The 72,089-nt window shown below is 34.7% G+C and overlaps 2 protein-coding genes and 2 non-coding genes across 4 annotated transcripts; 3 read left to right on the forward strand and 1 right to left on the reverse strand.

The window, feature by feature from the left end:
- The first annotated feature begins 2,894 nt into the window (after positions 1-2,894).
- On the forward strand, positions 2,895-8,607 carry LOC18011803 (protein RRP6-like 2). The gene is made up of 14 exons (XM_006395865.2): positions 2,895-3,581; positions 3,909-4,058; positions 4,372-4,530; positions 4,613-4,696; positions 5,217-5,296; positions 5,382-5,432; positions 5,518-5,626; positions 6,198-6,280; positions 6,478-6,523; positions 6,610-6,697; positions 6,778-6,947; positions 7,248-7,436; positions 7,557-7,655; positions 7,726-8,607. Exons 1-14 carry the CDS (start codon positions 2,895-2,897, stop codon positions 8,344-8,346), a joined length of 2,616 nt encoding a protein of 871 aa, XP_006395927.1. The 3' UTR covers positions 8,347-8,607.
- Positions 8,608-37,398: 28,791 nt separating this feature from the next.
- Positions 37,399-37,504, forward strand: LOC112083688. Its single transcript, XR_002897824.1, has one exon. It is a non-coding gene; the product is annotated as a small nucleolar RNA R71 (small nucleolar RNA).
- A 15,343-nt stretch (positions 37,505-52,847) lies between these two features.
- On the reverse strand, positions 52,848-53,420 carry LOC18012067. The gene has a single exon (XM_006395866.1). The coding sequence runs from the start codon at positions 53,418-53,420 to the stop codon at positions 52,848-52,850; it is 573 nt and encodes a 190-aa protein (XP_006395928.1).
- Positions 53,421-63,185: 9,765 nt separating this feature from the next.
- On the forward strand, positions 63,186-63,296 carry LOC112083717. The gene has a single exon (XR_002897853.1). It is a non-coding gene; the product is annotated as a small nucleolar RNA R71 (small nucleolar RNA).
- Positions 63,297-72,089: the final 8,793 nt, after the last annotated feature.

Raw genomic sequence — 72,089 nt, forward strand, 5'->3', positions numbered from 1 at the left:
TCAGCTAATTTTTACCTTTGTGGTTAATGTTAGGTTGTTAAAACCGTATCAGATGCCATGTTATTTCAAAATTCTTCCTCAAATACCTCAATCTCTTTCCTCTTAAAGACGGAACATCTTTCTCTATTTTCAGTGTTGTTTTTTAAAAGTGTCGAGTATCAATTACTTGACATGTTTTTCGGATTGCTTGAAATTTATCATTCTTCTCAAATTCGGTGGCCAAGCTTTGGAGATTTTTTGGTTTCTTTTTCGATATTAAAGCGGCTTGTAATAGCTTTGTTTATATCTCGTTTCATTATATTCTTTGTAATTTAGCAAATAGTTAAACTTATATTTTTGCCAAGTTGGTTCTTTTACGTTGTAATGACTATTTTTGTGAAACCTAACTCTATTTTTTTTTTGAAATGGTTTCACACACAGAAAAGAAAAACTTAAAAATTATTATAGTTATGTGACAAAATTTTGGATACTAATGTAAGAGTCTCTAAATATGTGTGTGTACATCTAATTTAAATTTAAAATTTTCTATTTTAATATTATTTATTTTAGTTTTTATTATTAACAAAAAAATTTATATAATTTCTTTATCTTTAATAATTTTTTAAAATAATAATGGAATTTGAAAAAAAAATTTTAATTTTCAATGTTGAGGTGGACCAATACAAAATTTATATAGAATATTTTTATTCAGAAATAATTACAATTTGTAAATTTTCTTAATTTCCTTATTCAGCAATAATATTAGAATTTGTAAAGTTTTTTGATTTTGAATATTGATGTGGACCAATAAAATTACTTTTTAAAATCCTATGTGGACACCATCTAAAGAATCTCTTTCTCTATTTTGAGTGCTTTGTTTTTCAAAAGTATCATGATATTAGTCTCTCCTCCTTGTTTTGAGGTTTACCGAATGTATTCAGATGCTGTTTGGTCAGCTAATTGTTACCTTTGTGGTTAAAGTTATGTGGTTAAAACCCCATCAAATGTCATGTTATTTCAAAAATCTTTCTTGGATATCTGAGTCTCCTTCGTCTTAATGACATAACCTCTTTCTCTATTTTCAATGCTTCGTTTTTCAAAAGTGTCGAGTATCAATCACTTGACATGTTTCTCGGATTGTTTAAAATTTATCATTTTTCTTAAATTTGGTGGTCAAGCTTTGGAGATTTTATGGTCTCCTATTTTAATATTATTTATTTTAGATTTTTTATTATTAATAGAAATTTTATGTATAATTTCTTTATCTTTAATAATTTTTAAAAACAATAATAGAATTTGGAAACTTTTTAATTTTCAATGTCGAGGTGGACCAATAAAAAATTTATATAGAATTTCTTTATTCAGCAATAAAATTAGAATTTGTAAACTTTCTAAATTTTCTTTTTTCAGCAATAATATTAAAAATTTGTAATTTTTTCTTATTTTTAAATGTTGATGTGGACCAATTAAATTACTCTTTTAAATCCTATGTGAATGTCCTTAGAAGCATTTAGCTTCAACTTTTATTAGTACTAGGAAAGAACCCGCGCATATGCGCGGATCTTGTTTTAATTTTTATTTTAAATATTATATTTTTAAAATTTGTATTGAATTTTATGTTTAATATCAATATTTTTGCATTTAAAATAATTATATTTTATTCGATTTCTTTTTAATGATACATTATTTATAATCTCTTCTACATCAGTTGTGCCATTAGTCTAATTTTTCTCCATCAGTTCTTTATATTATTGGGAGAAAAATTAGACTAAAAATCCACTATTTTAATTTTTATATGAAAACGTAATAGTTCACTTGAAATATACGTTAAATATTAGAGAGGGATATATTTTTTTTAGATCTTTATATTATTTTTATTCTTGTAAATCTTACTAATATAATATTTGTTAACTTTCTCAATTTACTATTTTGAATTTTGTTGGTTATATATATATATATATATATATTGATTCCATTTTTTTTATTAAAAAAAACATGTATGACATTTTTATGTGGACATCATTCTTTTTACTATTATTTTTTTAATAATTTTTACCTCTTTAATGATTTATTAAATATTATTTGTGTTTTATAATTTTATTAGTTGGAGTTTTATATAAAATTATTTAAAACTTTTTACCGAATTCAATCTAATCTAACATAACTAAATATTAATATATACATATATTAGAATTGTGCATTTAAAAAGTTTTGTATTATATAATATTTATAAATTTTTATAGATTTAAATTTAATTTTAATTTCATTCTAATATATATATATATTATTTACTTATATTCTTTAATGTGTTCATTTACTTATAATCTTTAATGTATTTGCTTTAAATTTGATTAATTAATACTTTTATTAATATTTTTAATGGATATGTGTCATTCTTTCCATTGCTAATGTGTCAAAGATGATTGTGCAAATATAGAAAAAAGAAATAACTTTATACATGATGAAAAAATCTAATTTTCTAGAAAATTTATAATTATTGCTGGAATCTTTATATGTTTTTTTATGCATTTTTATTATAAAAATCGGTTAAAAAGACACGTGAATGTAAAGTTGTCTTTTAGATTCTAAATAAGAGACGTATTTTTAGATAAGTATCTCATCTGATTAATTTATGAATAAATAATCAGAAGAACTCAGCTAAGATACGGCATTAATCATAGTCTAATTAGTTTAGAAAGTGTATCCGTATCTCGGTCAATGTTTATTACCTCTTTATCAAAATTTAGTTTTTGACCAAACAATGGAAGTTACGTTCTTGCCCCTTAATATACTAAAATAGCTCCACGGTACTCTCTCATTCAATGGAGTTCCTAAAACCCTAGCCAAGCCAAGAAGTACCCTAAACACACACACCTGCAAAATTGATCTCTTTTTCTCCTTCTCCAGCCGAGAGAATGAGCGATGGTAACATGGACGTCGACGAATCACAGGTTTCTTGCAAAGCAAAGTCCCTAGAGTCATTAGCCGACGGTTCTTTCTCCAAGACTCTCTCGAAACTCTCATCGTCTTCTCGTGTGATTCCTACGAGTAAAGATTTTCACTTTTACTACAACTTCGAAGAATTCAAACGACCCATCGACGAGATAGCTAAAACCTCTAAGCCCATCCTCGACACGATCGGCGATTCAGAGCAGGTCTGGGGAAAACCGATGAGGTTTCCCGGCGATATCGAAGAAGACGAAGCCGATGATTGGCTTTGCAACGTGAACGATGAGTTTCTCGAGAGATTCGATGTTTCGGTTGATGAGTTTAAGAGGATTCGAAAGAAAGAGGAGGAAATCGGTCGGACATTGGCGTCTGATTGTGATGAGAATGGGTTTCAGATGGTTTATGGGAAGAAGAAGAAACCGGTGAGTAGTTTAGTTTCTGGCTCTGTTAGAAACGGTGGCTCCATGATTGATGTTAAGGTCGCTGAGAGGGATAATAAGAACTTATCTGGTAAGGCCAAAGTTCCTTTCCATATACCGACCATAAAGAAACCTCAAGAGGAGTTTAACATATTGGTGAACAACGCGAATCAGCCGTTTGAGCATGTTTGGTTAGAGAGGAGCGAGGACGGTCAGAGATTTATGCATCCACTGGTTAGTCTTTTTGCATTTCCGAATTGTGATTTGGTTATTAAGTTTTTAGAAAGATTTAGGCTTTATGTGATGGCAACACCGAAATAGTATAGTATTTTGAGTGTAGTCCTAAAAATCCTGACCTTTGCTGCCCAAAGTGTGGTATTTTGGTTAGCATTGTATGTGTTCTTAAGTGAAGACTATAGATTCTGTAAGCTTTACGGTATTTGTATTGATGAAATAATTGGCTTGTGAATAGATATGCTTTTGTATATTTTAGGGGGCTTCTTATGGCTGTCTGGATTTGGCATTTTTTTGTAATATATATGTTTATTATATACTATGCAGGAGAAACTTTCTGTGATTGACTTCATTGACGAAAACGATACTGAACCTGTTATACCCCTCCCATTGGAAGAGACTCCATTCAAGCTTGTTCAAGAAGTGAAAGATCTGAAAGACGTAGTCGCTAAATTGCGTACTGTTGAAGAGTTTGCGGTAAATTTATTTTCTGATTGTTTAGTAGTCCATTGTGCAGTGCATTCTTTGATCATAATGTCTTTTGGTAGAAGTAGTAAGAGCTTTGATAATTCTTTCATAATTACGTTAAGGCTTGTTATTTGGTCATTCAGTTTTACGGAGTCTCTTGTAAATAATATTGAACAATCAATGTGATAGCTTAAAGAATCTGAAGTTTCGTCATCTAAAATTCGCTCTTTTATTAGATAGGCCCAAAACAACTCAACTTATGAATTTCCAAGGCTGATGCCTCTACCTTTCTTCTAAAATTGTTGTGTTTTGCTCTGTTTAGGTTGATCTGGAGCATAATCAGTATCGATCTTTTCTAGGATTGACATGCTTAATGCAAATTTCCACCAGAACTGAGGATTATATCGTTGATACATTCAAGCTTCGTGTTCACATTGGTCCTTACTTAAGGGAGATTTTCAAAGACCCTAAAAAGCGAAAGGTTTTTCCTGGGATACATTAATTTCCTTTATAAAACGTCTCACTATTTGTTCTGCACTCTGAAATCTAATGAATATAATTAGGTAATGCATGGAGCAGATCGAGATATTGTTTGGCTTCAACGGGACTTCGGCATATATGTCTGCAATCTCTTTGACACAGGACAGGTTTGAGATTGGTTCACTAATGGCTTCTTACTTTTTCTGTGATATTTTTTTATCACACTAAAATGTTGGAGATCCAGTTTCCATAGTGTACACCTTTTGCTATATTGAAGACGAATGATGGCAACTTATTTGCATTTGAATTGACTATACCGCTTTATTACTTTCTCTTTCTCTAGGCCCGGAAATGGAAAACTAGAGCTTTTCTCCCTTACAAAGTACACTGAACTAAGTTATTTGGAGTATATGTGTTGTTCGTTCATTAAATTATCAAGATAACTAGCAACAAATTGCACATCGCTTATATCTTATTGCCCTTTTAGATGATCCTTTTATCACCCTCTTGACTGTTACTAACCTATGGTATGTGGTTTTTAAGAGAGAAGTCAATAGGTATAGTTACAAAGCTTTGGATCTCATATTGTGGCCACTAAGAAGCAAATCCCTGAAATAATTTTTAATATGTAGCGTTTCTGTTTCCCTAAAAGTAGGAAGGTTTTTGTATTACATTTCCTTATTTCAGGCTTCAAAGGTGCTAAAGTTGGAGAGAAATAGCCTAGAGTTTCTTTTGCAGCAGTTTTGTGGAGTTACTGCGAATAAAGAGTGCGTACTAGTCCAATCTGTATTTTTTTTTTCGCTCTCAGTCTTCTCACTTGTCTATCAACTTATGTTGTGTTCATTGCTGCAGATACCAAAATGCGGACTGGAGAATACGACCCCTTCCAGAGGAAATGACAAGGTCAATTCTTCTCTGTCCTGTATCTTTTTTCACTACTATTCTGACCTCAGTTGGTTTGAGCTCACCTTTTTGGATTTCCTTGCAGATATGCAAGAGAAGATACCCACTATCTTTTGTACATATATGATGTAATGAAAATAGAACTGCAAGAAATGGCAAAGGGCGACCAGAATACTGACTCTCCTCTGCTTGAGGTAGTCGTCAGTAAACTATGCTGGCAAGTCTAATATTATTCTGCATGTTGGTATTTGCATGATAGATATACAGTTGTGTTTGGTCTGACTATCTTTCTGTTAGATTCCCTTACTAGAAAAGTAGGCGTGGCGCTTAAAAATCTTGACGGCATAGCATTATTTGTGGAAAATGATATGTGGCCAAATGTGTAGGGTTAGTATGCGTGGGTTATGTCATGTTGTACGTTAGTTAGATTTCCAGTGTTCTTAATGTATATTAGCTGCCTCTACTAGGTGATTTTCTATGGTAGCTTCTCTAAGAATAATTTTGAGAGCATTCGTAATTCATTAAAATTTTCTCTGGCTGAATTGTATTTACTATTCACAGAAAAAAAACTCCCTTTCACATGTTTTGGGGATTCATCTAGGTTATTGGCATTCACATTTCTGTGTCACTGGTGATTTAGCACCATTGACTCGTAAACATCTTTGCTTGTCTATATTTTGTTTCATCAACTGGATGTACAGCCCAGGAAGAATATGTTCTTTCTTATTAATATTTTTGACCATTTTCACTTACTGTTTCTTACAGGTTTACAAGCGCAGTTACGATGTGTGCACACAACTATATGAGAAAGAGCTCTTGACCGAGAATTCATACCTTCACGTATATGGGTTTGTTGTTTTTCCTTGAAAGAATCAATCTACTTCAGTTTTGTTGTTTCAGCAGACAAGGTGTATGTGTTTGCTGATAATACCTGTTAATCCTTTTTTTATTTATTTCATTGGCTAAGATTAATTCACGAATACACTTTTCTTAAGCTAAGTTACATAAACACTGATATTATTTTATCATCCTGGTATTCTGTTAGGCTTCAAGCAGCGGGCTTCAATGCAGCTCAACTTGCCATTGTTGCTGTACGATGTTCTTGTCTGATGTAGTACATGATGAATTTTTACATTGCTTTTTCTTATACTATATGGTAAATTTTCTGTCTTTTTAGGGACTTTGTGAATGGCGGGATTACGTTGCACGTGCGGAGGACGAGAGCACTGGTTATGTATTGCCAAACAAAGTTCTTCTTGAAATAGGTATATAGCTGAGAGTTCAATTTTACCATCGGAGTGTTCGGACAACTCCTAACTTGGTCTAATGTTTGCTATCATAATAGCCAAGGAGATGCCTGTTAGCGTTGGAAAATTGCGTCGGATGTTGAATTCGAAGCATCCTTATATCGAGCGAAATGTTGATTCGGTGGTCAGTGTCATCAGGCAATCAATGCATAATTGTGCAGCATTTGAGTCTGCTGCTCTTTCTTTAAAAGATGTGTCTCCTGGAATTGTAAGATACCTCTATTGATCTAGTTTCTGTTTATGTAATTATAACTGTATGCTTTTAGTTGAGGTGTATAAGCTAATTGAAAGCCGATTAGGGTAATAGAGTCTTCTGACTCAACCTGCAAAGAAAACCAGAGACTAGAGTTGGAAGAATTCAATTTCAGTGGCTAATTGTGAACCCAAATTTATAGTTCTGAAACCTCACGTAATAGCTTGAACTCAGAACGCATGTCTTGCATATTAGTCTCTATTGCTTTGCTATATGCTTCATGTCTGTTTTAATTATGGACTTCTCTTATTGTAGGTAATGGATAAGAATACTGAACCTATTATTGAGAGGAAAGACATAAATCTTCACATAGAAGACGTAGCGTCTCCGAGTTTAAAGGAAAATTCTTTGCATGTTGAGAACAATATCATGGGCCGTACCACTGTTGCAGCTGATACTAATGAAGGGAGAGGTTTAGGCACAGGCTTGTTTGGTTCAACTAAGGTGACACCTAGTTATTTCTTTTGGTCGATGCTCCTTTATAATGAAGGGAGTGGTTTAGGCTCAGGCTTGTTTGTTGCTCTTTTATAAGGGACTCACAAAGGTCTGTCTGTCATTTATTAGGCTACTGCGGCTGTTCTGATCTCTAAGAAACCAAGCAGTGGTTTAGGAGCATTACTGGGAAATGCAGCATCGAAAAAGAAATTTAGAACTGATAAGAATGTGAGTTTTTCTTAACTGAGAACACTAGAGTTGGTTTTGGTTGCAGTATGATTAATAAGATTGTTTTCAGGTAAATGAAGAGGTGAAGCTCGAACAGATAAGATCATCTGTAAACCTGCCATTCCGTTCTTTTACCGACAAAGTTTCTTACTCAAATTCAGCTACTCGACCATCTCAGAATGTTTATGCGAATCCCATAGAGGTGTCCACTACTATGCCAACCTCTGTTTCCAAGCAAGATGGTGTGACAGAGTTGAAAGATGATTCAGAAGAAGCCTCAGAAACCGTTGGTACCTCTGGTAGAGTTTCAGAGTCGGTAGTATCTGGTTTTGAGACAGACGATGTTATATTGTTAGACAATAGTTATGAGAAGGAAGCTGATGGGGAGGATGAACCAATGTCTCTCTCGGAATTGTCCACAAACTTTCAGAAGTGCTTTAACTCCATGAATAAGAGCAAAAACAAGGCCCAAAAGCCTGAGTTTTTCAACGTAGAGCCCTTTGATTATGAGGCTGCAAGGAAAGAGGTGAAATTTGGGGAAGAACAAAAGGGAAGACAAGGAGGAAAGAAAGAAGCTGGGTCAGGTAAGAAGAAGGGGTCAGGTGCACCAGAGGAGTCAGAGTTTGGGCAAGGAAAACGGCGTCAAGCCTTCCCGGCATCCGGGAACCGAAGTGCAACTTTCAAGAGTTAGGTTGCGAAATTTTCACTCACAACTGAATGGAATCAAGGCAAATCTGATCCAGGCAGTCGATATTGTTGTTTTATTTAAATTATCATTCTTTTTTTTTTCTGTGGTCAATGGTGATTTTTGGTTTGATCATTTTCACTGTCTACTAAATATTTCCCACTTTGATGGGACTTAGGGATATAAAACTCGTTGGTTCGAAACATCAAATCTGATTCGTAGTTTGAATTATTACGTGCATTCGAGAGCACCTCGTCTTTGATGGGTATCATGTCATAGTTCATTTCCTATTCGTACCTCTCAATGCCGAACAATTCCATAACTTCATTTACCACATTCACTTCACCACTATCATCACACCATTGTAACTAGTAAGACTTAGGAATGCTGGTTGTGTTGGTTGATGAACCCAATGTTGTCAATAACTTCTCTTTTATATAATATTTTATATAATAGAAATCTTGCAATAGTAACTTCTCTTTTATATATAATATTTTATGTCAACATGATGATTTCCATTTTTGAAAATAATCTTCCACACTTGGTAACTTTTGGGTTATATTAGCCTGAGAAAAAGTTGAGTTGCGGCAGTTGCCAATGGCCATTTTTTGTTATTGTTGTCACCAACTATAATTGTATAATAATCATAAACTCCAGGTTCTGTGACATCTCAAGAATAAGATTTTGACCTAATTTTTTTTTTTTTTTAGCCCGATTATTCAATACCCATCAGGAAAACGCTAAGTCCAACTTCCAAATTTACCTCTCTAAAACTCTAAATTTAGAAGTCTCTCATCTCTACTCTATAATAGAGGAGAGGAGCCATGCCTTATAAGAGATCAGATAGCTATCTTGTGGCAAAACACTTTAAAAGAGAAGCCACTGTAGCCATCTAGGAGGCAGATCTGGCCTATGAGAAAGATCCAACCTGTTCTGGCATAAAAGAAAAACGGACAGGAAAATCAAATCGATTCGGCTTGAAAATTGTTGAGCATATTCGCGACTCTCAGATCTAGCTATAGCCGCTTGCAGATCTTCATTTGGAGTTGTCGTTTTTCCAAAGCAGATCCGTACAGATCAGATTCGCGAGAAGCCAACTTCAGAAGTATTTTGCCGGCAATCCGAGAACCTCCAGAAGGTGATATACATACCGATAAGAAGCTTTTGAATCCATATTTTTCAGACCTACCTTCCAATCTCCTTTTTGAAGTCTAATCAGAGAGTTGTGTCTGTTTATTCCCGGCAAAGTTTCTGCCCATTTCAAAACTCTAATTCTATTTTAGGAAAGTTTCCTTCCAAAAATTTTCATTTATAGAAAGTCAATCTATGGCAAATCTATTTATGAAAACTTTTTTTCCAATCACAGACATTGGAACGCCTATTTCAACCAGTTTTTCTGACTACAAGGCAAAGCTGAGGCGGAACTTGTGGATTTATAGGTTGTCTTAGACATACTTGTATATGTGTGTTCTGAACCTAAAATTAGAAATTGATTGGTAATTAAAACGAACATGAATGATTTTTTGAGAATTGTTGTATGTATTATTGATTGGTGTTAGTCTAGGCACGTTAGAACACATAATTGATCCCGGCCTATAGACAGATTGCTTGTTGGTCTTCACGAAAAACGTTTCGCAAAGTGAGACTATGGCTGGACCATTCACAGAGGAAGTGTTGCCAGTACAGGGGCTGACAGGGCTGTAAGATTTGTGGCTGACGAGTCACCAGATTTAAAGATATTTTCAGTCCGACGTTCTCGTGAGTATGAACTTGTGTGCTAGGTTTCTGTGTACTTGTGAAAGATTGATGATTGTTATTTGTCTAATCTTAGGTTAATTAGGTATTTATGTGGTTATGTTTAATTCTGCATATAGATCAAGTGGGCAGGTAGGATCGTTCTCAGTGAGTATCTCCAAAATGCTCACCCCTCTTTTCCCTTTCAGATGTCGTTTAAGAGATCATTTTGGCGTGGAGATCAAGTCAAGTTACCCAGTAGGGTTTCTCCGGTTTAGGGTGTCTCAGGTTCAACTTGTAGCTTCTCCACTTTTTTTGTTCTCGACTGAATCAACAATGTTTTCATTTTCTGCTAGAATTCAAAGGCAAGTAGTTTTGGTAACTGAAAACCAATTAAATCTTCTTCTTTTTTTCCCCACTCTAGATAGGAATGTGGATCATCTATGTTCTAGAAAATGTACAACGTATACTTCCAAAGTTTCATAGGGTAACAAGTAGAGTTGAAGTTCCTATTCAAACATTCCATCCAAGTATCTGCATCTAGGAGAACAGTGTTCCCTTGGAAGAATGGAGTGTTTAAGTATCCATATGACTTAGAGGCTCACAGATATTTTTGGGCTCTCTCATCCCTATAAGGACAAGGTTGAGGTGCAAGTTCGGCTTGTGTCTACTCTCTTAATTAGGCAAACATGGTGATAGAGTTCCCAATCAAAGCTTTGTAATAGAACACAAGAGAAACTTATTATTAATGATCGATGTCCCCCTCTTCTTGTGGGTTCTTCTTATTATATAGAAAATTTTAGAACCAATAGAACACAAGAGAAACTTATTATTAATGATCGATGTCCCCTTCTTCTTGTGAGTTCTTCTTATTATATAGAAAAGTTTAGAACCAATTGGTTCTTACAAAAAGGAAACAATAACTATAATGAAAAAAAACAACTAAAGAGAATCTTTTCTATTAGTATGATGTAAATAATAGAAATAGATAAAGAATAGAAATCGTGACAATGTCTTAGTCTTTTGACTTAGTCAATGTATCTTGAGTTGGGTTTCTTAACACGTTTAGGTCTTCCTCCCATGTCTGTTGGCTGTGTTATCTCATCACATGGCTTAGCCTGCTTCTAAAAGATTTTATGCATGACCAAGAGGAGGTAAATTGAAATGGTTGGTACTATTAGAACTCGAAGATCTCGCATGTTGATCTTCCATAAAGTTTCCCTCAAACTACTCTGATGGATTGGATTCATGGTACTAATGAATTACCTATGATCCTAGATAAATATTAATATCTATGTAGCTAAGTACCCAATCCAATAACAGAAATTAGAAGTCAGATGTCATACTTCAACCCACTATTAGTCCTAATTAAATCATAAGAAAAGCTAGTGTAAAGCAAGTGTCATTTAGTTTCTCTTACTCAGAAACGTTGAAATCATTTGAAAACTTGTTTTAGATGAGCATTTGATATAACTATGCTCTGACACAACCTTAACACAGTTGTAACATCCTAGTTTCTTGTAGTCCTAATCAAAATCTCTATACCATTGATAAGATATGTGAAAGACCCGACAGGCTACATGGACACTTACATTAGTGAGTCATGGATTTCATAACAAATGCCTACCCCAACGTATCACTCACAAGTTCACAACAAGACTCACAATTTCGAACCCAAGTTCTTTATTGTGAAACTCGACTAGTTCTTTTGAACTACGCTTATCGATTTAAAATGATCAACAAACAAATGGTTTATATATATATATATATTTTTTTTTGTCGCAATATATATATATATATATATATATATATTACCAAAATTTGAAAACACGAAGAGGTGCTGCATGAAAAAGCTTACATATATTTTTTTTTGAATTGAATGTAAAATTTATTCAATCTATAAAAAAAGACATTTTTACATCAAGTGTTGATGTAAAATTAAATGATGCTAAACAAATACTTGTAACAATTTTGCAAAAGATGGTAAACTACTATCAAGTAGCAAGCCAATGCTGGAGGCTGCCTTCTAACTTGGTGTCTCCCGAAGATCGAATTCTAGAAGTACGTACGGTTCCTGACTTGCTTGTCGATTGCCTGATTAGTTGAGCTGCAGATGTGGGAATTTCTCCATGCCGTCTCAAGTTCCTTTCCCTCCAGATAGTGTGAATTGCTCGTTGAAATTCATATCGGGTAAGGAATGCAGGTATTGTAGCCAACCTTGTGTCAGAGATGGTGAACATTGTGCTGTTCCAGTCCGTTGAGTAGTGAGTAGTGAGCAGTCTAGTGGTTAACCCTGCCACAGAGAATGGACAAGAGAAGAATAGGTGATTTCTTGTCTCAATTGGAGCAGAGCAGAAGATGCATCCAGAGCTGATACCCAGATTCCATACTATCATTCGGTTAGCCATTGATAGTTGATTCTGGATTGCCAGCCATGTACAAAAATCATACTTTGGAGTTGCAAATTTAAACCGTACACCTTTGTGCCATTCCACCGTAGCGTGAGTCTCACGGAGGAGGAGCCAGGTACTCCTAGAGCTGAAAGAAGGTTTGAAAATGTCGCTGGTACTACTCCATAAACTTACATCCTCTTCCTGAGGATTGATGAGAAAATAGAGCATCCTCAATCGCATTTAGATGTTCTGCTCGATATCTGCATCGTCGACCAGATGACCATACCTTCGCTACTGTTTTATTTAGAGTTATGCCCATATCAATAATGCCTCTATAGCCTGTAACGTCATATAGACAGCCAAATCCGACCAGATGTCGAACTAAACAGAAGTCAGTGTGCCATTGTTGGCATCTACTCTATGAAAGTCTCTAGCTTTATCTCTGCATTTCTATAGTTTTGTCCATAGCCATGACCCAAAGCTCTGTTTTTCCAATTGACCAAAACGATCTCTGCTTAAGCAAATTTTGTTGGATCCACGTTACTCATAAAGAGGGTTTTGCAGAAACGATAAATCAGATAATATTGTAGCAGCTGACATCATTTATAATTTTCTTTAGAGATCAGATTCCTAAACTACCCTCCTTCTTTGGATGACACACCTTTGTCCATGATACTTTTGCTTTTTTTCGAATTTAGTTCAGGACCAGACCAAAGAAATGCGGAGCACAATCTCTCAATCTCCCGTACACATTATCTTGGAAGCCTAAAAGCTGAGCACCAGAAATTTGAAACACTTATTAGCACTGAACTGATTAGCTGAAGTCTACCAGCCAATGATAAATAGAGAGCTGTCCATGATCCAATCCTCTTTCTGATTTTCTCAAGCAACGGATACTAATCATTTTTTGTCATGCACTTATTCGTCAAAGGCAGTCCAAGATATCTTACCGGCAACTGACCAATTTAAGATGGGAATCTGTTCAGCATGTCCTGTCTAATCGCATCTGAGACACCTACCAAAAAAAAGCGTTGATTCTGCATACTGATCTTCAGCCCAGAGAACTTGGCAAAGTCATCAAACACTCTACAATGCGTTCAGCCGACCTTGTTTTTCCATCAGACAAAGACCATTTTGTCATCCGCAAAACTCAAATGAGTAAGCCCTCTGTGTTTGCACTTCGGGTGGTATCCCACCTGTCTTGTAGAAGTCGCTTTGTCCAGAAGTTTAGACAGAACATCCATACTATGGAGATAAGGAACAGCCCTGACGCAGCCTTCTTGCACTCCTAAAGAAACCAGCTAGTTCTCCATTGACTTGCACCAAGAAAGAAGCAGTTGTGATACACAAAGATAACGAATGAAAACTTTGGGGAAGTTTAGCGCAGCAAGAGTATTCATCAAGAATGACCATTGCACAAAATCAAAGGCCTTCGATATGTCTATTTGGATAGCCCATCGAGCCGAGACTGATTCCTTGTGGTAATCTCTAACCAGTTCCGTAGCAAGTAAGACGTTTTCAATGAGCAATCTATCTTTCATAAAAGCCGATTGATTTGCTGCAATGAATTTGAGAGAATGGTTTTTTGACAATTTGCTATGATCTTCAAGATTACTTTGTAAATTACATTACAACATGAAATCGGGAGAGAATCCTTTATCTCCTTTGATTCTGTTTTCTTCGGTATTAAGGCCAAGATCATCGAGTTCATTCCTTTTGACAAGAAATCTTTTACAAAAAAAAACATTTGATGGCAATAAGGAAGCCTTTTCCTATAGTAGGCCTCGCTGCGATGTAGAACTCCAACGTATACCCGTCCGGGCCAGGAGATTTCTCATTAGGCATGAAAAAAACCACCCGAGTTATCTCCTCATCAGTAACTTCTCTAGTAAGTAATGCTCTATCCTCCTCCGAGCACCTGAAAGTCAATAAATCCTGGAGTCTGCCAGTAGTGATACCTTCATAATCATCTGGTTTGAGTTGTAAAAACTCTCGGAAGAAGCGCTCAGCCTTCAGCTTTTATGTCTTCCATCATCGTGGCCACACTTCCATTAGGACAAGTAATCTCTCGAATCGAGTTCCTACTCTCCCGAATGGTAGCTGCACGGTGAGACACCTTGTTGTTTCCATCGCCTATATCCAACCAGCGCAATTTGGATTTTTGTTTCACGAAACTCTCCTCCAGACCAGAAACAATATCCCAATGCTTAAAAGCTGCAATCTCCTCCTCCATCGCCTGTTGTGATAGATTAGAAGAATTTTCCTCCTGCTTTGAACATAACTCAGGATCTCTTATCCAAGCTTCCTTTAAGTTCCCGAAACACAAATGCATGTTTTATTAATCTGATACATTCATTTCATATCATGTCGATAGCTACAAACTACAATATCATAGACTACGATAATTTTAACATCGAATTTCTATAATAATTACTGTATTGGAACACAATAAAATTCATCATAGCATTACATATTCTTTCGTCCACCATATCCTTTCATGCTCACAATCGCGCTCAAACAACATAATGGCTCTGATTGGTAGCAATTACCGCTTGATTGGAATGAGCGGTTGGAGAAACGCTACCATTCAGTACGGGCGGTTGGATATAACATTTAAAACCATTGTTGTAATTAACAAACGTTTGAAACGGGTGGTTGGAGGATAATTCAGATGGTTGAAGATTGATTTTCGGGCGGTTATAACTGACAAAAAATGAGCGTTTGGAGCAAATGAGCGGTTGTAACCGGAGTTTTTTTTAAATAAAATTTATGGGTTTGTATTGTTGGCTTTTTAGGTTTTTAATCATACATATTAATTTTTTTTTCTTTTGTATGTGTATGTGTGTGTTGTTATTTTTTTGTTTGTAATTTCATCCAATTCATTTCACTTGAGACAAAAATAAAAAAAAATCAGAAAATAGTGTGCTTGTATATTAAGTGAGTCAACGAAAGAAGTAGAAATTAGTTGTGCATTTCAAAATTATTAAAACTTTATCATCACTGATTTAAAAAAATATAAAATAAAATAAAAGAATCTAAAATTTGTTAGGCTTCTTCTTCTAACAGAAATAGTTATGTATATATATTTATTTCTGTCGACAAAAGAATCAGAAATCAATTGTGTATTTTAAAGTTATCGAAAATATTATTTCAGAAAAAATAATTGTAATCTAGGTTCAGTGAAATTTTATATCATAAAATTAGTTATTGCATTATTTTATAAATAATTATCTAAATAGATTAATAATTTTATATATAATTATAATATTCAACCGTTATAATATTACCAATCAAGTTTGATATTGAATTATTTTTTGTTATTAAACCATCTTTTTCAACCACTATCTTTAATCACTTCTTTTTTAATGGTTTTTACTATAACCGCTCAAAATTCTCTATCTGCTTTTTTAAACATGATCACCAATCGGACCCAATGTAAGTCATTGGAGAATCAATCAATTTTCACTTTGGTATTCCTTGATAAGCATTTTACCAATCAAAATACTTGTATCATTTTATGAAAACAAAATTTTAATATTATACATTTTCACATGTAAACTCTTCTCGTGATTTTTTTTTGACTCTGCCTCTTTATAGGTATTATTAAATCACAAGACACGACATTTGGCTAATTTTAAAATGATCTAGTGATTTTTAATAGAATATGTTTTTCAAATTAAGTTTATACCCAGCGCTGATTGAAGTATTTATACTTATTTATAAAAACAATAATATTAATATAATATAAAAATTACTTATAAATAAATATAAATAATTTAAAAATCAAATTAGAAAAATAATCTTCTAAGCATTTTGTTTTGCAGCAAATCCATTAATTAACTTCAAATAGTTGAGTTTTTCCAAAAAATGTATCTCTCATTGCTTGAGGCCGTATATGAATAGAAATTTATCATTTTTTGGAGCTAGTTGATACAAATGAGAATCCAAAGTTTGTGAACGTCAATCTCATGTTCATCTAATTTGGATTCTATTCTATTTCGAAAAAGACTACTAGCAGCTTTGATTTATAGGTTTATTGATCAGGGTTTAATAGAAGCACTTTCTAAATTTTCAAATATAGAAGATATAGATCATGAAAATGAATTTCAATTACTCGCGGCCCGCACGGAAACAATGCTTTACAACCACGTCACTGGATCTACCCCGCCACGAAAAGTAAAAAATTCCGATTAAACAAAAATACTTGTATGCATAAAAAAAACCTATGATAATTCTTAAATTTCTAGGATTTTTTTTGATGTTATTTAATTTTTGTGTAAACTGAGATTATTGTTCCAAAACCAAATAAACTATGCATTTGTCGTCTTTGTACTCTCTTCTCACTCATTTCTCATGTGTTTCTATTTATATATGTTGATCAACTACCTGATCAGAAATCTTGCACTATCGTGCATGGCATGGAGGAAACAACCTCTCTAATAATGAGTGAATCTCATGTGTTCAACTGGAGGGGCTCTGTTGATCTTGATTTCATGTATTAGAAGCAAAATCCCACATGGCTCTTCATTCCAGAAGTAAGCTATACTCTATATATATGTACTTGTTGTATTGTAGATTCTTATTGCACTATATGTGTAACAATAATATTGGTTTTCTCCTATGTACATGGATACTTACTGCATCTTTTCCAATGATAATGCATGAACTTAATACTAATTACCTTATTAAGCATCCTAAGAAGAAACCTGACGAGGTTGGAACTTTTGTTGTATTTTCACTTTTCAAATTCGTTTCGGATGATTTTTTTGTTTCCAGCTGGAAGTCCATGATGAGCAGCTTGATCATTGGCTACTCACACTTATAATTCCACTACCTCAAACTCGGACACCTACTATCACATTTGGTGTCATTACCCTTTGGTATGCTTTCTATGCTCCCTCCGAGATCACACTGATATGAAATTTTGATTGATAATTTCATAGATATAATAAAATGGAAATGGAAGCTTTAATTTAGTGGTTATTAAATTAGAAAATAAAAATAATATTTTGATACCAGACGTTAACAGACATAAAAAGGCATGACTTTTTTGTAAATTGTATGCCTACTTTTTGAAACATTATTGGTTATATACATATAAAATAAATTACTACAGTAGAACCTCTATAAATTAATACTCGATAAATTTATAATCACTATAAATTAATAAATTTTGCTGGTCCCAACTCGGGCTAATGTAAAAATCCATCAAATTTGATAAGATAATAAGATAATAATTTTTTTTGACAAAACAAATAAGATAATAATTTTTTTAAAACTGTTATATAAATATATGGTTTCAACAAAAACATAAATTAATAATTATATAATTTATGTAAATATATGTAAATATAATATTTTAAAATATGACTAATGTGTTTGTTTTTACTTAAAGTTGAAATCTCATTAGTTCTGATCTCTCTATTTATTATATCAGTAGCTCTTATTGCTGTTTTACTATATACATTCAAAATTTATGATAATTTTTTATATGTAATAATTGATTTTTATATGTAAATGTTTTTAAATGTATTATAGTGTTATCTTCAATTTTATCATCACTAATACTGATAATAGCCATGATTTGTTTTTTTTATAAATTTTAAACTTATGAACATATATATTTTTACATGGACAATCCAATACAGTGTTCAAAAATTATTTTATTCGATAGTTATGATTGTTAATCATAACTAATATTTTGAGATTTGTTAAAATTTTAAAATATAACATTATTCTAATTTTTTTTAAAAAAAAATTATATGTGGAAAGCAAATTTTCTCTATAATTAATAATCATATATATTAAATGAGAATGTAGTTTAATGAAAAAAATCTGATTTGTTTTAATTTGATTGGCTTAGAAAAGCTCCCTTGCCAACGTCAATGATGACATTTATTCCACGTCAAATACGACATGGAAAAGACGTTAGCGCTGCGCAATTTCATTGGATGCTGATGCTGATTTGTAATTCCTGTCCAAATTTTTCTGATTTAAAAAAAAACAAAAAAGAGAAAATCATAAACGGATAAATACGCGGATCTTTATACCCGACCCGGCCCAATTATATGTATTTTAAAAACATCATTTGGCCCAATATTTCATACAAGCCCATTTTTAATTTTTTTGAAATTATGGTTTTAAAAAACTTTTCCGCGTAAGAAAATAGAAATTTTCTCCAAAATGAAAGATTACATTAACTATTAGCAAGATTAACCGGAGTTAATATAACAGAATATACAGAAATCTTAATATTCCAAAAAGAAACAAGAAATTATCTTACATTTTAATACTATAGGTCAATTTTGGCAATTAAATCAATTTGAATATATTGATTCTCAAATATTTCCGCAACAATACCTACTTCTATGCACATTCCGAATATCCATATTCTTCATTTCATTCTCTTTTTCAAAATAATTTCAATCCCGCCTAACATCAATTTTTAAAATGTTTTCATTGACTTCCTCTCCCTATATATACCACCTATCCTAAACCCTAAAACTCTACCATTTTTATTCACAAAAATGGCTTTAGTCCGCAGACGTTCGACTGCTATAGTTCCATTTGCCAAATTAGATCAATCAAGTGAAATTCAGAAAGTTAGAGCTACTATATTTTCACTTTGGAAAGTCAAGAACGGGCACTCTAGCTTTGTTATAGAAATGGTATTGGTTGACGAAGAGGTTTGTATGCGATCTTATGTATTTTGTTTATTGTTATTTTAATCAATCTATATATTATATAGTAATACTATTTATGTGTGATTCACATGGCACTAGGATTCACGCTACTGTTGATGAAGAATTGATCACAAAACATAAAGGCATCCTTATAGAAGGAAAATCACTTTCTATTAATTGCTTCATCATTAAAGAATACGATGGTGATTTTAGGACTACTCCATTACCCTACAAGATCGCTTTGTGCAGAACAAACCGTGCTAAGGAGATTAATGATTTTCCATCAGACTTGCCAGATAAATATTTGTCTGATTTCAAGTCAATCAAGGAAGACAAACTCGACAAAAACGTCCTCATCGGTATGTCATCATCACGATTTTGATAATTATATTCTAATGTACACATTTATCATTGTATACAAATATTTTGTTTTCAAGATGTCATTGGACAAATTGTCAACGTTGGGAGTATGGAAGTTATAAAAACTAAAGGAAAAAGTGGGATCAGCGAGAAATTGATGATAACACTCCGTGATACCAAGTAAGTAGTTATGATATCATACCAAAATAAACATATCAATATTTTAACAATGGAACGCTAATATGTTTATTGCTGAAGCGATGTCCAACTGAAATGTACACTATGGGGACAATATGGAAAAGCAACTGTTGAGTACACTGACAAACATATGTCTGCTATTGTTGTTTGTGTAATGCGATTTGTCTGTATAAAAGAGTACAAAGGTTAGATCACTATATCTCCTATTCATATATACACAGTTTGTAGAGATTGATATTGGATTAGTTTGTTAATTATTCTTATTTTATGTTTTTCGAGTATAGGTGACATTTTAATATCAAATGCTTTCAACTCCACCAAAATTTTGTTTGATCCTGACGTCAAGATCGTGAAAGACTTCAGAGAAAAGTATGTTATATGACAATTTTAATATCATTTTAACATTGTTTATGTATATAATTATTGTTTACAGTTTTGTAGGTTGACAAAAAATAATCAAATGATTGTGCATGCCGAACAAAGTTATTCGACTTCTTGGGATGGTGCTATTGACTACCGTGAAGAATTTTTAGGTGTAAAAAATAGGAGGCGGACGATAGCTGGAATTCGTGATACAAAAGTGGTATGAGCTATATTTTATTCATGGTACAAATATATTTACATGTCACTATATAAATATTAATGGTTTTGTTATAGTTTGGCAAGATTGTAACATGCATAACGGTCAAAGACGTTGACACTTCAAAGCTGTGGTATTATTGGGCATGCAAACCTTGCAACATCAAAGTTTTAGAGCATGGCTTTATGTCTGATGAAGATTACGATAAGAGGATTCCTCTTTTCAGTTGCAAAAATTGTGGAGATATTTATTCATATGATACCATCGTTGCAAGGTAATACAATGATTTGTCCCATAAAGTTAAGAAAACATTACTTATTTCATTAAGACTTTCTTTGGTAATATATAGCAGATATAGCAGAATTATTTCATGTAGACTTTCTCTGATTGACTGGCTAAATGTTCGCCTTATTTTATTACATTGATTCGTCCCATCATACATTTATTTCGACACTACATTACATGTTTATTCATGTAACGTTTAAATAACTCACTCTTCTGTTTCCTTTCAAACTATGTAGATACTATATTGTATTATTTGTAACTGATGATTCAGACGTCGATGTCCGCTTCTTGATGTTTGATGACACTGCTCAAAGATTGTTAGGTCATTCAGCTGAGTCTATAATGGAACAAAATGATGATGTTATTTGTTAAATAATTGTATACATTATGCACTATTTACATTTTCTGAAATAATATTAATCCATTATATATAATAATGCGCAGGATTTACCAAGAGGGCTCCCTGATGGCTTGACAAAGCTCCTAACCATGAGGATGCCTTTCAAAATAACAATTTCAGAAGAGCATACAAAAGGAAACCAGTCTCCGTATGTAGTAGAACTATGGTCTCAAGATGTCGACATTATGACTGAGTGGGATTCTCGATCAGAGGTAATATATATGATAAATTTTACAGATTTCTCAAGCTCGCTTATCTGATTGTTTAGTTAAATTAAGATGTCAACAATTTTTTATATTTTCAGCAACCGTTGATGCTTACGAGTTCGGGCGAACTTGAGAATTCATCGTCTGGATCTTCACTCACTCCTTCATCTAAGAAGCTAATTAAGAGTCCCGACTATTTTGATGAAGGTGAAAGATCTGTTAACAAAAAGCGACCTAAGCAAGAGATCCCGATGAAGTTATGAAGAAGCAAAAAATTGTAATGAACTTATTGCAGAAATGCATTGCTGGTGATTGATTATTGCTTTTGATCTTTATAACAAATTTGTCCAATGGGTGGATAATGTTTGAACTCTATTCGTTATTTTTTGCGGTATTTGTGGAACTTTTTTGGCATATTATTATTTTATTGTGGAACTTGAATGTTCCCAAGAATTTTTTTTTTCTAATTCAATTTTTTGAGACTTTAATTTGTGATTTAAATTTTTTTGATTCAACCAACTGTCATAAATTTACAGAAGAGTTTCAATTAAGACGACATTAAAACCATAACCGTTTTACTCCATCACATAGAAAACTATTCATTTCCTTATTCTCTTTCATCTTCAATCTTAACAAAAAAAACTAAAACAAATAATGTCTCCTTGTGAAAGAGTTTCCGATCTTCAGAAGACAAACGGCGGATATCATATTTGTGTACAGATACTAAGAGATTATTATGATTATACTCTCTTCGATCGACCTGATCGGATGTTAGTTCTTGCGGATGAATTTGTAAGTTTTGGAGGTTTGAAAATATTTACTGTATATATATTTTAGGAATGTATTTGTTAATTAATTATATTTATAAACCGTGTAGGACAATCGCATCCTGTCTACTATTCAATATGATATAATGGAAAAATTCGAGTATAAATTGGTTGAAGAAGATTGGGTTTTTCTTGGTAATTTTGAAGTTACTGACAAAGGGATTCGTCCAAGTATATCATCAAACAACTATTATATACATTTCCTCGAGGATACCATTGTTGAGAAAACCGATCCGAAGTCTTCCAGAGGAATATACTCTTTTTGTGCATTCATGAATATTTTATATAGATTTATTCATACAGATAGATATCTTGGTATGTTTCTTACAACTTTTTATTTTAAATCGTTTATCTAAGGAACTCCAACATGTATTTAAAGGCAGTCTTTTATTTTTGCAGTTGATCTTCTCGGTGTTGTCATATTTGTTCAGAAACTTCAGTTAGGAGTTCCTATGTCCGATACATCGGACACACCCACGCAACGTCCACTTATTCATTTTAAAATTCAAGATTTCAGGTCTATACAACTTATCCTCAAAACATCTGTTATGTGTATATTGTTTACAAATTTTAAAGTATATTAATAATGTTCTAAATGATTTAAATATACAATGGAGAATCTTTGAAATGTATTGTTTGGGATAACTTGGCAAGGAAATTTGAAGAACTCTGGAGGAATCGTGAAAGGTCTTCTAGGCATATTATTATATTACGATTTTTCTCTTTCACTAGAAGGATTGGTAACTAACTACCTCATTATTTGATATTTTTATTTAATTACAAGTTTTACATATATATTTTTTCCATATACTGAGTATGTTTATGTATTTAGATGAATGGAGAGTTGAATCGGAAAGATTCATATCTGATATTCTCGAGTATCCCCATACCCCAGAAGTGGAAAGAGCAAGGTTAAGGTATGTTTATTCCATCTTTGATATTATATCCTATATTTTAATATTTATTAATATATATATATGTGTATAATGATAAAAAAATCATAATTTTATTTCAGGCTTGCAACTTCAATTGATTTTTTTCCGGTCCACGATGAATATGAAGACCAGTCTCAGTAAAAGAGATTATTATTTCCTATTTCTTATTTTTATAGTGTTAAACTTGAAAATCTTAACTTCTATATTATTCTGATTGAGATAACTTATCCAATGACAATATATATATATATATATATATATATATATATATTTTAAAACAATTTAATTTTGTTAGCATTTTTTCGTGAATCGTACTCTAATTGTTTTCAATAAAAAATAACGATGATATTCAAAATTTGGATGGTCCGTGATATGTGTCTGTATTAAAAAATAAAATACATAAATTCTGGTATTGTACTCTCATTAATTCTTTGTAATTAATGAAATGAAGTAATTGACTTAATTAAAGAGAAGTGGTCAGTATAAAGATATGACATTTTTCTACCATCTTTACATATTTTTCTATATATTTTTAATCAATATAAAAGTCAAATATACCTATGAATTGAATATAACCAATTTGGTTTGTTCGTAAGTCACTTAGTGCAATAAATGTCAAAAGTTGCAATTTATTCTAATTTTACAAAACGACACAACCTTTCAAACCCTATACTTGCTTTGCTATACATATAAAGGACCAAGTAAAAAAACGTCTTGCCATCTTAACTTAAAAAAAACATAAAGTCCCAGAAAACAACCACTTTCCTCAAACATGCTTCGCTATTGTATCCTTGAGTATCTTTCTCTCACAAAATCTAACTCCAGAATCCTTATAAAAGTTCTACGAGTTTGGGAACACTTCAACTACCGTAATCAACACCAGAAATTGCATCTTATCCTCGGTGAAGAAAATGTAAGTTCATCTTTTTGAAGTTTTTTTAATTCTGTTGCATGTTATGAACATTTAAACACATGAATCTCTGAAATGGTTATTTGGTTCACGAATTTAGGGCTACAAAATAGAGGCATCAATAGATCAAGATCTTATTTCTTCGTTTGGTCCAAAGTTTAAAGAAGGAGAATGGAATTATGTCAAATTTTTCAACGTTGTCAATGCGTTTGGATCTTTCAGAAATACTATAAACTACCACATCATCAACATGAACGCCGATACTGTTGTAGACAAGACCTTTCAAGTCAATCTTAAGCATATGATGGATTTTATGCCATTTGATGCCATTATCCGAGGGAATTTTCCTATTGAGTACTCTATCGGTTAGGCTTCTCACCTTTATTCAATTTAAGAATTATTAGAAATATTGTGTAATGAAAATTTTTCTTTGTAGACTTGATCGGCGTAATCATCTATGTTGATGATGAACTAAGTACTGACATTGATGACCCCTACAAGATGATTTTTGGACCTTCTCACAAATTATACATTCACATAAGGGACATGAAGTAAGATATTTCATATTAATATCTATATATGTAAAGGCTAATAATTTGTCTTATGTTGTACATATGTATTTTTGTTAATGTTGTTGTAATATAATTGTTTGGTTTAGTTATATTGATATGGACATCAAACTCATTGGAAAAACTGCTCTGGATTTCTGGAAGAAGCGGGAAGACATAAGTATTTATGAAACACTCTTGACTTTGCGCATATTTCGTCTGACCTATGATTCTGAAGGTTAGTAATTAAATTTTATCATCGAGTGGAAACATTCATTTCCACTTTGTTAATATGATAATTTGGCTTCTAACATGTGTGCCCTTTAGGGATATCGCATGAGGAATGCTGGAGACTATTTTGAAATACTTTTCAATCCTCACATCAAAGAGGTTTATGATTTTCTTGACTGGTAATTTTTCTAATTGGTATTAATATATGTAATATGGTTTATGGTTTATTTTAATCTTTTTTACAATTGTTAACTTGAAATTATTTATGGCCAGGCTTCCTTTTACCGATATCCATGGAGATCCGAGCTGGTCATAAGTTTAATCCCTCTTATGTACTTATATTTTTCCGTAACTGTTAAACATTCCCATTATGTAATATTTTCCCATAAAACTGGGATGAATTTGAACCTACTTTCGTATATTTGTAATGAAATATTTAGTATTTATATATGGTAATGTTTAATTGCCAATTTACTTATGTCCTTTAATATCATTGTATTTATTGTTTATATATTTTACATGTATATATGTATAGTTTTGGATATAATATATACCATCTATATATAGAATCCATTTGATTTTAAAAAGGTTACTTCCTTTATAGACATTTTTTTCCATCGAATATTGCACATTTCCATAATAATAAGACATTGCCAAATTATACTACTACAATATAGTAACGGCAATTTTTATATTATGCCAATTTTAGTACCATAACAATTTATGTAAGTAGACTTCGACATTATACTTATTGCGAACTTTTATGAATTTACTTATTTATAATTATGTCAAACGATGCAGCTATAACGCTTTTTATAGGCAATTTCATCCAATGCTCACTATTGATTTATTAACAACTTTACGTGTAAGCGTAAATTGAAATTAATTCCGATTGACGTTTTCATTTCAGTGCTGACAACTGACGTTAAGCTTTTTTCGTAACATTTAGAGTTGAGTGTAAAATATTATATAAATTATCAATGTTTTAATGTTTGTGGATTATAATCAATGTAGATGAGCTTATAATCTTACGAATCAATACACACATATGAGAAAGTGATTTGGGAAAATAATTTATTTTTATTTGAATCAAGATAATACAACTTATTGTAGCAAACATGCTTAGATAATTCCAATAAACAGAGATAATTAAGGTAAAAAAAAAAAAATTTAGCTAAACTCCAAAGTTTCTCCTTCCACGTTTATTCTTATGTGCCTATAAGATTCAAAAACATATAATAATTGGTAACTTCAAACATATTAGTTAAACAAATCAATGTATTAAGATGGAATATTAACAGCTTACCCACTCCGATGTATCTAGGTAGCGGATCTCTATCTTAACGAAGCCGCATTCTATACATTTCAAACCTATCTCTAGATCTAGATGGGGATCGTGTTTTCCTTTCTTGCAACGTTCTTTTAAATCATCAGTCGACATTTCTTCATCAGGCTGCAGATATTACATATTGATATAAACATCCAATAATACAGAAATCATCAATAAAACCGAATAATTTAAAGTTTAAATTACCTCAGAAGGAACCTCGATGGCCTTCGCAGTTGATTTGCTCAGAAAATCATTCATCTCTTCCCACCTATTAGTTTCCTCCATCTCTGATTCAGAAATTGGAGGAGGTGATGGTGGTTCTTCCACACCAAATCTCATGTTCAATGGTGGTGCATTAATTCTCAGTAATTCGTTTTCATCATAACGTTTTCTTGGTGATTCTCCATTTTTGTCTAATCTCTTATCAGGCGTTTAGGGTTGCCGAGAAAATTTAAGAAGTATGTTTATACTCAAAGCAACTATTATTTTATATAGGATAGGGTAGTTAAAAAATATTCAATGTCACCAAATTTCTATGTTTTCTTGAGAATACTATTTCAACCAATCAGTTTGACTTTTTAACTTTCGCGTTTGATATATGGACATAATATTTACACAAGTCTTCTGCGTCCAATTCACACAACTTAGCTGATAAAAAATATTGAAAAGTTTGGATTTTCCTCTTTACAGTTTGATTTAAACCGCAATATATGGTAACATAATATTGTGCTCCAATAATTTCGAACTAATATTCTTATGAAGCAATTATGTATAAATTGAATTATCTAACCATATATTTGGGATTTTTATAAATATAATATGAAGGATATTTATATATTGTTATTACTTTCTAAAACCAGATGCATATTGCAATCTTTAACGTATTCGTATATTCGTGTATGCCCTATTAAATCCATCTATATATTCACATCATATTTTTGTGAACTGCAACTTCATTTGTTAAACTGAATAAAAATTATCAATATTCTCCATTTCTACTGCTATGAACAGGATATGTAAGCCTTCTACGTCCAACTTTAATCTATTAAGAATACTTTTGATAGAACTATAGAGACTTACCTTTTATAATTTATTATCATACATTATTTGTTTCCTTTTAACTGTTTTATCAAGTTCTTTATGATTGTTTTCAGAAATTATTCAATTTTATCTACCAAGAACAAATTCTTCCAAGCAAAACAAGGTCAACAAACTAATGAAAAATACAAAATTTATTGCTTGGATGGAGTGTAACAAGATATACGCAACTGCCAGATTCCTGCTCTACACTGACTTATCTCATCAATTTGTCTGGAATGCCACATTGCATGAGTGGAGACCACGGGTGAAGGGTTCAGGAAATCCAACTATTCTTCAATAGTATTCAATTTATGATGGGGAGATTTTTTATTTGGGTTGTCTGTTGAATATCATTAGAGGTCCTTGCAGTTATGAAGATATTCGAACATTTAATGATGTTGTATACGACACCTTCAGAGAAGCTTGCTATGCAAGGGGCTTATTCCCGGTCAATTAGATTTATAGGTCTTTCTTAATTTTAGTTCTAAAACTGTATGCTGAATCTTTATTTCAATAAGGTACTTTTGTTTTGTTGTTTTGAATCGTCTTCATATTTTACAGTACTTTTTATGTTGAATATATGAAATACTAAGGTAAATCATCTACTAAATACTACTTTTGCAGCAGTTACATATTACATAATTAATACAAGAGTCAACCAATTAACATTTTATAAAATATAGCTTAACTTACAATTTATAATTTAGTGAATAAACTGTTATCATTGTAAGTTTAAAGTATGGTTGATGCGGATTAATCGTAACTTAATTGTTAATATGATAAATTATATCTCAAATTTTGGAAATCTCTGATAAAATGAAATAACTTTTTAAATGTCAATTTTAACTGAAATACATAATAAAGAAAATGTGATTTTTTGTTATTTTAGATAATTGCAAATGAGAAATAATAAATCTAACAATCTTACAAATTAGGAAAATCGTTAGAGATTAAATTTAAAAATCCCAATTAAAAGGTTTGTATTTCTTACACAATATTGGATCTCATTCAAGGTAAATAATAATTTTCTACATAATTTGTTTTTTCTAAAAATTCCAGTGAATAATCAAAAATTTACAATAACAAAAACTTATGGAAAACGGTATACATTTCTTTTTATCTACTGAGCAAAATTACTTGTATCTCACTCTACAAGAAGTACACTGTCAATACTCTATCCAGAATTTGGTATAAAGTACTAACAGTATACTTTCTGTCGAAAGTGAGCATTCACAAGTAATATAATTACAATAACTCTGTAGCGACACAATGAATAAAACTACTTCTTCTGATATGATTCTTCACAGATGCACAATAAATATTATGTAGGAAAACATGTATTTTTCTTTCATGTAAACATATTTTTTGTACGTCTGTGAGATGATCACATCAGAAGAATAATTGTAGTATGGGTTGTGTTTGCTTGGTTAGTTGATCAAAATTCTCTTCTGGTGTGTATTTATAGAATTCTTAGAGAGTGACTCCTCATTGTTCTTCCCTATTTTTCATATTCCCCAAAAGTCATTTATAATTAAAACATATTAAATAATATTTGACTGATTTATTACAAATTCCAAAAGAAGATACATTTCGAAATAAATAAATACTTCTTCGCATATAATTTTTAAAATATGTTCATAAATGTCACATTTCGATGAATAACTTAAAACATAAAATTAATATATGTATTCATAATTAATTACATGTATTCTTCATCTACACTTTCTTCATTATACATACTTAATTATAAATACGTAGAATTTATAACTGTAAATATGAGCCAATTGTAAGACACAATCCAATTCTTATACTAATAACATACCAGTCGACCCAAAATTAGTAACATTGTACCCACACATACTGTTAACTATCAATATTGTAAAATTCGACCCAATAAACTTAACAATATACCCAATAAAATTAAAATTTTAAAAAAAATTCAAGCCTGCACATACATGCGAGCCAGTATCCTAATTATTTATAGATAAATTAATACCACGATAAATTAATAAAATATTATGGTCCCATTATTATTAACTTATAAAGATTTTACCGTACATGCATGATCGAATATGAAGAATGAAAATAACACATACTACATCACATAAACAATAGATAGTAGCATAACCTACCAGCTATAAGTAAAACTAATGCAGTGAGGAAAAAAAAAGAGTAAAACTAGTGCAGTAAAATACAAATGGTACAAAACAATAGATTACAGCATTACATATGTGCTATCATAACATATATTAAAGCATTCAAATGCTATAATAGAACGACATATATACCATAGCGTATAAAAAAGCTATTGTATGAAAGGGTCTCTATTATAGCTCCCGCTGTATAACGTTTATGAAAACGCTATTATACCCATATAATAGCTGTTTTCGTGCTAAGAATGATCATTTTTGTTGTAGTGAATATACTTGGTAAAATAATAGCTAGTAAAGCTTATCTACTGAAAATATCATCAAATTCGCTTATTGCGATATTTCTTTCTCACCATATGGTGAATATATATTCTTATGTAATGCTTTGTTCTCCAAAATTTTGGTGTACTGTCTTCTAGAGCATTTCAAAAGGCTCCAATAATTGCTTAAATTTATTAGTGGATAGATATAAGGTGGTGAAAACATATACTCCCTCTATTTTACAATATTTAATGTTTAAGGTTTTTGTATACAGATTAAGAACCCATTTAATTTTTCTTTTTTCTATATTAAAAAAATCATTTATTATCTATTTAAACATAATTCAACCAATAAGAAACATTATATGAAATATTTAATTGTATTGAAAACTGAAAACATCAATTATTTGAGAACAAAGATAAATCCTTAAAACATCAGTTATTTAAGAACGGAAGGAGTATTAGGAATGAAAACTTCAATTTCAGATAAAAAACCGCAACAATTGCAGGAGTATCACTATATCTTTTGGTGTTCGTGTCAACTGCGTGAAAGAACAATTTTTATCCTTAACAAAACAAATGAAAGCCGCAAGTGCACAGCTAATCAGTTGTAGTATTTAGGGATCGAATCTACAGAGATTTGTGTGCCTGGTATTCTTCTACGGTTTTTAACTTTATGTCTAGACTAGATTGGTTTTTAAAGGCTGGTTGTTTGTCACAAATTAAACTAAAACAAAAGAAAGCAAATAAATCTATCCTAAAAAGCAAGTAAAGAAATCGAATGAAAGGCAATAGAACAAGTAAAATATCGAATGAAAGACTAATAAGGCAAGTAAATATCGAGTGAAAGACTAGTAAAGCTAGTAAATATCGAACTAAGGAAATTGAAATGCAGGTCTAAGTAAGAAAAAAAATCGATGGAATTGCAAACTATGGCTAAAAACGCTGAGCTTTTGGGAACTCTAAGGGATCATAATCGGTTTAACACTAGGGTAGATAGATTGGGATTGACAGATAACGATATATGGGTTCTCGAGCTAGAGTACGGCGGTATGACTACGTCACTGTCGTGATCATAACCAACTGTTTCTCGCAACCCTGACCAGTAGGTTTCCACTCTGGCTCTGGAAGGGAGAGAACGCAAGAGCTGCACAAGACTCGTCAATACTCACGATCTCGCCGCAGGTAGGTTTCCACTCCTACGGAAAAATCGCCTGTTTCATTCTAGGGCTGATACTTAATGAAAACTTTCGCAACACTAACTATCTAGATCAGATACTAGGTGATCAATCAAGCATACATGCAATAAGAATAAGAATAAACAGAGAACAGGTCGAAATCCCAGATCTATAAACCTAGATGTCTTAATCGATTATGAGAGCCCCTTTCGGGAACCCTAAGCCTAACTCGGGATCTACTCAGACATGGCTTTAATAAAAGTAATGAAAAACAGTAAAGAAAAGAGATAAAGAAAGCTTCTCTATTGAAGAACTCGGACTTGAACAATTTTCTACAAAAATCTCATAAAAACGGCTAAAAGAAAAGGGTTTCTGTAAAGTATCATGGGTTCTCTCTAAAAACGACCTAAATGACATGTATTTATAGTCTCCAATACTCCATGGTCTCTAGGGTTCCAGAATTGAGGCTGAGAATGACTTTGGGCTTCAGATACATGGTCTTTAATTCGGAGCTTGATTGCCGCGGTCGGGAGTGTTGTGACCGCGGGGATTGGCTGGTTTGCCGCGGTCGGGAAGCTTCTGACCGCGGGAAATAGGTTGATCACCGCGGTCACGTGACTTGCTGGCCGACTTCGAGTGGCTCCGGGGCTAATGGAATATCTTGAGATCCAACCGTTGGAATGTCTCCAAACCAAGTGCATTTGAAAGCTGGTTGATTCTTCTATAAGTTGTCCAATTTTGAGGGTGATCAGACGGTGAGAACGTCTTCGTCTCTCCATGAGAGTTCTGACGGTCTGCATTTATCCAAAATAGTCTTTTTGTTCCATTTTGTGCCTCTTTATACCAAATTACCTGAAAAGTCTTTTAAAATCCGGAAAAATAGAAATCCTTTGAAAACCTTTGAAAATGGAGTAAAAACACCTGTAAAAGATATTAAAGTGATCCATAAAAATGGTCAAAATCCGGTGTTATCAACTCCCCCAGACTTAGTCTTTTGTTTGTCCTCAAACAAAACAAAGGCTAAATCTTGGCAAGAGGTTTGAAAATGCAGGAACTAAACAAAATCTCAGAGACCAAACTTCTAGACCAATATTAATCAGTATGCATCAATCGAGAATAGCCTAGAAAATTCTCACTAGCGATACAGGCATAACTAGTCCGTTAATCTGTCATGCGAAAATCTATGCACTAGGATCTAACTTCCAGTCAACTAGCTCTTAACATTCATTAAAAATCTTGGTGGTTCTCATCAAAGAAAATCTAGGCAAAGCAATCTAGGCTAGGTGTCAAAAAGGATTATTTTGGGGGTAAGGCTTAAAGTGTTTATGGGTTACCTGAAGATCCGGAGGATGCAGGATATTATGCAAAACCGCAAGAGAGAGTGAAGCTGTTGGTATCCACAGTTTTCAGTCACTTTCTTCTTGCCATAGATTCCTGGTCTTCTTCCTCAGGTTCTCTCCTAACTCCCCCAGACTTAGATTTTTGTAAATCTTTCAAAACCATAGCTCCTTAAACGAACAGTGGTTGCTTATTGCTCCACAAATTTCTACAATCTAAGACTCAATAGGCTTTTTGTTTCCTTTTCTCTTTTCACGTTCGTTTTTTTTTTTTTTTTTTTTTAGGAAAGGGAACACCTTTAGATATAGAGTCTTAGAGAGCACGAAATTACCAGTTAATATCTGTCTTGTAAAGCTTTATGATGTTTCTGATACTCTTCCTTCTCAATTCCATTCAGTCTCCTTTGTGAGTGACTGAAAACTGCGTCGCTCCTCTTCTCTCCGACGTTTTTGCACATATCTGCTGATATAAACTAAAGAGAGAATGCATAAGGATTGAAAACAAGGGTTTTGGGTTTAGGGTATGGTACCAGATAAAGATAAACTGGTCATCTAGGACGACAAAGAGTGGTAAAAGTGAGGGTAAAAGATGTCCTAGATGTGTATGTCGATGCCTGCCTAAAATCAATGATGAGAAAATTAGATATCAATATTAAGTCCAAATAAAGTGAGCTAGTATATCCTGTCAGAAAGAATCTCCATGAATAGAAGTCCTCTGGTGGGAGTTCGTAGTGCAAGTGCTCTAGCTACCGCCTAGTCTAGTGCTAACCACAAATGAGCTATCATGCATAGTGTAGAAGTGTGCAGGTCTAAATCATCATAGTTTTGCGTCAAACATTCCTGAAAAATACTTAATGTCGAATAGGTTACATATTAAAATTTAAAAAGTACTTGGAAATTAAAAGCAAAAGCAAGAAAATGATTAGTACGGATAGACATCCTCCCCCAGACTTAAATCACACTGTCCCCAGTGTGAAAAAGTTGGTGAGAAGATGGAGAATAAAAGCGAAATAAAATAAGATAAAAGAAAAGAAAATGATGATAGAACCGTGATGGTGGTGAAGTGCTGATCAATTACTCATCCTCTGATGTGTCGTCTGCGAACTGGTGCTGCTCCTGTAAGAAGGTGACAACGCGCTCAAAGCGTCGTCCTTGTCTCTCAACTCTGCGCTCCAGATCGGAATGAGTGTGCGATGATGTAGATGATGAGGTGTGGCCGGTCGAAACAGATGGCTGAAAGTGAGCACGGGCTGCAGCTGTATCACGATTCGCCTTGGCCACTATGTATTGGCCAATGGTGAATGGTAGACGAGGTACAGATGGCAGAAAATCATCAGGTTCCGGAGTCCATCGCGGACGTCCTCCGTTACACAATCTCGGGATAGATGCTGAAGGCAGGCTGACTCGGTGCTCCTCAGTGCCAGTGCAATACTTGTAACCAAACCTGTCTGGATCAAAAGCGGCACGAGAGATACTGTGATCTCGAGAGAGATAAAGTATGTCATACCAGACATCGGGAAGTGGCTCATCAGATGAGAAATCGAATCCTACAGCCTGTAGTATCGCTGTAATAGCAATCCCGAAAGCTGGAGTAGCGTCCTCGCAACCATGTAAATCATGCTTCACCTTTACCATATTCTGCGCTATGATCCAGGCAAAACAGGCAAGTCGTGGAACGTCCAAAAATGGGATCTGAAGTGTAATGAGCTCAGTCTTCAAAACACCTCCCATGTTGGCTCTAGAAAAGATCGTGTGTGCTAAGAGTTTGTGCACAACTCTCACTGCTGGATGAGTAAGAAGGGCTGACTTCGATCTCCCACTATCATAGACTCCATGACCCATCTCTCTCCAAAGGTTAAGATCAGGTTCATCTTCAAGGTAAATGCCATCAGTGTATGGAAGCTTAAGAGCTTCACAAACCTCAGAAATGATGAGAGAGTAAGGCTGTCCGCGGATAGAGAATGACAAGATGCCATCTGATGCTCTGGGGTTCCTCCTCTTCGCGTTGTGGAGTGTAATAGTAGCTAAGAACTCACGGACTAGCTCAGGATAAGTCGGAAGGTTCAGCTCCATGTAGGGTCTCAGCTTAAGTGCATCGATGTACCAGATCACATCCTCTCTGATTCCAAGCATCTCGAGTGTATGATAATCAATGCAAGGCGTGGGTTTGATGTTCAGCTTCTTGAAACGTCTTGCATAGTCCACTCTCGGGTTTGTCTCCCTCCCAATGTATCGAATCTGTGGTGGCTCAGGAGCTGCTCGTGTTTCTCTTGATTGCTGGAGCAATCTCATAACATAGTTTCTTCTTCTTGGTCTGGCTTGGTTCAGCATGTACTCTCCTAGAGTAGCATCATCGGGAATGTCCTCGGAGCTGCCACCAGTGCGACGGCTCCTTCGGGATCGGTTTTGGTCCATTTTTCTGCAAAACGAAATAGTTCTTGGAAAAAGAGTGAATTTGGATGCTGATTTTAACACATTAAGATCTGTTGTACTAATACTAGCATAAAGAGATTAATTAAAACCATGAGCAAACAAAATCGATATTAAATCAGCGAAATCAAGTAGTTCATGACCAGATTCGGATTTTTGATGTTCTCAACATAGAAATCTTCTAAAAATCGGTTTTTATGAGCAATTTCCATGTAAATTCTAAAGATTACCCAATACTAATCACTAATCACACAAGACTTAATCAAACTCATCAATTTTGCTGTTCCAAATTCGATTTTTATGAAGCATGTAGAATCCAAATTTCAAAAATCTCAATTCCTCTTAAGCTAGGTGCTAAAATCGATTTTTTAGATAACCTAAATGGTTAATCTATCATTCTTAAGCTATTTTCACCATCAATAGACCAAGATTTTGGTTTTTAAAGAAAACCCAAAGTTCTAAAATCGAGTAAAAATGGCGAGTTTGAGGTTCATACCTTGCTGAAAGAGAGAATTGATGGCAGAATTGAAATCAGCTTTGAAAAAGAATGAGGTGTGAGCCAAAAATCTCTTAAAAAGCTTAAAAATTGAATGTGTTCTTTCTCCTAAATCTCTAAGTCTTTTGGAAGAGAAGAGAAGAAGGAGTTTTGATCCAAAAAGTTTGTTTCTTTTCTTTAAAAAGCGTTTTTGTAGCAAAAACGGAAAATTTCTGGAAATTTTTAAGTTTACGGGAACTTACCTTTCATTAGGAAAGTTTAAAACTTACGGAGGATATTTTTGAGTTTTACCGGGAACATTTCGGGAAACACCGGGAATCACCAGGTAACACCAGGTAAAGACCAGGTAACACCGGGAAACACCAGGCAACACCGGGAATCACCAGGCAAACACCAGGCAACACCGGGAAATCACCAGGCAACACCGGGAAACGGCAGAAATCCGCGGCGTCACCTCAACGACCAACGGCCGCGGTCAGGAGACGTGCGACCGCGGTGATCGAGGGCTCGGCCGCGGTCAAATTCACGGTGCCGCGGTCGATGCTTCCTTGGCCGCGGTTCCGTCAGTCGCGACCGCGGCTCTTCCTCCTGCGGCTTTTGTCTAACCTTTTTGTCTTTGCCGGGCCGAGCAGCTAAAAACCTACCTTTTTCTTCTTGGTTTTTCTAATTTTCTGATTTTTTTTTTATATTTTTGTGTTATAAAATACCTAAAACTTAAAATAAAAAGAAAGCATAAATTGTAAAAAGGAAAAGAAAACTAAAAGAAAGAGTACCTAAATGGGTTGCCTCCCATTAAGCGCTTTTGTTTTAAGTCGTTTAGCTCGACGTAAGCATGAGGAATCAGGCTGATTTGAATGGCACTCCACTTGATGTGCCTTTATCACTTCCGGTCGCTGGAGGTTTTACTTCTTCTCCTTGAGGAGCCGTCTTCTTTCCTTTACTCTTCTTTCGGACTTTAATATTGTTTAAAACCCTTTTTGTGTTTTCGATCAGCTCCTGGATTTAGTCCTCACTGGTTTCTGTTGCATCTGGTGGAATGATGGTCTTGATCTTTGCAAATGCTTTCGGTTTCTCCTTTTCTTTCTCTTTTGGCCTGTTTCCTTTGCTTGGAAAATCGTCTAAGATAGTCGGATAGTACCTTTTTCGATCCACATTGAGGAAAACAGCATTCCGGTTTGCGTGATCAATTACTGCTCCTACTGTAGCTAGGAATGGTCTCCCAAAAATGAGTGGCCTCTCCTTGTCTTTATCCATTTCCAGGACTTGGAAATCTGCTGGAACGATTTTGTCTCCCACTAGAACTTGTAGATCATGAATCGCCCCTTCAGTATCTTTTTGAGATGAATCTCCAAAAATAACCTTAACCGTCGATGTCTTTAAGGTTTTAATGCCCAATTTTTTGGCAAACGTCTTAGACATGATGTTGACATTGGCTCCTGAATCGCACAAGCAGTCTGTAAACTTGATTCCTGAAATGAAACATTGGAAAACAAAACGTCCCGGATCATCGGCTTTTGTAAGCCTTAAACGGTGGCTGCTTGGGATCGATATCCTTGTACAGTGGTACAAAGATTGGGGTTTCTTCTTTCTTTCCATCGGTTCCGGCCTCTTCTTCGGGCAATGTGGTTATGGCGTTACAAAACTTCTTAGGGTTATCTTCAACTCTTCCTGGAAGTACTCCACTTTGCCTCTTCATAGAGTCGGCTGTTTGGGCGACTTGCACATCTTACTTTTTTACGTGCGAAGATAAAGATTCAAACTTACCATTCAGATCATTGTACATGCAGTCCATTTTCACGTTCACGTCTTTAGATGCTTTTTCGTTCGTCATAACGAGCTGTTGGATGGACTGTTCAAGTCTACCGATTTGTGAAGCTAGCTGGTTCGTCGTGACTCCCTGCTGTTGTACAAATTGATTGTTAAAGCCCGTACCTTGGTAGTTATATGGTTGTCGCGGTTGATATGGTACTATTCCCCCGAAGTTTCCACCTTGAAACTTGTTTTGGAAGGATTTTTGCTGAGGTGGGTAGTACTGATCTTGAGGATTCTCCACATTTGGATTACGGTAAGAGAGATTGTTGTAATTTGCATTCCGGAAGTTGTTGTTGTTACCATTGTTGGAGCGATTTTGATATGGCACCAGTGCTCCTACATAGTGCACATCTTCTTCTTGAAATGATTGATTAATGTGATCAATATCACTAGGTCCTTCATCTTCTGCGCCATTGTTTGTCTCACAAGCATGGATTGGGCGATTGTTGCTCTTCAGAAGCTGGCTCACCATGTTCTTCAACTCGGTTATCTCCTTGTTGTCTGTTCCGGCTTGCTTCATCGATCGATCGTATTCGGGACAATCATTGCTATTGGCTTGAGCCAAATTTTTGATGAGGGCTCTTCCTTGGGCTATCGTCTTTTGTCCAAAATCTCCATTGCTAGCTGTATCAAGTGAAAGTTTGTATTTTGGTTGCAAACCTCGGTAAAATGTGCTCAGCAGGCTTGATCCATGAAATCCATGGTGAGGGCAATCACGTTCATACTCCTTAAAACGCTCCCAGGCTTCATAGAAAGATTCAGTTGGCCCTTGTTGAAAGTTTGAGATCTTCGTTCTCAACTGATTCGACCTTGACTTAGTGTAGAAGTGGTTCAGGAAAGCAGTTCTACATTCTTCCCAATTAGTAATCGATCCTGCAGGCAAAGATTTCAACCAACGGTGAGCTTTATCTGCTAGTGAAAAAGGGAACAACTTACACTTTAAATAGTCTGGTGGAACTTGGTTTGTTCTCATCATGCTGCAAATTTCTTCAAAGAGCTCGATATGGTCCATTAGGTGTTCAGAAGGAACTCCATGGAACTGGTTTTGCTTCACCAATGAGATGATTTGAGGCTTGACCTCAAACTCATTCCGGTTTGGAAATGGTACTTGAATTGCAGATCGATTCTGAAAATTTTGAGTAGGTGCATCAAAATCAGCTATGCGATGGTTCCTGGCTTGTCTTTGGTGTTGATTTGCTATCGGAATGGGGCGGTGAATGCGTTCATTCGGCTGCATTGCTGGGTGGTCACCATCGGCTGCATTGATGGGTGGATCAAGGTCTCCACGTCCTTCTCTCTCTCGGTTCTGGTGGTTTCTTGGAGGAGCCTCATCCTCCTCTCCATCTTGTCGAGCATGATCGCCTTCTATGTGATCATTCTCTTCATTTTCTCCATGTTCGGACCCGTCTTGGTCCATATTTAAATTTCTATTAATAGGATCTCCAGGCTGGTCGTCGTTGGCCATTCCTTGCGTTCGTCTAAGTCTTCGAAGTTCTCTTTCGTGTCTGTCTATCTCGTCTAGAATTGGAATGTTTTCTGCAGGTCTGCGCCTGGTATTCATGCAATTCAGAGAAAAACAAAAGAAGGGAAAGATAGTTCAGCAAAACTTTAAGAAAGAACTAGAGATCAGGTGTCTAGAACAGAAGTTAAAACAAGAAAAATAGCAAAACGCAGCGAAACAAATCCCCGGCAACGGCGCCAAAAACTTGGTGTTCGTGTCAACTGCTTGAGGGAACAAGTTTTACCCTTAACAAAACAAATGAAACCGCAAGTGCACAGCTAATCAGTTGTAGTGTTTAGGGATCGAATCCACAGAGATTTGTGTGCCTGGTATTCTTCTACGGTTTTTAACTTTATGTCTAGACTAGATTGGTTTTTAAAGGCTGGTTGTTTGTCACAAATTAAACTAAAGCAAAAGAAAGCAAATAAATCTATCCTAAAAAGCAAGTAAAGAAATCGAATGAAAGGCAATAGAACAAGTAAAATATCGAATGAATGACTAATAAGGCAAGTAAATATCGAATGAAAGACTAGTAAAGCAAGTAAATATCGAACTAAGGAAATTGAAATGCAGGTCTAAGTAAGCAAAAAAAATCGATGGAATTGCAAACTATGGCTAAAAACGCTGAGCTTTTGGGAACTCTAAGGGATCATAATCGGTTTAACACTAGGGTAGATAGATTGGGATTGACAGATAACGATATATGGGTTCTCGAGCTAGAGTACGGCGGTATGACTACGTCACTGTCGTGATCATAACCAACTGTTTCTCGCAACCTTGACCAGTAGGTTTCCACTCTGGCCCTGGAAGGGAGAGAACGCAAGAGCTGCACAAGACTCGTCAATACTCACGATCTCGCCGCAGGTAGGTTTCCACTCCTACGGAAAAATCGTCTGTTTCATTCTAGGGCTGATACTTAATGAAAACTTTCGCAACACTAACTATGTAGATCAGATACTAGGTGATCAATCAAGCATACATGCAATAAGAACAAGAATAAACAGAGAACAGGTTGAAATCCCAGATCTATAAACCTAGATGTTTTAATCGATTATGAGAGTCCCTTTCGGGAACCCTAAGCCCAACTCGGGATCTACTCAGACATGGCTGAGTTCGACGTCATCATTGGTTTTAATAAAAGTAATGAAAAACAGTAAAGAAAAGAGATAAAGAAAGCTTCTCTATTGAAGAACTCGGACTTGAACAATTTTCTACAAAAATCTCATAAAAACGGCTAAAAGAAAAGGGTTTCTGTAAAGTATCATGGGTTCTCTCTAAAAACGACCTAAATGACATGTATTTATAGTCTCCAATACTCCATGGTCTCTAGGGTTCCAGAATTGAGGCTGAGAATGACTTTGGGCTTCAGATACATGGTCTTTAATTCGGAGCTTGATTGCCGCGGTCGGGAGTGTTGTGACCGCGGGGATTGGCTGGTTTGCCGCGGTCGGGAAGCTTCTGACCGCGGGAAATAGGTTGATCACCGCGGTCACGTGACTTGCTGGCCGACTTCGAGTGGCTCCGGGGCTAATGGAATATCTTGAGATCCAACCGTTGGAATGTCTCCAAACCAAGTGCATTTGAAAGCTGGTTGATTCTTCTATAAGTTGTCCAATTTTGAGGGTGATCAGACGGTGAGAACGTCTTCGTCTCTCCATGAGAGTTCTGACGGTCTGCATTTATCCAAAATAGTCTTTTTGTTCCATTTTGTGCCTCTTTATACCAAATTACCTGAAAAGTCTTTTAAAATCCGGAAAAATAGAAATCCTTTGAAAACCTTTGAAAATGGAGTAAAAACACCTGTAAAAGATATTAAAGTGATCCATAAAAATGGTCAAAATCCGGTGTTATCATCTTCCCAATATTTTTTAGAATTCAGTTTCATAGTTTCCACCATTTCACAAATAATACCATCATTATATTTTTAATGAGCTCTTAAGCATCACTAAATCTTGCAAATTTTTTTTTAAAACAAGAAGTTAGTTGTCTGATAAGATTGACGAACAAGAAATCAGCTTTGTCAATTTAGAAAATGGTCTAAAAAATTCACATATCAGTCTCTTCTCCTCACTAAATTAGATGTAAGATTACTGTTGGGTAAAAATAAATTCCGTCAACTGATCAACGTCGACAGATGTCAAAAGTAATCAGAATTAATTAAAAAAGGCAAATCTTCAATGAGCCTTTTAGAACCAGCTACGGCTAGTTAACAACCTCTGACACATCAGAGGCGACATAAGGTCCAATTTCTTATGGTAAACCGGTCATTATTTGGAAGTTTTAATCTGAAAAAGAAAGAAAGATTCATAGTAACCTGAATTCTGGGAAATAAGGAAGTTACTGAGATACTTTCCTAATCCTTCAAGAACTAGGGTCAACAAAAGCTCTATAAATAAGGAAGCTATTGTTACGCAACCTCGAAAAATTGACGATTAAGATAGCAGCAACCACTATCCAGCGACCAGATCATCCAGCAATTATATCCTCTAGATAACATATATTTAGTCGTTTTTAGTCATCAGGTTGTTGCTAAGTCGCTATAGCTATATTCGAGTTGTTGTAACAAAACCTTGATAATCAATAGAACAGCTATTTTCTTGTCATACCGTAGTACTTTTTATACTCAAACGGGTTGAAATTTATCATAACAATTACATATAACATATTTTTACTTGATAGCTCTCGAGAGCATGAAAACAGTGAAATTACAGCAAGTAGTTACGTCCAAAACCAGGCCTTCTTTAATTTGAATTTACACTATTTTTGCACAGTTTGAAACATTATTTCTCTACTTCATAATCCTTCAACAAACTTGACACTATCTCGGAATCTCTGCAAAACTTCACCAGTCACAGCTAATTTATCTTGAACAATAAGATTTAAAATGTATGATGAACATCTTACATTAAAAAACTCTCCATTGCAGACCAAATCTTTTTATAGTTCTTCATAACAGCTTTTATGCTATACTTGGAAGAAACATTTCTACACTAGAACACTTTCTTCTAGCATCGAAGTCCTTCAACAATTCGATAAGTTATATAGCAATAGCTATACCAAAATGATAGGAGGAAAAGCAGTGAAAGATAATATATGTTTTTTTTTTTTTTCAAATTTCAATTAGCATCAATGTAGTGGGTTGTCAATAGTAATAATCTGCGAAAGATCTATTGTCAGGCAAAATCTTACTAACAATATCAGTTAAGATTTTCCACGTTTACGTTTCTCTTCAAAAAAATTTAAGACATCTGATGCTGATGTAAGTTTAACATATTTATTTCATAAGAACTAGCATTTTTGATAAAGAAACATTATAAAAAGCTTTGTGATGTCACCTTATAAGATTCTAGTAATGCATTATTTCATTGTTTACTAAATCAAATCAAATCTAGTTAAATATATAAAAAAGGTTTCAAAACATAAAAGCCCGAAAAGCAATATGGATTCCATTCGGTTAAATGTTTAAAAAAGAGAGCTAAAACTCAATTCAAGAACATAAATACCTAATCTAAAAACTGAAACTATATCTTAGTTATTTAATGGTTAATTGATTTTAAATTTTTGTATGCAAAAAAACTAAATAGATCATACAAAAAAAATCAAAACTAATAATTTCTTTCAATTTTTTGAAATAAAACCCAAATAATATATTTTTGAGTTTAGTTTATTCTTCTGAGGAAGAAGATTTTACAAGTGTGGAGATAGAAGATGAGCTCATGCATTTTTTTTGGGTGGTTTGATGTTGTAGCTCCCATGGATCTATATATATAAAGTTAACTTTCTTCACTCCTCCTTCTGCCAACTCAGCATCTATATGATATTTTCTAATTGATTTTATTTATCAAATTAAGAGAATTAATTTATACATATAAAATTAGATCATAATAACTAAATTTATATTATAAAAAACATAGAGCATAAATAATCATTACTGTTTTTTTTAATAAAAACTAAAATCTATTGATATTCACCATATTATTAAAAATTAGTTTTATTGACAAATATGGTAAAATATATATTATAAAGTGAAATTAATTTGATTTGTTGTTAATTATCTAATTTGTTGTTAATTATATAATTAATAATTAAGAAGATAAAAACATCATTTTTCAAAAGATATAAGAGTATACGTGAAATCGTAATCTCTATTATAAAAAAAAAAAAAAAAAGTTATACCTACATGCATCATTTCAAGATAAAGATTTCATAATCAAGGATATTATAATCATAATCACTGATAAACCAAAAAAACATCAGGTTGGAGCATTTAGATCACAATTTGATCACTCTTTCTACTATTAATGATTATTCAATGACTACTAAGATAATTTTACACACACCAACCACTAATTTTACCGCTATGTTAATGTGTCAATCGATTTTATATTCAGTAGGTCAGGTAATCTGTTATGTTTGATGTCAAGACATAAAAGTTTAAGGTAAAAATGTATAATATCCACTAAACAAAAAATTATGATAAATTTTATAAGATAAAAAGTAAACAAAAAAGTAAACAAATGTGCATATATCTTAAATTCACGAAGGCAGTTCTATTAACGATTTAGAAAAAATAGATACCATTAGATAATCATACTTTTAAAACTATTTATCACATCTGCGGGCATCACACTCTAGTAAAACGTTTGCTTGATCGGAAACATCCATTTAGACGACCATATAGATGACACTTTGTACTTACATACGGTCTGATGAATCATATTGAAACAAAGAATATGACCGAGATATATCACGTAGATAACATAAGAATATGACTTAGAACATACGTCGATAACTAAAACGAAGAGATCTTCATAACTTGGAGTTCGGGAAACACATACGAGAAGATAAAAAAAAACAAAGTACAGGAAGATGAGAGAATGTTAGAGTCTGGGAGCAGAAGAGAAGATAATTTTCACACGCTGTTAGTACTCAGAAATTCTACTTAAAAATGTATGACATCAGCGATAAATTACCGAAAAAGCCATAATCAGATAGCTTTCACCTCTACTGGCATATTGTTCCTTCAACATAGCAACTTCTCTATGCATAACGCTTAACTCTTTCTTCAGTACCACAAGGTCAGCAACAAAGGAATTGTTGTCAAGAGCTCCCTCCAAGGTTTCAAAACGCCTTTCCAGACGAGGATCAAAAATTCTATCGATCCTTTGCAGGTTCTCTGTTTGCGTCTCAAGTCTTATGGTCAATCTCTCACATTGCTCGGTAATAGCTTCATCCCACCATTTCCAAATATGGTGGCCACTGCCCTACATTTAGAAGATTTAAATTATAAAGCTACATCAGTGATAGTAAACTATACAACGAACAACTAACACATATATAACCTCTTTCAACCAGTCTGGACAAGTGTAGTATTTGCGTCCTGGTTGACCAGTTTGAGTAGCAGCAGAGACTCTAGAATGATGTTCCGCCCACAAAAACAGCATTCTGGGATGCCATAATTTGCATCAGAATATGCCCACCCTATGTCTATTTCAGGGCCTTCAGATGAGGTGTCACAATACCAACTCAGGATTGTCTATAAGCAAACAAAATAAGACAATAATTACTGTATATCTCACTGAAAAAAGCTGCATCCACATGGATGCAATGTTTTAGAAAACATTTTAACCAAAGAAGAAAAATTGGTGGGTATTCTCCCAACCAGTATGTAGATCGGAACATATATGATTGAATGGACTGGTATAAATGGCAAAACAAATGTTATACTGATCGAACAAAACAAGAATGGGTGTGATATGATAATAAATCTGAACTGAACCTTTACAAAATAAAAAGATGAATGCCTGGTTTAGTAACAGGATACAGAAGTTGACCTGTTTTAGACAGAGGTACCAACATAAGGAGAACGAGGGTTGCAGAGAGAGATAAGTCGGAATAAGTCTATACGAGCTGAGAGAGATAAGTCGGAAAGTCTGAAAGGTCTATACGAGTCGGAAGGGTTGCAATGATGTGTCTCCCAGAGATAAATCGGAATGGAGGAGATTAATTGCAATGAAGGGCGGTGAAAAAGGTTTAAAAAAATAAGGTAAATAGAAGGTAAAAAGAAATGAAAGGCAAAAAAGTCGAAAAGTGGGAGCAAAGTAAGATAAGTGTTCCAAAAGAAAAAAAATGTCTTTTTGGACATAAAACATAGAAAAAGTGTATTTTTGGACATATTCTCAAAAAAAAAATATCATAAAATTTTCCGAAAGGTAAAAGGAGAATAAGGAGCACATATATTTACATATAAATTGAGGAACAGGGAGGTAAGGAAGGAATACATATATAATTGAGGAACTTGTGAAAGGGGATTAAGAAAAAGGCATATACATCTTACTGGGAGAAATCTCATGAGAAAGAAAGAAGAAAAAGGATCATTTTTAAGATATACAGATAATATTTTATTTATTTTGGAAGAAGAGAAGAAGAAGTCACCTTAAGACTTATGGTGAGAAAATGAAAGAATAATCACCATAAGGTTTACAGTGAAGAAAAGAAGAAAAATGATATATATATATAATATATGATATATATATATATATTTACTGAAGAAAAAATATGATGAAGAAAATAAGAAAAAAAATATATTGGAAGAGGTTTATGGCAAAGGAAAGAAGAAAATGAACATATTGAAAAAAAAAATTTGGGAAAAGGAAAGAAAGAAAAGTTACCATGAAACTTATGATGGAGAAGTGAAGGAAAGAGAACACCACAAGACTTAGGGTGAAGAAAAGAAGAAAAAAAAAAAGAAATCTGGATTTCTCCATAATCTGAACCAGCTCGCATTGATGTTAGAGGTTTAGGATTTGAAACGCAGAGTGATATTGTAAATAGAAACGTGCAAGAAATAGAGAGTTCAAGGGAATGTAAGACATGCCACAACACATAATATAACTAACTCCTATTAAACCAATAAGCAATCATTAAGTTAAACAAATAAAAACAGAGTTTAAAAAAAAACAGAATTCCACTTCTGAGAATTTTTTTTATTAAGGTGAAAAAGTGGAATAAAAATGTGTTTTTGAAAAGAAAGAACACTAACACGGAATCTAACTAATTCCTAAACAAAGATAGAACTAAAAGACTAAAAGCAATCAAGAAATTAAAAATCCAAGTTTTACTCCAAAAGAAACCCTTTTTTTGAAAAAGCACACAAATTATCTATCAAAATATGGATATTATTTTTCTTCTCACAGGATAACAATAAGCTCTTTGCTAAACTTCATTCTAGAAAGAGGAGTGACCTTCTTGCGCGATGTCTGACGAGTATAGAAAACCTTCCGGCTAAAAGCAAAGAAGAACAAACAAGAAATAGAAGATAGGAAAAGAGGCAATCAAGAAGATAGAATTTCTAACCAAAACTCTTATCTAACATGTTGTTGCTACCAGTTTTGAAATCACCAAGATGGTCCCTTTCTTTAAAAAAAAAACATTTTTTTTTGAAATTATGTATTTATATGTAGGTATTTTTTTTTTGAAAACCCAAAAATTTTGAAAATATTTTTTTTTTCAAATCATTAAAACCATGGGCGCGGCCTCCTAGGACAAAAATAGGAAGTCTCCCTGAGCTTTGATACCACTTTGTAACATCACAACCCAAATCTCCTGAGATAACCAGAAATTAGGTATGTTAGATCGATGGTATAACCTCATTTGGTTAACCACCTGGTTTGGTCCAGTGATAATTAAGCAGTAGGGGTGCCAGGACTGAAAATGCCCATGTAGCAACAACCACATTATATACTAGATCCGTTGCTAACCTGAAAAGGAAGAGGGGGGATGAGTAAATTGGATTACCCAGCGAGGTGAACCTTAGGAGGCTCATTATCACTTCCACCATATTATAACATAGAGATTAAGAATAGTCTAATCCTAAAACAAGCTCAAACAGGACTCAATCCTATAACTCTAAACAACAAGATCAATCATCCGGTTTACTAAGTTCATTTTTCGTCAATTCACCTTTTCTCATCATCATGCTAACGAGGCATGGCAAACTCTCCGTCAATTCTCCTCATCATGCTAACAAGGCATGGCAAACTCTATGCAACTTTTAGATTATTCAGTCAAGCACTTTAATTCCCAAACAAGAGCAAAGCCCTGCCACCCGTGATATGCTGAGTTTGACATATCACCATTTATGGTCACACAGACATGCGGTACATCAAAACTGCCTAGCGATGTGGAACATCCTTTCTTCCAGGCATGAAACCCAACAAACAATCTTGTACCACAGGACGTACCATATGACGAGTACCTAACTCGATCTACGTTTAACAAGGTCACTTAGTAGTTCCTACCAAACAGTTTCTAATTTTCAGACTCCAGACCACATAGCACATAGATTTGTCAAACAATTGTCTTCTTTTTCTTTAATACATTTAAGTAGCCTCTAGCAACCTAACTCATCATCAATCATTCACCAGCAATCACCACATCATCAATAAACACCATCATACACAACAGACCAGATAAACTAGACACAAGCAGATATGGTTTAAGAACAGACTAATCAACACTCTATATCATAATAAGCAGGAGTTGGATAAGAAACAACCTTCACCTATGCCTTTCTGAATGAAGATACATTTTTCACCTTTAATCATCTTCGAGCAGATTTGACATCCTATACAAAAACAGCCATAACTCTCGGCTCAGATCTCTGATCTGGACGACACGGAAGCTGAGACTCTGGGCTTCAATCTGATAGGTAGGTCATCGCTTGGATCCTCAAGATTCGCTGGATAATCACCTCACAAGTTGGCAGCACGGAAAGGGAAGAAGGAAGCAGAGAGAGAGAGAGAGAGAGAGAGAGAGAGAGAGAGAGAGAGAGAGAGAGAGAGAGAGAGAGAGAGAGAGAGAGAGGAAGAGAAGAGATATGCGATGGTGGCTGGAGAAGCTTCACCGATCAGCAAGCAAGGAACAGCGGAGAACAGGAGAGAGAGGGAAAGCAGCACAGCACCAAGGAGAGAGAGAAACAGCAGCAGCCCGGCAAGGGGAGAAGAAGAAGGGGAATCGCATGGAGAGAAAGGAGGCTGGTTTCGCTGGCGAGAAGAAAAAGAGAAAGAAAATAGAGTTTTCTGGGATTATGAGTTTATATAAGGATTTCTCTTGGGTTAATTAGGAATGAGAAGCTCATTAGGAAAAAGAAAATTAACCCAGATTCCTAATTGGGTTGGGTTTCACAAATCCCCGGGGAAACAGCCTTCCGAATGATTTTCCAACAAAAACAAGTCTTCACAATCATCTAGTCGGAAAAAATCATCAGAAAATCATCAGAAATTACTGACGGATTTCCGAGGATGCATAATTTGCAACCGATTCCCGAGGAATTGATATTCTCGATGCATTATTGATGGACTGGTATACCGAGGAATTGCTGATTATACGCCTTTCGTCGGTGGACATGTTTTTCTGACAAAAAAATTGAGGAAAATGTTGTCGGATAATTTCCGATGGAATGTTTATCTTGACGGATTTTTGACAGATTATGATTTAAATTTTTTTGACTGATTTCCGAGGGAACTGATATTAAAAAAAAATTCCTAAAATTTTAAATCCAGACGAACTTCTGTCCTGATTATTTATTACAGTTTCCGAACGATTTTCGACTGGATTTATAAACTTCCAGCAATTTCAAATTTATAATTAAAAAAATCAAAATTTAAATTTAATTCAAAAAAATCAAATTTTATAAATTAATTAAAAATATTTTATAAATAATAATTATCCAAATTACAAAAATAAAATTATTTATCCTATTATGAATTTCCTGTTTCCGAACTTTCGGTTTCCATGTCTAGGAAATCGGGGAACCTTGCCTTTATCCAACTATACATGGTTGCGACTTTCGATTTCGTCTTAGTAAGCTTCTCTTGATTAACATCTAGCTTCAACTCTGTATCTTCTTCACTTTCTCCAAAGCCACTACTTTTGCCTTGGTCTGTTCGTTCTGCTCAACGAGATCTTGGAGAACAGCAGAATAACGCAAAGACTTCTTGGTAGATAAAACTTTATCCAAAACCACGTCGAAATTTCTTTTTTTACAAGAAGTTCTTGCACAAGTAAAACAAGAAGTTTTTCAATAACAAAATTAGAAAGCTAAAAACAAATTAAATCTAAACAAACAAAAAAGAACTTACTTCGTGAAGCAGGCGGTTGATTTCCTTTCGTGACAAAATAATAGGGGAAGAGAAGTCACCTTGTCATCTTTCTTCTTCTTCACATTTCCATAAATTTCATTTATGAGAGGATTCTGAATCACTTTGGTTGATTTTTTCATGTGCACATCTCTCATCAACTCAAGATGATCTGAACGCTCTCTTTCAGCTGCTTTTATTTATTAAAAAACAATTAAAAATTAATAAAATGAATAAAACAACTAAATATAGAATACAAAAAAGCAATCTCTTTTTTTTAGTAGTTTAATTTAGTAATTAATACATTTTAAACTTGTGTCTAAGAGTATCTGCATTCATAGTCTCTAAAAAAAAAGGTCTCTCAACAAAGAAATATTTATATTTTAACAGAATTAAATTTTATTATTAAATTTTACTTTAAAATAAACCAATAATAAAAAGAATATGAGAGTTAAGAGTTTTAATGTCTCAATAAGAGACTCCTCCCACTCTCTCTACTATTTTTTTTGTATTTTATTTATTTTAAATATAAAAGACTTGATGAGAGACAGCCAATGTATATTGTCTAAGGTTTACACATCATATCCACTTGGCATAAGATAGCTTGTTATCTATAATAATCTAACTGGATCATCGAAATATCACAATAACGTACTTTTTATTATTATTTAAGAAGTTACTTAGAAAAATGAATTTTATTTTTTTGTGATTGAAGAATTCTATCGAACACCTTCTACACTAAAGAACAGAGATGTCTCTCTCGGATTTGAATCACTCCCTCACCTAGAATGATCAACACGAAATAGAAAGTGTAGAACAGTAAGAACACAAGCAATTTTATAAATTGTTATATATTATGCCAATATTAGATAATTGAAATAAAAAGAATATAATTGTCTTTGAAAACTATTGAAAAGAATATGAAAAATATTTGTTTCTCATTTCAAAAGGATTTTTACTATTTAATTTCTTAATTATTGTGATACTATAAAATATTACATATTTTCCATAATAATCAATCCATATATATATATATATATATATATATTCAAAAAATTGCTAATCGGAGAGAAGAAGGAGTTCGGAAAACAAGAGAAGAAAAGTGGGTCAAGCATTCTTTAGAAAAGTGGAATTAACTCGGCGGGCCTTTGAGCGGTAATGGGCTTTTTACAATAGAAATAGAAGAGTTTGTGGGTGGGAATGCTCCACGGTTTAGAGACCACCGTGGAGAGGAATTGGAGGGTTGGTCGGAGTAATGACTGGAATGTATAAGATGCTAGAGCTCAAGGATCACAAGTATCTAAAGATATAATATGAGTTTTAAGATAGCGAAAAAAGTTCTCTTCCTCGTTGGAAGAGATAAAGTATTTATAGAATTTTATCTAACCCAAGTTAGTATACCGGATCGGTACTTGGGTTATGAGTTGGCGGGTCAGTCCTTGATCCGACTTGATGGGATCCGAATCTTGTGCTTGCATCACGCCTCTGACTGTTTCACCAACTTTCTTTGGCGTGTTCTGCCTGCTGCGAGACCGCTCCTTAGCGCATCTCCTTCATCCCGTATGGTTTGAATAGGCGGTTCAGACGCGGTATGGCCTCTGCTGAACCTTTGCTTTTCCTCTGGCTCCTGTGAAGGGTCATTTTCACCTGATACGTGTAAGAACGATGCATTAAATGCCAATCTCATGGGTTTGTAAGGGCAATCAAATCAGAGTAAGGCATATTCTTATTGTCGAATGGAATGAAATTTGAACAGTGTTTCTCGCTCATAGGATTACTCATACCTGGCTCGGATCGCTCGATACTGGGTCCGGACTGTCTCCATGAACGAATCCATTTTCCAGGTATCTGTGCAGGTCACACTTCTTTATATCCCGACCATTCCGTATTACCGAGCTTAGGCCTAAGACATAGGGAATGTGACTTCTCCTGCTCTTGACCACTCAGTTTCTGACATTTTTGCCTCTGACAGCGTGGCATGCGCTGTCAGATACAAAGAACCCAAGAACATGTGGTATATTATGCCGGATCTCCCAAATCCAAATGGATTCGAGGTTCGATGCTATATGCTTAGGTCATATTGGGCTGTAATTCCAATATGAATCATAATTTGGTCCAGAGGGTCGTACCTGCAAAAAAGGTCATAGATGTCATGTGCAAGCCCACAGTTTGTCCACGTACGAATGATCAATTTATCCCTAATATATATATATATATCAATATAATTTGTTAAATCCTTACTTGAATATTATATCAAATCTACAATTAAAAAACATTTCACTAACTTTATAAAAAAAATAGATACGAGAAAATTGATTTTTAAAAAAATTCATAGTTATTAAATTGTGTATATTAGAGTTGATGATTTCAAGATTATAAGATTTTTTGGGTTAACCTGAATAATACTTTAGTTGACATGCAGGTTAGTCCGTTTTGACAACGGATTTATCTATGATCATGAGTTAGGCATATTATAAGAAATTTATCAGCTAAATTAAAGGAATCATCTGATTTCAAAGAAAAAAAAAATAATCATTACCAAATTCCTGTTCTAAGGAATTACATATCTAGGTTATAACCAGTGTTTATATGTCTATATATACATCATCGCATCATTTTATACCCCCAAATTTATTTATATATCAATCTGTGCATCAAAAGTAACTCAAATTCATATTCAATAGATGTAAAAGTTGGTTATGTGAAGTTAATCTTATATATAAAAGTTGCTCTACTTTCTTCATATGATTGACACATCAGCATGGGATAGGTTGACACATGTCCTTAAATTTTAATTAATAAATTTTAATATTAAATTTTAAAACATTTAAAGAATATGAAAAGTTTGTTTTATTGATTGACTCTTAATTAAAATTTATATTAATGTTAAACAAAAATTTATGATATAACTAATTAAAAATATTGATAGATATGTATTTAATTTTTATATAATTTTAGATTACTTAATAATATTTAGATTACTTAATAATTTTCAAGATGTCTTTTAAATTAATTTTTTAAAATTATTTATAATAAAATACTGCCAAGTAACAAATGAAATGATGATTATATTAATTTTATTTTTTTAATTAATTGACTATCAATTAATATTTTTGTAAATGTTAAACAAAAATTTATGTTATAACTAATTAACAATATTGAATGATATTTATTAATCTTAATATAACTTTAAATTATTAAATAATATTCAATATGTAATATTTTATAATTTTTTTAGAATAAAACATTAACAAGTAAGTAAGTAACAAGTAATGATTATATTAATTTTTATAAAAATATAAAAAAAATTTGAAAATTTTGAAAAGAAAAACTCGCACGTAACGTGCGGGTATTCACCTAGTATATATTTTATGCAATAAAATCTAATGTACATGTTTATACAACATAAAATATATATATATATATATATATAATAATAGTGAGTTGGTAAGCATGTAAGGCGGTAAGTCTCTAAGAGGTAAATACGCTTTAGGGGGTAAGTAAGTAGATGAGTTGGTAACATGGATAATCATATCCATTTTCAATATCCCCCTTTGATTATCTATCATAACCAATTTATTACATATTGTCTCGTTAAAAATATTATCACCAAAAAATCTGTTTGGAATAAAAACTATGACAAGAGAAAAAAATGCAGCAAAATTCCCCTTGAAAAATGTATATAAGTCTTTTTCTTGGATAGATGAGTCTAGACTTTTACGTTATTAGAATTTTAATACTTTCCTTTGAACTCTTAGATATCTATTATTTGTGTATTCTTTGAAGCCTCGTTAAAAACCTCAGCATAGAATATCCAGTAGGATAAAAAGCATGGTAAGGGAAAAAATTACATTTACGCATATCATTATACTTCTCCTCCCAGAATTCTCCTCCCAAAAGTGTTCCTCTTTGGAAGTCTACATTTTGCGCATTCCTTGTTGTCTCGTTAAAACCTCTTCATGAAAAAATTCATTAAGACAAAAACCATGATAAGAAAAAATTGAATGTAGCCACATCTTCTCACATATCTCTTTATATGGTTTTCTGAAACCCTTTTATATATGTCTTCTGGACGACATATATCTCGGTTCTTTTGGAACTTTTTTTCAAATATCTTTAGGACATTTTATTCGGTTTTTCTGGAACTTTCTTTCAAATGTCTTCAAAACATTTTTATTAAAATCTAGTCTCCCTAATGATGTTAGTCATATAAAACTTAATCAATGACTTAGCATATTGATTCAATACACAAAATATGATCATATTTATTAATTTTGCCATTTTTATTTAACTAATTATTACATAGTAAATGTGTTTAGTATATTTCCTACTGATTGGATCTTAGGCACCGTTAAAAGAAATTGTAAAACTTGGAAGTGTTGTATATAACAATATCATAGCAAAACCCCACAGGACTGGAGAGATCTAAAACTTAAAACACAGAGCACATGTGATGTGCAAAAATACCGGATGGTTTATAGAAAATATATGAATATGTATAATATCAGGCTTTGATCTGAAAGCCGGAGCACTTGATGGATCCGATGGAAATGTCAATTTCGATTAGATTATCATCTTCAAACTCGGCTGATAGTTGGATAAGCCTGAAATCTTGATGTCCAGCCATAGTACTGAAGTGGTGGCCAACGTAGTGACCGCTAGGTAAGGAGAGCTCTATGAGGCTTTCCTCATCAGGAATTGTTCCTTCATCTTCGTCATTAGTTCTGACGATTTCCTCATTGGTTGTAGGTATTTCGATGTGCGCTAAAAAATTGTCTTGATCTTGTTCATGATCTTGAACCTTGGAGTCTATTAGAGGGTTTGGTTTTTGGATTGAGAGAGGAAAGAAGAAAGATGAGAAGAACAAAGCAGTTGACATTAGGAGGATTTGTGAGAACCCAAGTCCTACAACGTAAAGAACTGGTGGGACAAGAAAAGACAACCATGAAACTGGTCTCTTAAAGAGCATTGAAATAACAATCGCTCCTTCTTTCATTATTATGCTCTCAAGATTCATATGAAAGCAATTACTTTGTAGTTCGACCAAAAAGGACAGGAGAAATAAGAGTTCCACCATTATAACCCTCAGATTCAAACAAAAACAAAAAAAGAAGAAGAAAATGATGTGTGATCCAATTTCTTTTTCAAAAACAAAAACCCTAGAAAAGGAATATGGGTTGATGTAAAAAAACAAAAAAGGTTATAGCTCAAGAGGGAGGACTGTAGAATGTTAACACGTAAATCTATTTCAAATAATGAAACGGGAAAGGGTTTATAAATAGGAGATTAAGAAGAGGATTAAGCTTACATTAACTAGAAAAAAAAGGATAAAATATTCTACTGTATATTTTTTTTTCTAATTTGCATCGAGATTTGAGGAGCAACAGCTCGATCCCTAACTAGTCCTCCCGCGATTGGCGAGAAATTGGAAATCCCAAGATATATTAAACGCTTAATCTTGTTGGTCAGTCTTTGTATTAAACTAGAACTAGATTAGAAGAGGTTAATCAAAGTAAAATATCTAGATTTAAATTGATAACATCTATAATTATGATCCTTATACTCTACACCAAAATCGTGTTTAGGTATGGAGAAAATAGTTTTAAAGATTATGATTTTTCAAATCGTAATCAAAATATATCTGAAATTTATACAAATTATTCAGAAACCTCCAGAAGCAATCTTCTAAATAAATGAGAATATTAAAAACAGATTTAAAATCTTAAATTAATTCAAACCTAATCTAATCTTATTTTACTATATAAAGGAGAATGATTTGAAATTAGTAACTCAATACCATATTTCAGATTAGATGAGAAAATTAAAAAATATATCATAATTCTTTAGTTTAGTGCATTTAGATTAAAGAAATTAAACTTAGAAAAAAAAATTATCTCTATATATATGTATATATATATAAGTATTGATCTGTAAACGGATCTCCATACACTAAGTTGAAAATTTCTAATAAATTTGTCTCTATTAATTTGGAAATTATTATTAAATCATTATACTTTTCGGAATTCAAAACTTAGATCTTTTGGTGTAGAAATATTAATGAATCTCTGACTAACCATTAGACTAAAAAGACTTTCATAGTTTATCTCTATATAAACCACAATTTGGTAATATATATGTTACAAAAAAAATAATTAAAATGATTGTACACAGCTAATAACTATATTATATATTTTTGTGGATGTTCTAAAGTGTTTATTTAATTTTTCTTTTTTTTGGTTTTTCAGGGCTTATAAAATATAAAAATACAAACCTCGTATATTTGCGGATACATATCTAGTTGATGAATAAATGTCAATTTTTTATTAAACAAAAATTATTTGGTAAAACTGATTGTTCTTACATACTCTACTAGGTGTTTGGTCCGCGTTTTGCGCGGATACAAAGGTTTTCATCAAATAATTATAATAATTTAAAAAAATATTTTGGTAATTTTAAAATAATGTTAAACTTTATCTCTAAAATAGTTATTATTTGTAAATATAATATCAATAAATTATTTTAATTATTTACTCTTTCTAGACAAAAATTTTTCTTTATTTTGCTGAAATTGTTACTCTTTCTCATCCGTTTGTATCTTTGTTGCAAGCGCGGATACAAAAACATAGTAATAGAGCATAAGTAAACAATCTATTTTGTAGCTTTGATACCAAGTTCAATTTCATCTTTAAATTAATCATCATGTATATATTAAAGTTACGGTGTATTTAATTTTCTATTCATCCTACCATGAACTTTTTCATTGTTTAAGGGGAATTGTGTGTCCTTTTTGTCAATTCTTATTTCGTTAGTGCTAGCACAAAACAACAACATGAAACATTGTTAAATAATATATTTAGTCGTTTTGATATCATATTAAATTTCATATCTTAATTAGTCTAGACCTTTTTCTCCATTTTACAGGAATTATCTCTCTTTTCTGTCAGTTAATATCTTTCTTGCAAACGCAAACACAAAACTATGTTATCATAACGTAGGTAAACAATTCATTTGGTATCTTTGGAACTATGTTAAGGTTCATCTGTAAATTAATCATTATTTTTATACCTCAATTTTATGGATTATATTAATTCTTGATTTTCTACAGCCAATGATCTCTTCCGTTTTACGGAAATTATCTGTCATTCTTGTCGGTTCTTATCTCATAGATAAAACAATTTCAAGGTTGTTGGGTGCTTCAATGCTCCGGTGAAAGCAAGGTGAACCAATAGTGCTCTGCCACTCCTTTTCCGGTGATGCTGAGGCGTGGAAAACTCTCCGACGGAGCGAACGGTGGCTGAACTACCTGTATTCAACAGAGGCATGCTTTTTTGTCCACATCTGAGACTGCTTTGAGGACGGCGGTGGGTGAGGAGAACGAGAAGCCAAGAAGAAGAAAATACATCTGAGCCGCAGCAAGCAGCGGAAGCCGTCGGTGGGGTTCTGATGCGAGTCAACTGCGTGAGGGAACAAGTTTTACCCTTAATAAAAACAAATGAAAGCCGCAAGTGCACAGCTAATCAGTTGTAGTATTTAGGGATCGAATCTACAGAGATTTGTGTGTCTGGTATTCTTCTACGGTTTCTAACTTATTGTCTAGACTAGATTGGTTTTAGGGGTTGGTTGTTTGTCACAGATTAAACTAAAACTAAAGAAAGCAAATAAATATATCCTAAAGAGCAAGTAAAAGTCGAATGAAAGGCAAATGAAACAAGCAAAATATCGAACTAAAGTAAATGAAATGCAGATCTAAATGAGCAAGTAAAAAATCGATTGGTTTGTAAACTATGGCTAAAAATGCTGAGCTTTTGGGAACTCTACAGGGATCATAATCGGTTTTAACACTAGGGATTATAGATTGGGATTGATGGATATCAAAATATAGGGTTTTAGAGCTAGAGTATGGCGGTATGACTACATCACTGTCGTGATCATAACCAACTGTTTCTCACAACCCTGGCTAGCAGGTTTCCACTCTGGCCCTGGAAGGGATAGAACACAAGAACTGCACAGGACTCGTCAGTACTCACGATTTCTCCACAGGTAGATTTCCACTCCTACGGAAAAATTGCCTGTTTCATTCTAGGTCTGATACTTAATGAAAACTTTCGCAACACTAACTATTTAGATCAGTACTAGGTGATCAATCAAGCATACATGCAATAAGAACGAGAATAAACAGAGAACAAAGTTAAAATCCCAGATCTATAAACCTAGATGTCTTAATCGATTATGAGAGCCCCTTTCAGGAACCCTAATCCCAACTCGAGATCTACTCAGACATGGCTGAGGCCGACATCATCATTGGTTTTAATAAAAGTAATCAAAAATAGTAAAGAAAAGAGATGAAAGAAAGCTTCACTATTGAAGAACTCAGAGCTGAACAATCTTCTCTAAAAATCGCATAAAACGGCTAAAGGAAAAAGGGTTTCTATAAAAGTATGAAGGTTCTCTCTAAAAACGACCTAAATGACAAGTATTTATAGTCTTCAAATACTCCATGGGCTCTAGGGTTCCGGAAATGAGGTAGAGAAATGACTTTGGGCTTCAGAAATATGGGCTTTTAATCAGAGTTGGCCGGCCGCGGTCTGGAGTAACGTGACCACGGGAAATAGAAGCTTGGCCGCAGTCGTGAAGCTTGTGACTGCGGGAAATAGGCTGGTGGCTGCGGTCGTGTGACTTGCTGGCCGTCTTCGAGTGTCTCCGGGGCAAATGGAATATCTTCATATCCAACCGTTGGAATGTCTCTAAACCAAGTGCATTTGAAAGCTGGTTGATTCTTCTATAATTTGTCCAATTTTGAGGGTGATCAGACGGTGAGATTGTCTTCGTCTCTCCATGAGAGTTCTGACGGTCTGCATTTATCCAAAAGAGTCTTTTTGTTCTAATTTATGCCTCTTTATCTCAAATTACCTGAAAAGTCTTTTAAAATCTGAAAACATAGAAATCCTTTGAAAACCTTTGAAAATGGAGTAAAAACACCTGTAAAAGACATTAAAGTGATCCATAAAAATGGTCAAAATCCGGTGTTATCAACTCTCCCAGACTTAATCTTTTATTTGTCCTCAAACAAAAGAAAGGCCAAATCTCGGTAAGAGGCTTGAAAACGCAGGAACTTAACAAAATCTCAGAGACCAAACTTCTAGACCAATATCAATCATTATGCATCAATCGGGAATATCCTAAAAAAATTCTCACTAGCAATACAGGCATAACTAGTCCGTTAATCCGTCATGCGGAAATCTATTGCACTAAGATCTAACTTCCAGTCAACTAGCTCTTAACATTCATTAAAAATTTCGGTGGTTCTCATCAAAGAAAGGTTAAGCAAGGCAATCTGGGCTAGGTGTGAAAAGTGTTATTCTAGGGGTAGGCTTTAAGTGTTTATGGGTTACCTGAAGATCTGGAGGGTGCAAGATAGTATGCAAAACCGCAAGAGAGAGTGAAGATGTTGGTATCCACAGTTTTCAGTCACTTTCTTCTTGCCATATATTCCTGGTCTTCTTCCTCAGGTTCTCTCCTAACTCCCCCAGACTTAGATTTTTGTAAATCTTTCAAAACCATAGGTCTTCAAACGAATAGTGGTTGCTTTTTGCTCCAAGAATTTCGACAATCTAGAACTCATTAGGCTTTTTGTTTCCCTCTCTTTCATTTTTTTTTTTTTTGAAAGAGGGAACACCTTTAGATATAGAGTCATAGAGAGCACGAAATTACCAATTAAAATCAGTCTTGTAAAGCTTAATAAGGTTTCTGATACTCTTCCTTCCCAATTCCATTCAGTCTTCCTCGTGAGTGATTGAAAACTGCGTCGCTCCTCTTCTCTCCGACGTTTTTGAACATATCTGCTGATATAAAATAAAGAGAGAATGCATGAGGATTGAAAACAAGGGTTTTGGGTTTAGGGTATGGTACCAGATAAAGATGAACTGGCCATCTAGGACGGCAAAGAGTGGTAAAAATGAGGGTAAAAGACATCCTAGATGTATATCTCGATGCCTGCCTAAAATCAATGATGAGAAAATTAGATATCAATATTAAGGTCAAATAAAATGAGCTAGTATATCCTGTCAGAAATAATCTCCATGAATAGAAGTCCTCTGGTGGGAGTTCGTAGTGCAAGTACTCTAGTTACCGCCTAGTCTAGTGCTAACCACAAATGAGCTATCATGCGTAGTGTAGAAGCGTGCAGGTCCAAATCATCACAGTTTTGTGTCAAATATTCCTGAAAAATACTTAAGGTCAAATAGGTTACATATTAAAATTTAAAAAGTACTTGAAATTTTGAAAGCAAAAGCAAGAAAATGATTAGTACGGATAGACATCCTCTCCCAGACTTAAATCACACTATCCCCAGTGTGAAAAAGTTGGTGAGAAGATGGTGTATAAAAGCGAAAATAAAATAAGATAGAAGAAAAGAAAATGATGATAGAACCGTGATGGCTGTCAAATGACAATGAAGTGCTGATCAATCACTCATCCTCCGATGTGTCTGCTTCGAACTGGTGATGGTCCTGTAGGAAGGTGACAACGCGCTCAAAGCGTCGTCCTTGTCTCTCAACTCTTCGCTGCAGATCAGAATGTGTGTGTGACGATGTGGATGATGAAGTGTGGCCGGTCGAAACAGATGGCTGAAAGTGAGCACGTGCTGCAGCTGCATCATGCTTTGCCTTGGCCACTATGTATTGGCCGATGGTGAATGGTAGACGAGGCACAGATGGTAAAAACTCATCAGGTTCCGGAGTCAATCGCGGACGTCCTCCGTTACACAGTCTTAGGACTGATGCTGAGGGTAGACCGACTCAGTGCTCCTCGGTGCCAGTGCAATACTTGTAACCGAACCTGTCTGGATAGAAAGCGACACGAGAGATAGTGTAATCGCGAGAGAGATAGAGTAGGTCATACCAGACGTCGGGAAGTTGATCATCAGATGAGAAATCGAACCCTACAGCCTGTAGTATCGCTGTAATAGCGCTCCCATAAGCTGGAGTAGCGTTCTCGCAACCATGTAAATCATGCTTCACCTTCACCATGTTCTGTGCTATGATCCAGGCAAAGCAGGCAAGTCGTGGGTCGTCCATAATTGGCATCTTAAGTGTAATGAGCTCGGTCTTCAAAACACATCCCATGTTGGCTCTAGAGAAACCGTGTGTGCTAAGAGTTTGTGCACAACTCTCACTGCAGGATGAGTAAAAAGGGCTGACTTCGATCTCCCGCTATCATAGACTCCATGACCCATCTCTCTCCATAAGTCAAAATCAGGTTCTTCTTCAAGGTGAATGCCATCAGTGTATGGAAGCTTAAGAGCTTCACAAAGTGCAGAAATGGTGAGTGAGTAGGTCTGTCCGCGGACAGAGAACGACAAGATGCCGTCAGATGCTCTTGGGTTCCTCCTCTTCGTGTGGTGGAGGGTGACAGTTGCTAAGAACTCGCGGACTAGCTCGGGATAAGTTGGAAGGTTCAGCTCCATTTAGGGTCTCAATTTAAGTGCATCGATGTACCAGATTACATCTTCTCTAATCCCAAGCATCTCGAGTGTATGATAATCAATGCAGGGCGTTGGTTTGATGTTCAGCTTCTTGAAACGTCTTGCATAGTCCACTCTCGGGTTGATCTCTTTCCCAATGTATCGGATCTGTGGTGGCTCGGGAATTGCTCGTGTTTCTCATGAGTGCTGGAGCAGCCTCATCACGTAGTTTCTTCTTCTCGGTCTGGCTTGGTTCAGCGTGTACTCTCGAAGAGTACTATCATCAGGAATTTCCTCAGAGCTGTCACCAGTGCGACGGCTTCTTCGGGATCTGTTTTGTTCCATTTTTCCTACAAGACGAGATGATTCTTGGAAAAAGAGTGAATATGGATGCTGATTTTAACACATTAGCGATCAGTTATACTAATCATAGTATCAAGAGATTAGTTAAAACCAAGAGCAAGCATAATTGACACTGAATAGAAGAAATCGAGTAGTTCATGACCAGATTCAGATTTTTGATGTTCTCAACATAGAAATCTTCTAAAAATTGGTTTAAGTGAGCAATTTCCATGTCAAATCATTAGGTCACCTAATACTAATCACTAATCACACAAGACTGAATCAAATTCATCAATTTTGCTGTTCCAAACTCGACTTTTATAATGCATGTAGAATCCAAATTTAAAAAATCTCAATTCCTCTTAAGTTGGATGTTAAAATCGATTTTCAAATAACCTAGAAGGATAATCTATTGTTCTTAAACTATTTCCACCATTAATAAACCAAGATTTGGGCTTTTTAAGAAAACCCTAAATTCCAAAATCAATTAAAAATGGCGAGTTTGAGCTTCATACCTTGCTGGAAAGAGAGATTTGATGATAGATTTGAAATCAGCTTTGAAAAAGAGTGAGGTTTGGACCAAGAATTTCTTAAAAAGCTTAAGAACTGAGAAAGATGTTCTCTCTCTTAAATCTCCAAGTCTTTTGGAAGAGAAGAGAAAAACGAGTTTTGATCCAAAAAGTGTGTTTCCCTTCTTTAAAAAGCATTTTTGCAGCAAAAACGGGAAATTTCCGGGAATTCAAAAGCTTACATGAACTTATCTTTCTTGTCTTGTATGCAACAGGGGATATAAAACTTACGAAAAATCTTAACGGACTTTTCCGGGAATGTTCCGGGAATCACCTGGAATCACCAGGAATCACCGGGAATCACCTGGAATCACCGGGAATCACATGGAATCACCAAGAATCACCGGGAATCACCGGAAATCACCTGGAATCACCGAGAATCACCTGGAATCACCGGGAACTTTTGAAAACTGGCGGAAATATGAGTTCCCGTCTCAACGACCAATGATCGCGGTCAGGAAACGCGCGACCGCGGTAATCATAAGCTCGGCCGCGGTCACATTCACGGTGCCACAGTCGATGATGCTTTGGCCGTGGGTCGGTTGGTCGCGACCGCGGCCCATTTTCCTGCGGCCTTCGTCCAATCTTTCAGGTTTCTGCCGGGCCGAGCAGCTAAAAACCTCTCCTTCTTTCTCGGTTTTTGTAATTTTCTGATTTTTTGTATTTTTGTTTCATAAAACTACCTGAAACTTAAAAAGAAAAAGGAAACATAAATTGTAAAAAGAAAACGAAAACTAAAAGAAAGAGTACCTAAATGGGTTGCCTTCCATTAAGCGCTTTTGTTTTAAGTCGTTTAGCTTGACGTAGGCATGAAAAATCAGGCTGATTTAATGGCACTCCACTTGATGTGCCTTTATCATTTCCGGTCGCTGGAGGTTTAACTTCTTCTCCTTGAGGAGCCGTCTTTTTTCCTTTACTCTTCTTTCGGACTTTAATGTTGTTTAAAATCCTTTTTGTGTTTTCGATCAGCTCATGGATTTGGTTCTCACTAGTCTCTGCCGTATCTGGTGGAATGATGATCTTGATCTTTGCAAAAGCTCTCGGCTTCTCCTTTTCTTTCTCTTTTGGCCGGTTTCCTTTGCTTGGAAAATCATCTAGGACAGTCGGGTAAAACCTCCTGTGATCTACATTGAGGAAGACAACATGCCGGTTCGCGTGATCGATTACTGCTCCTACAGTAGCTAGAAATGGCATCCCGAATATGAGTGGTCTCTCCTTGTCTTGATCCATTTCCAGGACTTGGAAATCTGCTGGAACAATCTTGTCCCTTACTAGAACTTGTAGATCATGAATCGCCCCTTCAGTATCTTTTTGAGATGAATCTCCAAAGATAACCTTGACCGTCGATGTCCGTAGAGTTTTTATGCCCAATTTTTCGGCAAATGTCTTTGCCATGCTATTGACATTGGCTCCGGAATCGCATAGACAGTCTGTGAACTTGATTCCTGAAATGAAACATTGGAAAACAAAACGTCCCGGATCGTCGGCTTTTGTAAGCCTTTGAAACGGTGAACGTTGAGGTACTTTGAATGGTGGCTGCTTGGCATCGACATCCTTGTAAAGTGGTACAAAGATTGGGGTTTCTTCATCTTTTCCATCGGTTCTGGATTCTTCTTCGGGCAGCGTGGTTATAGCATTGCAAAATCTCTTGGGGTTATCTTCAACTCTTCCGGGAAGAGCTCCACTTTGCCTCTTCATAGAGTTGGCTGTTTAGGCAACTTGTACATCTAGCTTTTTGACGTGCGAAGATAAAGCTTCAAACTTCCCGTTCAGGTCATTGTACATGCAGTCAACCTTCATGTTCATGTCTTTAGATGCTTTCTCGTTTGTCATAACAAGTTGTTGGATGGACTGTTCAAGTCTTCTGATTTGCAAAGCTAGCTGGTTTGTTGTGACTCCTTGATGTTGTACAAATTGATTGTTAAAACCCGTACCTTGATAGTTATATGGCTGTCGCGGTTGATAAGCTCATGTCCCTCCGAAATTTCCACCTTGGAACTTGTTTTGGAAGGATTTTTGCTGTGGTGGGTAGTACTGATCTTGAGGATTCTCCACATTTGGATTGCGGTAAGATAGATTGTTGTAGTTTGCATTCCGGAAGTTATTATTGAAGCCATTGTTGAAGCGATTTGGATATGGTGCTTGTGCTCCTACATAGTTCACTTCTTCTTCTTGAAAGGCTGGATTAATGTGATCGATATGACTAGGTCCTTTGTCTTCTGCGCCATTGTTGGTCTCACAAGCATGGATTGAGCGATTGTTACTTTTCAAAAGCTGGCTCATCATGTTCTTCAACTCGGTTATCTCCTTGTTGTCTGCTCCGGTTTGCTTTGTCGAGCGATTCTCGATGAGGGCTCTTCCTTGTGTTATCGTCTTTTGTCCAAAATCTCCATTGCTAGCTGTATCAAGCGAAAGTTTGTATTTTGGCTGCAAACCTCGGTAAAATGTGATCAGCAGGCTTGATCCGGGAAATCCATGGTGAGGGCAATCACGTTCATACTCCTTAAAACGTTCTCAGGCTTCATAGAAAGGTTCAGTCGGTCCTTGCTGAAAACTTGAGATCTTGGTTCTCAACAAGTTTGACCTTGACTTAGTATAGAAGTGGTTCAGGAAAGCAGTTTTACATTCTTCCCAATTAGTAATCGATCCTGCAGGCACAGATTTCAACCAACGGTGAGCTTTGTCTGCTAAGAAAAAAGGGAACAACTTATACCTTAAATAGTCTGCTGGAACTTGGTTTGTTCTCATCGTGCTGCAGATTTCTTCAAAGAGCTCGATATGGTCCATTGGATGTTCAGAAGGAACTCCATGGAATTAGTTTTGTTTAACCAATGAGATGATTTGAGGCTTGACTTCAAGCTCATTCCGGTTCGGAAATGGTACTTGAATTGCGGATCAGTTCTGAAAATTCTTAGTAGGTGCATCGAAATCAGCTATGTGATGGTTCCTGGCTTGTCTTCGGTGTTGATTTGCTTTCTGAACAGGGCGGTTAACGGGTCCATTCGGCTGCATCCCCTGGTGGTCACCATCGGCTGCATTGATAGGTGCATCAAGGTCTTCACGTTCTTCTCTCTCGCGGTTTTGATGGTTTCTTGGAGGAACCTCATCCTCTTCTCCATCTTGTCGAGCATGATCACCTTCTCTGTGATCGTTCTCTTCATTTTCTCCATGTTCGGACCCGTCTTGGTCCATGTTTAAAGCTCGGTTAACAGGATCACCAGGCTGGTCATCGTTGGCCATTCCTTTCGTTCGTCTAAGTCTTCAAAGTTCTCTTTCGTGTCTGTCTATCTCGTCTAGAATTGGAATGTTTTCTACAGGTCTGCGCCTGGTATATATGTAATTCAGAGAAAAACAAAAGAAGAGAAAGATAATTGAGCAAACTTTAAGAAAGAACTAGAGATCAGGTGTCTAGAACAGAAATTAGAACAAGAAAAATAACAAAGGCAGCGAAACAAATCCCCGGCAACGGCGCCAAAAACTTGATGCAAGTCAACTGCGTGAGGGAACAAGTTTTACCCTTAATAAAAAACAAATGAAAGCTGCAAGTGCACAGCTAATCAGTTGTAGTATTTAGGGATCGAATCTACAGAGATTTGTGTGCCTCGTATTCTTCTACGGTTTCTAACTTATTGTCTAGACTAGATTGGTTTTAGGGGTTGGTTGTTTTTCACAGATTAAACTAAAACTAAAGAAAGAAAATAAATCTATCCTAAAGAGCAAGTAGAAAGTCGAATGATGGCAAATGAAACAAGCAAAATATCAAACTAAAGTAAATGAAATGCAGATCTAAATGAGCAAGTAAAAATCGATTGGTTTGTAAACTATGGCTAAAAACACTGAGCTTTTGGGAACTCTACAGGGATCATAATCGGTTTTAACACTAGGGATTATAGATTGGGATGGACAGATATCGAAATATAGGGTTCTAGAGCTAGAGTACGGCGGGATGACAACGTCACTGTCGTGATCATAACCAATTGTTTCTCGCAACCCTGACCATTAGGTTTTCACTCTGGCCCTGGAAGGAAAAGAACGCAAGAGCTACACAGGACTCGTCAGTACTCACGATTTCGCCGCATGTAGGTTTCCACTCCTACGAAAAAATCGTCAAATTCATTCTAGGTCTGATACTTAATGAAAACTTTCGCAACACTAACTATCTAGATCAGATACTAGGTGAACAATCAAGCATGTATTCAATAAGAACGAGAATAAACAGAGAACAAAGTTAAAATCCAAGATCTATAAACCTAGATTTCTTAATCGATTATGAGAGCCCCTTTCGGGAACCCTAAGCCCAAATCGGGATCTACTCAGACATGGCTGAGGTCGACATCGTCATCATTAGTTTTAATAAAAGTAATAAAAACAGTAAAGAAAAGAGATGAAAGAAAGCTTCACTATTGAAGAATTCAGAGCTGAACAATCTTCTCTAAAAATCGCATAAAACGGCTAAAGGAAAAAGGATTTCTGTAAAAGTATGAAGGTTCTCTCTAAAAACTCCATGGTGTCTAGGGTTTCGGAATGGCCGCGGTCGCGTGACTTGCTGGCCGTCTTCGAGTGTCTCCGGGGCAAATGGAACATCTTGAGATCCAACCGTTGGAATGTCTCTAAACCAAGTGCATTTGAAAGATGGTTGATTCTTCTATAAGTTGTCCAATTTTGAGGGTGATTAGCTGGTAAGAAGGTCTTCGTCTCTCCATGAGAGTTCTGACGGTCTGCATTTATCCAAAAGAGTCTTTTTGTTCCAATTTATGCCTCTTTATCCCAAATTTCCTGAAAAGTCTTTTAAAATCCGAAAACATAGAAATCCTTTGAAAACCTTTGAAAATGGAGTAAAACCACCTGTAAAAGACATTAAAGTGATCCATAAAAATGGTCAAAATCCGTTGTTATCAGGTTCGATGGGTTGCGTTGCGAGTTGAGGAGGTGCTGCGGATGGTGTCCCATGTCTGAAGCAGCTCCATTTTCTGGGTCTTCCTCGACCGGATTTGAAGGTGTGGTGTTGAGGCAAGACTGTTGGAGAACCCTCGTCAAGACGGAGGGGGAGCTAATGAGGAAGTAGGAGATTGAGTGCTCGCTCCGGCGAGCATCTCACCGGTTGAAAACCGTGTGGTGTCTGTTGTTATTCTAAGATGTCGCCGGGGTCGGTTGAGTGGGGATCAGGTCCTCCGGGTTCGAGAATGATCTCTGGAGTCGGGTCTCCGGCTGCGTTGTGAACGACCTGGCAGTATGCCGCAAAGCTCATCGGTCGCATCCGCCGGTGTGATCGTCAAGTGGACGGAACGACCTTAAATTTGTCACCGCTTCCTCCTCTTTTTTCCGATTTTGTTTTTTTTGGTTTTTCCGGTTTTCTTTTTGCTAGTGATTCAATTTGCTGTAAACTCGGTTGATCTTTGGTTTGTGTCGGTAATTAATATAATATTTTATTTTTAAAAAAAATGAAAAAACAATAAAAATCAGAGAAGAAAGAAAAAACAAAAAGACAAAAAAAAACTAGAATCTGTTGGAAATTAATCATCCACACAAATATAATATTACTACTTAGATGATAAGAAGAGGTAGGTAACATATTTGTTACCGACATTGTATTTACCTACCACTTCCTCCTATATAAATAGTTGCTGTGTTTTGAAGTTGTTGGGTTCAGCAATAATAATAAGAGAAAGAAGTTTGATTCTTTGCTTTCTCTCGCTTTTCCTTCTTCCACCAAAGAGAAATATAATATATATATACATACACATATATAAATCTACATAATCTTACCTATTTAATATATATAAAGGACAAGTTTACAAAACGTTATCAGCACGAGCGTCTCTCGATCTTATTTCAAAGAGATAAAATTTAAATCTATGTTTAATTTATTTTAAATTTATATATTATTTCTGGATGATAGGCTCTGCCTTCTCCGAACCATTGATTTAAATTTATGTACAATTTATTTTCAAGTTTACGAGATGATAGGTTATGTCTTCTCCGAACCGATCGTTATGATAGGCTATGCCTTCACGATCATATATTCATATGGTAGACTATGTCTCCTCGGATCATATTAATGGAGTGGAAGGCTAAGCCTCCTCCTTGATTTTATATTTGTGGAGTAGAAGGTTATACCTCCTCCATAAAATTATGGTAGGCTATACCTCCTTAATTATATAGAAAGTTCTGCCTCTATATTGCCTAAGTATATATTTTTATTATACATACATATTCAAAAGTTTTTTATTATATTTCTTTAAAAACAAAAATTTAAAATGAATTTCCGCTAAATTTATGATATACATACAGTTATCATGTCAAATTTAGCGAAGCTTGAATCATAGTATTTGTTAACTCCTACAAAAAAGAGCTAGTTTTGATCACCCCGAATTCGATTTCTATACCCTTGATGTGTCTGGTAAAAATTACATGTCATAGGCAGTAGGTGCAAAAATGCATCTAAGAGGAAACGGGCTTCTCGATACCGTCGATAAGATGAGAAAAAGAAGAAAGCCATGATATTTTTGCTCCACCACATCGATAATAGTTTAAAAGAGGAATACATCACGAAATAAGATCCTGCAGATCTTTGGCAATCTCTCAAAGATAGGTTTGATCACCAGAAATATGTGATCTTACCAAAAGCCAAACATGAGTGGTTGAACCTCTCGTTCCAGGATTACAAAAGTGTTGGTGAATATAATTATGCGATGTTCGGAATTACTTCCAGGATGATGTTATATGGACATGAGGTAAGTGATTTCGACATGATCAAAAAAACTCTTCAAACGTTTCATCCTAGAAATGTAATCCTGCAGCAACAATACCGGGCAAAAGGTTACACCACTTACTCGGAGTTGATGCAAGTCCTCCTTGTAGCTGAACAAAATAATCAGCTCGTGATGTTAAACCATCAAACTCGTCCAACTAGATCATCGCCATTCCCAGAAGCGAATGTTGCGTCATCCAGTAAAAAAAAATAAGAACCAAACGTGGACACGGGCGCGGTCGAGACCATAATCGCAGTCGCGGACGAGGTCATGGACGAGGAAGACAAAATGATGTTGCTAGGGAAGCAGGAAAGCAAAAAGAAACTGCTTGTTACAGATGCGGCATGAAAAATCATTGGGAAAAGACCTGTCGTATGCCAAGACATTTAGCCGATCTGTACCGAGCATCACAAGATGCCAAAGAAAAGGATAAAGTAAAAAATTTTGAAACCAATTTCATCTCTGATGAAGATGGACCTTCCTTTGATGGCATAAGTGATTATACTCATCTTGATATTGCTGATTTCCTTGATGATCTTGAAGAATCAACAGAAACAAAGCGATTAAGATCGATGTAATATTAAGTCTTCTTGAAGAAGACAAGAAAAACCAATGTAATTTTAAATAAGAATGTGATATACTTTTGTTAACAAGAAAAATATTTTTCTTAATATAAAATAATTTCAAAAATCATGTTTTGGTTTATTAATGCATTTTCTTGCATATTGTGATTCAGAACATGTCACCGTTTGAGATTCAAGATGGAGATACATGTCTAGCAGACAGTGCTACGACACATACTATACTTAAAGATAAAAAGTATTTCTCCTGTCTCAAAATAAAGGACTCCGCCGGAAGCATGAGTACCATATCTGGTAATGCAAATATTATAATAGGCTCCGGAAAAGCTAACTTTTCAATGCCAAGGGGGACAAAGTTTGAAATAACTGATGCATTATATTCCCTCAAATCTAGCAGAAACTTGCTAAGTTTTAAAGATATCTGAGGAAATGGATATCATATAGCAAGTATAAATTCGAATGGCATTGAATATCTTTGCATTACATCTGAGAGGAAACATGTATTGGAAGAATTACCAATGATGTCCTCTGGATTATATTGCACAAAAATAAATATGACTGAATCCTATGTTACAGTAAACCCGGGGTTTACTAGTACATTTAGAGTATGGTATGACAGATTTGGCCATCCTGGATCAGTCATGATGAGAAGGATTGTGCAAAATTCGAGTGGCCACCCATTGAAAAACCAGAAAATGTTAAAATCGGGAGAGTTTTCATGTCAGGCATGTTCTTAAGGAAAACTCATAACGAGGCCCTCGCCAGCCATAGTTGGTAATGAATCCCCTGTATTCTTAGAGAGAATACATGGTGATATATGTGGGCCGATTCACCCACCGTGCGGGCCATTTAGATATTTTATGGTATTAATTGATGCATCTAGTAGATGGTCAGATGTGTGTCTATTGATCAAAAGAATATGGCTTTCGCAAGATTCATTGCCCAAATAATCAGGTTGAGAGCTCAATTTCCTGATTATGCCATAAAGAAAGTCAGGCTTGATAACGCTGGTGAATTCACTTCAGCGGCCTTTAATGACTATTGTATGTCATTAGGAATCGATGTTGAGCATCCGGTTCCACATGTTCATACACAAAATGGCATGGCTGAGTCTTTGATAAAACGGTTGCAGTTGATTGCAAGAGCGTTAATATTGAGAACAAAACTCTCAATTACTGTATGGGGACATGCTATATTGCATGCTGGGGCATTGGTCCAGATGAGGCTAAGTGCATGTAATGAATATTCCCCAATAAAGTTAACATCTGGCAAGGAGCCAAATGTATCCCATATCCGTATTTTTTTATGTGCGGTCTATGTCCCAATAGCCCCACCACAAAGAACAAAAATGGAGCCACAAAGGAGATTGAGAATATATATCGGCTATACGTCACCAAGTATAATAAGATATCTTGAACCGGTAACTAGAGATATGTTTACGGCACGTTTTGCCGATTGCCACTTTGATGAAAATGAATTCTCAGCGTTGGGGGGAGGATCAAGAGAATCACCAAAGGATATTACATGGTGTACACAAACCTTGGCTTATCTTGATCCCCCTACCCATCAACGCGAGGCGAAAGTTCAGAAAATTATACATTTGCAAAGTTTGGCAAACCAGTTACCTGATGCGTTCACAGATATAGAAGGGTGACAAAATCATATATCCCCGCTGCTAATGCTCCATCAAAAATAAATGTTACAGAACAAGTTATTGATGAGAATAAAGCAAATGAACCGCGGGTTCAATTAAAGCGCGGGAGGCTGATGGGCTTGAAAGATAAAAATCCCCGAAAGAAAAAGAAATTGGGAGAAAAGGTTCTAGAAGAACCGAATAAAGAAAAATGTCCTAAAGACATTTGTGGAAAGGTTATAGAAGACCATATAAAGATATATGTCCTGAAGACATACATGAACAGGTTCCAGAAGAACCAGTTAAAGAAGTTCGTCCAGAAGACGAACATGATACTGAAAAGTATGAGATTTCCATTAACTTACCCTAAAGTGGGACATTATGGGCTAGAAGTGAAATAAATGATACAAATGGAATGTTCTACTTTTCAGTATCCAAAGAAATTGAAAATGAAAATGATGATACAGACCCAAGGTCCGTGTCAGAATGCCAGAAATGGCCTGACTGGAGAAATGACAGATGGCCATAAGAAATTAATTAATTTCCCTGAATAAAAAAAATGTCTTTGGACCTATAGTCATTACACCAGAAGATGTAATGCCAGTCGGGTGCAAATAGATCTTTGTGAGAAAAAAAAATGAGAAAAACGAGGTCACAAGATATAAAGCCCGACTTGTGGCACAAAGTTTTTCTCAAAGACTGGAAATTGATTATGAAGATACATATTCCCCAGTCATGGATGCAATCACATTCAGGTACTTAATGAGCCTAACGGCATCTAAAAATCTAGATATGTACCTTATGGATGTTGTAACTGCATATCTATATGGATCACTTGATAGTGACATATATATATATATATATATATATATATATATATATATGAAAATTCCAGAGGGGGTAAATATCCAAGAAGGATCAAAGATGCCTGAAGCATCTAAAGATATATGTTCAGTCAAATTACAACGATCACTTTACGGATTAAAACAGTCCAGACGCATGTGGTATAATCGGTTGAGTGAATACTTGTCGAGTAAAGGATACATCAAAAATGTGATATGCCCTTGCGTGTTTATTAAGAAATACTCATCAGGATTTGTGATCATTGCTGTATATGTCGATGACCTGAACATAATCGGAACTCAAAAGGAGATTGATGATGCAAGAACTCACATTAAAGAAGAGTTCAAAATGAAAGATCTTGGAAAGACAAAATTTTGTCTAGGGCTCCAGATTGAGCATTTCCACGATGGAATATTTGTGCATCAATCAAATTACACCAAATGAGTGTTAAAACGTTTTAAAATGGATAAAGCAACTCCTTTGAGTACTCCTATGGTCAATAGATAACTTGATATTAACAAGGATCCATTTCGACCTTGTGAAGGTAGCGAAAACGTATTAGGTCCTGAAGTACCTTATATGAGCGCTATCGGTGGGCTTATGTATCTTGCAAATTGTACTCGACCAGATATAGCCTTCGCTACTAATCTACTTGCAAGATATAGCTCATCTCCTACGCACAGACATTGGAATGAGATTAAACATATTTTTCGTTATCTCCAAGGTATGATTGATCTGGGTTTATTTTATCATAGAAATCCCAAAGTTGGTCTAGTCGATTTTGCAGATGCAGGATATTTATCAGATCCGCATAATGCTAGAACTAAAACTGGATATGTTTTCACAATTGGTGGAACGGCGATCTTCGTAGCGTTCTCAAAAACAGACTTTGGCCGCCACTTCTTCAAATTATGCGGAAATCATTGATCTCCATGAAGCATGTAGAGAATGCATATGGCTCCGATCTATGATTCAACATATTCAAGGTGCAAGTAGAATAGTCATTGATAAGGAACCAACAAAAGTGTTCGAAGATAATGCTGCATGTGCTGCTGAACTCAAGGAAGGTTTCATCAAGAACGATCGAACAAAACTTCTTGATTCTTCCTATATAAATAGTTTTTGTGTTTTGAAGTTGTTGGGTATAGCAATAATAATAAGAGAAAGAAGTTTGATTCTTTGCTCTTTTTTTCTTTTTCTTCTTCCGTCAAAGAGAAATATAAGACTATGTGCATTAGTAATTTCACTATGAGTGATTCATTAGAATATAATATTAATATTTTTTGAGAATAAAATTGAAAATGTAATATTTTTTTGGATCCCTAAACCCTTCTCATTTTTTTGCCCAATCCTCTGCTGTCACATCACGATGATACTGTATCGTCAAACTTGTCTTGAAAAGACGGTTTCATTAAAAATACCTCATTTTCCTATTTTTTAATTAGATTTTAACTATGATTCTGGGCATGATACCTAGCATGATACTTTGTTGTACATGCTCTAATATATATACATACACATAGATAAATATATATAATCTTACCTATTAATATATATAAAAGACA

This window comes from Eutrema salsugineum, unplaced genomic scaffold, assembly GCF_000478725.1.
Source record: "Eutrema salsugineum unplaced genomic scaffold, Eutsalg1_0 scaffold_6, whole genome shotgun sequence".
In the NCBI taxonomy this organism is placed as follows: Eukaryota; Viridiplantae; Streptophyta; class Magnoliopsida; order Brassicales; family Brassicaceae; genus Eutrema; species Eutrema salsugineum.

What these genes read in the sequence shown, in the direction of transcription:
- LOC18011803 (XM_006395865.2), top strand. Translation starts at nt 2,895, where the DNA reads ATGAGCGATGGTAACATGGACGTCGACGAATCACAGGTTTCTTGCAAA. An exon ending in AGAGATTTATGCATCCACTG is followed by an intron (nt 3,582 to 3,908) that starts GTTAGTCTTTTT and finishes TATACTATGCAG; the next exon opens with GAGAAACTTTCTGTGATTGA. An exon ending in AAGATGTGTCTCCTGGAATT is followed by an intron (nt 6,948 to 7,247) that starts GTAAGATACCTC and finishes CTCTTATTGTAG; the next exon opens with GTAATGGATAAGAATACTGA.
- LOC18012067 (XM_006395866.1), bottom strand. Translation starts at nt 53,420, where the DNA reads ATGGTGGAACTCTTATTTCTCCTGTCCTTTTTGGTCGAACTACAAAGT.